Source organism: Melanotaenia boesemani, chromosome 10, assembly GCF_017639745.1.
Source record: "Melanotaenia boesemani isolate fMelBoe1 chromosome 10, fMelBoe1.pri, whole genome shotgun sequence".
NCBI classification, from domain to species: Eukaryota; Metazoa; Chordata; class Actinopteri; order Atheriniformes; family Melanotaeniidae; genus Melanotaenia; species Melanotaenia boesemani.
In genome coordinates this window covers 19,026,873-19,094,090 of record NC_055691.1, presented here as the reverse complement: position 1 = coordinate 19,094,090, position 67,218 = coordinate 19,026,873, and the positions used below count along the sequence as shown (strand labels likewise).

At 39.5% G+C, this 67,218-nt stretch overlaps 1 protein-coding gene and 1 long non-coding RNA gene across 2 annotated transcripts; both read right to left on the bottom strand.

Moving 5' to 3' along the window:
• Positions 1-17,251: 17,251 nt before the first annotated feature.
• Positions 17,252-25,659, bottom strand: LOC121648063. Its single transcript, XR_006011914.1, has 3 exons — positions 25,436-25,659; positions 25,171-25,388; positions 17,252-17,262 (listed from the first exon to the last, which is right to left on the bottom strand). It is a non-coding gene; the product is annotated as an uncharacterized LOC121648063 (long non-coding RNA).
• A 1,411-nt stretch (positions 25,660-27,070) lies between these two features.
• Positions 27,071-33,601, bottom strand: LOC121648062. Its single transcript, XM_041997989.1, has 13 exons — positions 33,469-33,601; positions 33,308-33,389; positions 33,097-33,207; positions 32,809-32,850; positions 32,178-32,643; positions 31,892-32,052; positions 31,248-31,476; positions 31,082-31,146; positions 30,791-30,928; positions 28,834-30,700; positions 28,659-28,727; positions 28,436-28,528; positions 27,071-28,312 (listed from the first exon to the last, which is right to left on the bottom strand). The coding sequence occupies exons 4-13, from the start codon at positions 32,818-32,820 to the stop codon at positions 28,101-28,103; spliced, it is 3,312 nt and encodes a 1,103-aa protein (XP_041853923.1). The 5' UTR covers positions 32,821-32,850; positions 33,097-33,207; positions 33,308-33,389; positions 33,469-33,601; the 3' UTR covers positions 27,071-28,100.
• Between the last annotated feature and the right edge of the window lie 33,617 nt (positions 33,602-67,218).

Here is a 67,218-nt window from a genome sequence, read left to right as displayed (position 1 = left end):
TAGCACACATCTGACCCCGATGGAAAGGCAGAAAAGGCTACAAGCAGGTGCGTGCTTGTACTGTGGGGAAGTAGGACACTTCAGAATCTCCTGTCCCATCCGGCCAAAAGACCAGGCCCATCAGTACAGGTCGGGATTCTGATGGGCCGAACCCAAACCAAGACCCTGATTCCGGCCACAATAACCCTTTCCGGTCAGTCTCACTCCGTGCAGGCCCTCATCGACTCAGGTGCAGAGGATAGCTTTCTGGACGCACGTTTGGCAGAAGAAGCCCGGATTCCCCAGGTGCTGCTGCCGCAGCCCATAACTGCCAAAGCCCTGGATGGTCGCACCCTCGCCCAGGTAACTCACACCACCGTTCCCGTGAAATTGAAGCTCTCTGGAAACCACACAGAATTAATTGAGTTCAAGCTTATTTCAGCACCCCACTCCCCGCTGGTGCTCGGTCACCCTTGGCTGTCTCTCCATAATCCCCAAATTAATTGGTCCTCCGGCTCCATCATGGGATGGAGTGAAGAATGTCACCGGGCCTGTCTTAGATCAGCCGTTCCCCCAGCAGACACAGACTCTAGCAGTACGGCAGTTCCAGATCTCACTTCAGTCCCGGCCGCTTACCACGACCTTGCCGAGGTTTTCAGCAAACAAAAAGCGTCGTCGCTGCCTCCCCACAGACCATACGATTGCGCCATAGAGCTCCTGCCCGGCTCCTCTCTGCCCAACAGTAGGCTGTACAACATCTCCGGGCCGGAACGAGACACTATGGAGAAGTACATCCAGGAGTCCCTGGATGCGGGGATAATTCGACACTCATCCTCATCGCTAGCTGCTGGTTTCTTTTTTGTCACTAAAAAGGATAAGACCCTCCGTCCCTGCATCGACTACCGTCCCCTGAATAAGATCACCGTCCGCAATACTTACCCTCTCCCCCTGATCGACTCCGCGTTTGAGGCTCTTCTTGGCTCCACCATCTTTACCAAGCTTGACCTCCGGAACGCCTACTACCTGGTCCGTGTTAAGGAGGGCGACGAGTGGAAAACCGCCTTCAAGACCCCGCTGGGCCATTTCGAGTATCTTATCATGCCTTTTGGTTTAACCAACGCTCCAGGGGTTTTCCAAGCCCTTATAAACGACGTACTCAGAGACTTCCTCAACCGGTTCGTTTTCGTTTACCTGGACGACATTCTTATATATTCCAAGACCCAGTCAGAGCATGAGAAACACGTCCGCCTAGTGCTCCAAAGACTCCTCGAGAATAAACTTTATGTGAAGGCGGAAAAGTGCGAGTTCCACACAGACACAGTCAGCTTCCTGGGTTACGTATTCACGAGCGGGCAGATGCAGACAGACCAGGCGAAGGTTCGAGCAGTGTTGGACTGGCCCACACCGGACTCCGTTAAATCTCTGCAGCGCTTTCTGGGATTTGCCAACTTCTATCGCCGTTTCATTAAGAACTGTAGCCTGGTGGCAGCCCCTCTCACTGGTTTGACCTCTCCAAAAAAGCCGTTTTGCTGGTCGGACCCCGCCGATACCGCTTTCAGGGAGTTGAAGGCGCGGTTTGCCTCAGCTCCGATTCTCACGCAGCCTGACCCATCCCGGCAGTTCGTGGTCGAGGTGGACGCATCGGATACTGGGGTAGGGGCGGTTCTGTCACAGCGATCGGATCTAACTGGCGAATTACATCCGTGCGCCTTCTTCTCCCGGCGCCTCACCCCTGCGGAACGCAATTACGATGTTGGGGACCGTGAGCTGCTGGCCGTAAAATTAGCGTTGGATGAATGGCGCCACTGGCTGGAGGGGGCAGCTCAGCCATTCATAGTTTGGACCGATCACCGCAATCTTGAATACATTCAGTCGGCCAAACGGCTGAATGCACGTCAGGCCAGGTGGGCATTGTTTTTTGGACGTTTTAATTTCTCTTTGACCTACAGGCCAGGTACCAAGAATGTAAAGCCAGACGCTCTGTCACGCCAGTTCGGCTCCGGAGGCCCGTCCCCGGATCCTGAACCAATCATACCTGCATCCTGTGTAATAGCCGCCGTCACCTGGGAAGTTGAACAGAACGTCCGGGAAGCCCAGCGAGCGCATCCGGACCCAGGTACCGGTCCACCTAACAAACTTTTTGTGCCCGACAATGTCCGTTCCCAGGTCCTGCAGTGGGGTCACTCATCCCGTGTGGCGTGCCATTCTGGCCGGGCCCGCACAGCAACCCTCATCAGGCGGAGGTTCTGGTGGCCGACCCTAGAAAAGGACGTCCGGGAGTTCGTGGGGGCTTGTCCAGTCTGTGCCCGGGGAAAAACATCCTACCAAGCTCCCGCAGGACTCCTTCGACCACTCCCCATTCCTGGGCGGCCCTGGTCCCATATCGCTCTGGATTTTGTTACTGGACTCCCTCCGTCCCAAGGTAACACAACCATTCTCACCATCATAGACCGGTTTTCCAAAGCGGCTCACTTTGTGGCATTGCCCAAGCTGCCCTCAGCTTTAGAAACCGCTGGCATCGTGTCCGACCATGTATTCCGTCTCCATGGCATTCCTCTGGACATTGTTTCCGACCGAGGTCCCCAGTTCGTGTCCCGGGTCTGGAAGGCGTTCTGCTCGGAGCTGGGGGCGACAGTCAGTCTGAGCTCTGGATTTCATCCGCAGACAAACGGTCAGGCCGAACGCCTGAACCAGGAGTTGGAGTCCGCCCTGCGCTGCGTGGCTGCTGACAACCCCTCCGCCTGGAGCAGTCACCTTTGCTGGGTGGAGTATGCTCACAATTCCCATGTCTCCTCGGCCACAGGTCTCTCCCCCTTCGAAGCTTCTCTGGGGTACCAACCTCCGCTCTTCCCGGACCAGGAGGCGGACCTTGCTGTTCCCTCCGTGCAGCGTCATCTGGGGCGCTGTCGCCGGCTTTGGCGCGCTGCCAGGACGGCCCTTGGGCGGACCGAGGACAGGAACCGCCGTGGTGCGGATCGGCGCAGGGTTCCCGCGCCTGCGTATCGGGTTGGTCAGCAGGTCTGGCTGTCCTCTCGTAACATCCCCCTGCGGACTGAGTCCCGTAAACTGTCCCCCAGGTACCTCGGGCCCTTTGAGATCTTGGAGGTGCGGAGCCCTGCTGTCATGAAGCTGCGCCTGCCCCGGTCCATGCGTATCCATCCTGTCTTCCACGTCTCCCAGCTCAAGCCTGTTTCCTCCAGTCCTTTGGTCCCCCCTTCCAGACCCCCTCCACCCGCCCGGGTCATTGACGGTGACCCGGCCTTTTCTGTCCGTCGTCTCCTGGATGTCCACCGCCGGGGCCGGGGTCTGCAGTACCTGGTGGATTGGGAGGGGTATGGCCCGGAGGAGCGGTCCTGGGTCCCTCGCTCCTACCTTCTGGACGCTGACCTCGTCCGGGATTTTCATCGTCGTCGGGCTGCTGGGTCGCCCGGGGGCTCCCCTTGAGGGGGGGGCTCTGTCATGGCTCACGCTCACTTCCATTCCCTGCTTCCTGCTGACCATATTTGGATCACCAATCACTGCTATCAGGACAGCGCAGCTGGAGGACATCAAGGCATCATTATCATCTCCATATAAACCTCACCCGGACCTCCAGTCATCGCTGGATTATACTACTCATCGTGGTAACCAGTTGTACACGTTATCAGATTCTGTTGTGTCTTCCTGTGACTAACCTGTTGACGTCTCTCTTCCAAAGAACCAGTCCGTGCCTCGCCTGCATCTTGGAAAACCCTGTCTGCCCGCTCCAGCCCGTCCGTTCAGTGAACCCTGCCAACCTCATCTGCACCTTTCAATAAACTGTTCTTTGTCATTCTCCAAAAGCTTACTCCTTGGATCCATACACCACATCCATGACAAATCCAGCTGATAGGAAATGGAAAACTATGGCTGGACATTAGAGGATCAGACAATGAACATAGAAAATCAACCTTAGTCCCTTACATGCACTGTAAGGGACTAGGGTGAGTGGAAGATAAATGAGCAACTGAGTGCACAGGGCAACGTGGTATCTAGGAAACACTGAAAGGGCAACTGAGGACATATAAAACAGATGACAATTAAAAACAGAAACCTGAAGATGGCAAGGCTAGAAACAAATGCTCAAAAAATACTACTGAATGAACAAAATATAGAAAGACTCAGTGCAAATATGATCTAAAACATAGAGCAGCTTATAAAAAAGCAATAAACATAGGTAAACCAAGGCTAATAGAACATAACAGACACCATGAGCCGTGACAGATGGCATGTGAAAATGCAAATATCCTCATAGCAATTTCCATACTTTCTGCATCATGTCCTGTCTCCTGTGTGCTCTAGACACACGCTCCTCTGAACCCACACCTTTTCATTTCCAGCTGCGAGAGCACATCACCTGCAGAAAGTCACCAACTGTGATAAACATGTGTGAACATCAGCTGTGGGAAAAGTTTGGATAATGTTGTATGCCAGTTCTCCGGAATGTCTGTGATCTATATGTGAAATTTTGATAGAGGGGGGTTAGAATCACAATAGCTGCCATATGATCATTTTACATTGACCAAATGTGTACCACATGTATTTATTTTGGTCATTATTTTTTAGCATTTGAATATTTTAATAAGTTATGAGTGTAGAATAAGTCCAACTAACATACATATACAGGCTAATGATGCATCATAATTCTTTTCTCTTTGAACCAATACAAGAAGCTTTCACTGTTAAGAGTTAATTAATCCTTGAAGAAACAAACAAAAAATACTAATATTCTGACCTTCTCATTTTCATATCAGAATGAACATGTTTTTGAGTACAGACATTTGACCTGGTTTGGTAAAAAATGTTTTATAATTAAGTTGTTTGTGCTGCTGTCTTGATCAGGACCTCTGGAAGAACAGATCTTATATCTTAATGGGACTTTTCTGGCTAAATGAAGAACAAATCAAAATAAGATAAATAAATGAATACTGCAGTCATGTTTTCCATGGTATGTCATTTTAACTTTGAATTAATGGATGTTGTGAATTTGTCATTCGTTTGCTTGAATAATCCTGGACTAACGATACTTCGGTGTGAAATGTGTTGTAGTGATGATGAATACAAATGTTGGGATGTTGCTTCATTTACAAGATTAATACATTGAGTAATATTATCCACTCACCAACCACTTTATTAGATATACATGTTCATTCTCTTGTTAACACTAATTAGCCAATTACATGGCAGCGACTTGACACATTTAAGCATATATACATGGTCTTTGAAGTTTTTTTGAAGACTTGCTGAAGTTAAAACTGTTGTAGAAAAATTGCCAAGAGTCTGGAATGAGTAAAAGTATTTAAAAGTTTATTACAGGAGAAGTATAAAATACAGGCATTACTTCCAATTTGAGAGCTGTCGTCCTGACTCCAAAAACCTGCAGAGAACTCTAACTTGCTGCATCAAAAAAAAAAACTCTTTTATTCAACCCAACTCTAGCTGAAGGCCAGTCTCTAAACTGATAAAAGGAGAAGGGAGAATAGAAGGCTCCACTCTCCTACTGTCTCACACCCAAACAGACTGGTATTTCTAAACAACTGTCTCTATCCAGCAGATGCCCACCAGTCTCAACTTTTCCCATATCAGGAGTCTGGAAGCCTGCACAATAACCCAACAGGAAAACAATAACTTCAATGTTCTATATAAGGAAAATACACATTATAAAAATGTAATTGTAGGTAATAAATGAATAAATGTATTATATGAATAAAAACAATGCTTTCACATGTGGTTATTATATGAGTAAATATGACTGATTACCATATGCATTAAAATTACTTCCACAATTCAGAAGATCACATCAGATGTCACCCAGCTAACAGGAAAAACGCCACCTGGTCTGATGAGGCGCCATTTCAGCTGCAACATTGAGATGTTAGGGTCAGAATTTGATGTACTCAACATGAAAACGTTATCCACCCTTCCATGAATCAGTGTTTTAGGTCAGTGGGGTGTAACGGTGTGGATCATATTTTCCTGGCACACACTGGGCACCATATTGAGCATCATTTAAATGCCACAGCCTACCTGAGTATTGTTCCTGACCATGTCCATCCCTTTACGACCACAGTATGCTCATGTCTTGACTGGTACTTCCAGCAGGATGCACAGGCGAACACAGAGAGACTCTTCTTCCCTCAGGCTGTCAGAACTGTGAACTGTACCCTGTACTGACACTGGCCAGTGTCCTACCTTCTGCTGAAAAACACTGTGATTTCCTCATGTCATTTTAACAAGGTTTATATTTTGCACTACCCTTTACATTGTAAAAATGGTAAGTATATACATAATATCAGACTGTATAGCATGCACATCTTATCAATTCCCATCCCTAGTTGCCTTGAGTAAAAAGATCACATATAGTTTTTATTTTTCAAATTATAACAAAGGATGATGATATAGTGTGCAACATTGGTTTATGTGTTTGCAATTATATATTTAAATTCAAGGTTTCATGAAGTTGATAAATTTAAGTAGTGAAATTCTTGTCCTTCAATAGAATATTTTGCATGATAAACTAAACTGTTTATTAATATATTCCATCATCATCCATAACATGACATTTCACATAAAGTATATATATATATATAATATAGTGGCTGGTAAGTATATGATGGCTTTACGCACATTGTGCATCTTATCTACACCTCAATCAATTTTATTAATGAAGTTTCATGTGACAGCTTACTTTGCCCAAGTTTCTTTGAATTTTTATTATGTCTCAGATTAGATGTACCAATGTTATATCTGCACTAATATAAAATATGTGGAGGGCTTGATGAAGGTAGCCAGTGTAATACACTTACACTGCAAGTTTCTCTCATTGCCAGTGTTGTGTGGGAATTTATTTTTCGGTACTTAAGTCATTCAGGTGAAGTGGTGGCTGGAAGAAGCATGATAACGAGCAAGTGGCCATTGTGTCCTGACGTGCTGCAGGGGTGACACTGAGCTGCTTCTGCGGAGCTCCAAGGCGATATGGACTTACAACCTCAGTGAAGTGCCCCAGCAAGGCGAAAGCAGAAGAAATCCTCTTTCTCCTTTTCCCTAACATGGGACTGAGCTGGCAGTAGTACAAGGGTGGGATAAATGGAAGTACATCAGAGTGGAGGGATGAGATTATCCTGCTTGGGATTTGGATTGGGACTTTGAGGAAGTGCTGAAGGTAGGAGAACAGGCAGAAGTTCTCACCTAAGCTTCTGCAGCCTGGAGGCAAGCAGTCGGCTGAAAGATGAGAAAGAAGTCTGAAATGCAGAAAGTTCCTATCTGTTACTCTCGAGCCTACGCACAAAAAATGGATGAAAGGATTAAACCTCTGTATATTTGTGCGTGTGTGTGTAATATTGGAACAACTGTATGCAATTCTTCTCAGAATCGTAAAAAGTCTAACCTACACAATTTACCTACAGGATTCACATGTGATATTACCAGCTATTATTTGTGCACAAGTATATGTTTTGTTGATTCCATTATACAGCTGAGGCAACTTTAACAAACACTTAAGTTTATGTGCGCCTGGAATATTTCAAACCAATAAAGCTTTTTGCTATATTTATTGTGGTTTACAGAAATGTTTCTCTAAGCCTCATTGGTACACTAAGAGCATGTTAGTCTTATTAATGATGCTGTGGCTGATACTGTAGAAATTGAAGTGGATATATGACAATACTGGGAAAAACAGAATAAAAAACAAATAAATCATAGTCATGGAGTAACATAGGGTCATGTGCTGCTTTAACAGCCTTTCAATGAGGAAAAAGCATCATTAAATTTTCACAGTTCTTTAGCTTTCATCTTTGCTGTGGCATATCCATTCAAGTTTGTGTTATCTAAAGTAACAATGGTACAGGATTTAGTTCATGCCTTTGTTATTTTTTTTCTTAAAAGCAATTTATTTTAACAGCATAAACATATCTGATTTGTTCTGACAGCATCTATGCAAACAGGGCCACATATCAAGTGGGCCTGTTATATTATTTTCTGTTATACAACATGTTTCGGCAAAGTAGTTCTCACTATCTACTCACCTTAAGCCATCTTTTTCTGGTAGTCATAGGGAAATAGATGTTTGCTATAATCTCTTTCTTTTAAAAGACAAAATGTTGTACTGCTGTGGTGTTAATTACTGGTTAAATGTTTCCTGCTATGATAAGACGACTTTTGCAGTGCTCTTGTATCATGCAGAATAAGACAGGAACCTCTGATTCCTGAATGCAATAGTAAAGAGTTTAATTACAGTTTAGTCCCATGTCAAATGACTCTGCAGTTATTGTAAGGAATTTCTTTCTGGCTCTGATCAGCATTATTTTCAATGAGTGTGCTGCGCTTGGGGCTGCAAGTGTGGGTACAGCTCACTTTTACTTTATGAAAATCCCATTTATTGACCATACTCAAAGGCTTTTAAAAGGGAGAGCTCAACAACTCAGATAAAAAGAAAATAGATTGATAGATTTTATTTATATGCAAGACAGCCAGCCGCTCGTTTTCAGTCCTATTCACCCATCCATCCATTTTCCTCCACTTCCAGGGTCAGGTCATGGGGGCAGTTGCCTAAACAAAAAAGCTACTTTCCTCTCCCAACCACTTCTTCCAGCTCATTTGGGAGGATCCTGAGGTGTTTTCAGGCCAGCCGTAGACACATAGACCTTCCAACGTGTCCTGGGTCTTCCACTCCTTCTGGTGGGATGTGCCTGAAACACTTCACCAAGGATGCATCCAGGAGGCATCCTAACCAGATGCTCGAGTCACCTCATCTTGCTCCTCTCATGCAGAGGAAAAGCAGCTTTAATCTGAGCCCCTCCCAGCTGACCAATCTTCTCCCCCAAGGGAGAATCCAGCCACCCTGTGGAGGAAACTCATTTCGGCCGCCTGTTATTCGTGATCTCATTCTTTTGAACAATACCCACAGCTCATGAATGTAGGTAAGGGTAGGAATGTAGATCGACTGGCAAATTGAACACTTCACCTTTTGGCTCAGCTCCCTCTTCACCACGACGGACCTCCACAGCGTCTGCATCACCTCTGACGCGACACCGATCTGTCTGTCAATCTCCCACTCCGTCCTTCCTTCACTCGTGAACAATACCCCAAGATACTTGAACTCCTCCATATGGGTCAGGAACTCATTCTGAACTTGAAAAGGACAATCCACCCTTTTCTAGCTGAGGACCATGGTCTTGGCTTTCTGGCCAAATTGCTACATTCAGAATTGGAAATTACATATAGATATATATTATCCAGCCCTTCTTGAAAAGATTCCTGATTCTAGAGCCCAAGCCGTGCGTCAAGGTGAGTCCAACTATATAACTGTAACCACTCAACCTCATGCACTAGCTCAGGCTCCTTCTCCATCAGAGAGGATATGTTCCACGTCCCTAGAGCTAACTTCTGCAGCCAAGGATCAGACTGCCAGGGTCACTGCATTTGGCCACTGCTTAACTCACATTGCACCCAACTCCCATGGCCCCTTCCATGGATGGTGGGCCCATAGGAGGGGAAGGCCCATGTCACCCTTTTGGTCCAAGCCTGACTGGGCCACATAGGCATAGGCCTGGCCACCAGGAGCTTGCCTCCTTGCCCCACCTCAAGTCCTGGCTCCAGAGCGGGACCCCGGTGACCTGCATCCAGGCAAGGGAAACTTGGCTCCATTTATAATTTTATTCATTGGGGTTTGCTGAGCTGCACTTTGTCTGGTTCCTCACCTGGAGACCTGTCATGGGTGAACCTTTTTTTTTTTTTTTTTTAACTTGTCCTGTCCAGCATCATAGCAAGCAAAATGATAATCTGGTTGCTGTATCGTGCTGAACAAATTTGCTCTGCCAAGGGGAGGCCTATGGGTAAGGCTACTCTTGATAATGTGATTAATTTATTTATTTATTTACTTTGAATCACAGAATCTATGTAATCTTGCTGGACCTGACCGGAGGGGACAGAAAAAGATGGAAAATAGCAAAAAGAGCAAAAGGGAAAAAAGAAAGGAGACAAAAAGATCACAGACAGAAGGCAACGACCCTTCAGTCCACACCATCACCAGACAACAAACTGTTACACCTGTATATGAACACACCAGAAAATTTCCTACAACTATTACAGAAGCAGAAACACACACACAGAAAAAACAGAGCTGCTAGCCATTAAGAGTTTTTAAATAATAACCAAATCAAAAAGACATAACAGCGACCAGATACTAACTCACAGGAAAAAAAACAAAAAAACAATAAAAATAAAATAAAAATTGTCACTTAGTATTAAAACCCACTGGACAACTCAGTGACTGTGTCAGCATGCAGAGCATGAGAAACAAGGAGTGATCAGTGATGAAGAGTGGTGAGTGAGATCATGCAAATGCGACCACGCCTCCATGGAGGCCAGAGGCAGAACAGGGCCAGAGGCCCGGGCCCTCAGCAGCAGACCCGGAGCACCAACCCTAGCCACCCCACCACGAAGACGACTCCAGCCCCACCCGAAGGGCGGCAGAGGAGAGCCCCAGCAAGAGCCCCCCACGGTCCCGGGGCACAGGTCCCAGTGGGCCAAGATCAGCAGCCGCCGGCCCCGCCAGGGACCGGCCACCCAGGGCAGCCCAAGCAAAGGGCCCAGGGCCCCAGGAGCCCAGAGGCGGCCGCCCCACCCCCCAAAGGCAGAGGGCCCGCAACATGCCTAGGAGGACCAGGCCCCCCCTGACAGCCACCCGGCGTAAACCAGCACACACCCCGATGTCCCAGCCACACACCCCGGGAACCATGGTGCTATCGGCCCCCTCCCCCCACTCCCCACCTACTCCAATCTGCACCCCACATAACCCCACACTCACACCCTCCCCCGCGCCGCACACACAGTCACGCCACACACAACCCACCCACCAATATATATATATATATATATATTCAGTTTTCTGAGACATATAGGCTAGCTAGACCTACTGTAGCTGCTGAAATGATCTCCAGTCATATTCTATGAAGCTAATTTCAGCAGCTACAGTAGGTCTATAACAAGCTAACCAATGTAACAGATAACCCTGACGAAGTTTAGGCACAACACAGGAGTAAGTGTTAAAAAGAATGGACTTATTGAACTGGAGGTTGAGTGTGGTGGTTAGCAGATGACTCTGAGATGGCAGACTGGTCACATGGGAAGGAGATGTGAATACTGAAAGAAACTCCGCAGTTAAAACACCAATCCAAGATCCAGAGACATTGTTAATAAATAGGCAATGGTCAATCACAGGAAGGCAGATGTAAGGACACTTAGGTTTAGACAGGAATTGGTGGTCAAGGGTCAGAGCAAGGGTCCAATTCCAGATATCTTGTTGGCAGAAGACATTTATCATGGGCAAGGCAAGGAGAGATTAATTCATGGACGTGAACTTGGTCGGCAATAGGAATGTTCCGATACCATTTTTCTGTTCGATACCAATTCCAATACCTGGGATTTTGGTATCCTCTGCATTCATTAATTTTCTCTGTATTTCAGTATGCTTTCAGAAAGCTTGCAAATACACAAACAAGTGAAGCATGTCAAGCAGTATTACAGGAAATCACGGGAGCAGTGTTGTGCAATATAGCTCACATGCAACCAGCAGAAGGAATAAAGTTAAAGAAGAGGCCAGACTCTCTATCTTGAGAATGAATGTTATATTTATTTCCTCCAGTGCTGCTGTTGTATATTGCTTTTGAAACTGATGTCAGAACTCAGAAGTGAACTCTGAACTCTGCACTTCCTTCTAGTCAATGTATTGTCCAACAACTATACCAACATAGAGTATGCATGGAAGTAGTGGGTAGTGAAATTTAACAATGTTTATAACTAATGTACCTATGTACGTATATAAAGTGAGCATAAATGAGCCCTAAGGGTAAAGATGTAAACTCTGACAGTGGAAAAGGGATTTAATCACCTTGTGTGACCAAACAAATTGTTATCTCAACATTTAAAGAGCTTAATTTTATTTATTTTTACAGGGACCAATATAGCCTAATAACATATAGATAAAATCTTTGCATTAAAATGGTACATTTATAAAAAAAAAGTTGAAAGATGGGTTAAAAAAAAAAAAAAAGAAAACCAAACTTGCAGTGCAAAGGCCCTGATCAGCCTTATTAGCAAACAATGTGTTTATAAATTTTTTTCTTTCTAGCAAAAAAAAAAAGAAAACAAAAAGAAATAAAATAAAATATAATATTTTTTATTAAATATAATAACCCCCCAGTAACTTTTTTGCTTTCACTTAATTTGCAGCGCTCCCCCAATGTATTTTTTATCACTCATTAATTCATTAACTTATTAATTTGTTCATTGATAGAATTAATCAGCTGCCTGTACATGACGCATCCACCAAGGAGAAAAGAATATTACAAATTGTACTTTGGTCAAATAACTATGCTTTCATCCTCACAGTCCATCAATCACAACTTTCCCTTGTCATCACTGACCGGATTGCACGGAAGGAATTTACATAGACAGAGACGAAAGGCAAGAGAAGTGGCACAGTGGTGGCCTTCTAATTAGCTAGGAAAAATAGTTATTTCATGGCTTATGTTAAACATTTATAGGCTCTGAGTCTAGTTGTCAGCATGGGAACAAGGAAACTACATTATGTAACAGCCTCAAAATAAACCTTTTTTTTTTTTTAACATTTTCCTTCTGAGGACTTCCAAGAAGCAATCAAATAAACATAGATGCTTCTAATGTAACTTCTAGGAAAATAGATCTTTAAGTAAGGATCTCCAGAGCATCAGGCGCCTGTAGTCATTTAAGAGCGATTTATCCTTGGTCATGAAAACCTTTCCATGAACCTGCAGTGTGAAGTTGGGGGGAACAAAACAACACTAAAAGGCTGCATTTGAATTGTAGATAGTTTTGATAAAGCAAAAAAGTGAATGAATTATTTATGTCATCATGACAACTCGATAATTAAATGCATTAACACAAAATAGTCCTCTTTAATTATTCAACTCCAGTGTTTTCATGAAGGAATGTCATGTAGTTTGTAGAAAGGCAAGGTTGCATGCATAACTGAGTAGAAATATTTCCATAATAGAAGCAAAACTGCATTCAAAGTGGCAGAAGGTAATAAAAAAATAACAGAAGAGATAGATGATGATTTGTTTTGGGTTTGCAAAAACATAACATCTACTGCGCATCTGGTTAATCTTTTTCTGACCAAATAAAAGTAAGTGACATGAAATGGTGGTTACAGACCAAAAGCTCCTGTGTCTGCTTTTGTATCATTATAATTGTATTAATTAACTGTTTTCATTGCATTTCAAATAATGGTGAGAGTATCATATTAAGTATGATCCTAGGCCATAATTTATCAATTAATCTTTCAATATGCAAAACAGCTTTATTGTTTTGAAGAAGCACCACTGAACTTTGGCAGATTTTTTTCAGTGATTTTTTTCTTTTACTGGCTTGTGACTTAATGCGTAAATCTAAACTAAGCTGGGATGCTGCTGGGCAACGGCAGCTTCAGGACTGTTCATAATAAATGTCGCTGTGCCATTAAAATGAGTCAGAAATGCATATTTTAAAGGCCAGGAAGTTACAAAGTGCTACTATAAATCTGCAAATCTACATATATTTGAGGAAACTGAGCCCGGTAAACCAGACAGGGTACACCCTAGATGGTTACCAGTCCATCACAAGGCCAGCACAGAAAGACAACCACTGTTGCTCACACCTAGGAAAGATTTATTAATACTAAACTACTACTAATAAACCTAACAAGCAAGTTTTTGGACTGTGGGGGGAAGCGAACCATGATGATAAATGATCTGATTAAGTACGACCATTACGTCGTTAACAAGATGACTTGAATAATCTGATAGATCTAGAAATTGGATAATGATCAGATTTGGCGTGCATGTAAACAGGCTTCTGGTAAAAGCATATGATTTTCCTGTGATAATTACTTAAATAATACAGTTTGAAATTGGAAAATTGTAAGACAGATTCTCAGTCTGACACAACAGAAAGCTGGGCAGCTTACTCCACCACCAACCATTCAACCTCTTTATACAGGGTCAGTTAACACCACACATGGTTATACAGGATAGGGATTGTGTACATTGCTGGGACACTTGGTGAGTGCTTGATTTAACTCCTCTGACTGAACTGCACATCACCCTGGGTTCTGTCTGGTTGCGATATGGTGAACAAGCTGCTAGTGATGAACTCACAAGGCCACTGCTGGCTAATCTCTGCTTAAAATCCGCCCATAGAATAGTGAGAGTGTTGGCACCTGGGAGGAGAGACAGACAGAGAATCGAACATAAACACATAATGATTCATCATGGGTCCACTTTGATCCTCTTAAAATGAACCCTAATTGACTTATTTTTCCACTTTATCCACCTCGAGGAAATGTTCACATAGACCAAAAAAAAAAAAAAAAAAAAAAAAAATATAAAAAATAAGCAAAAAGTAATTAAAAGAAAAAAACAATAGGTCTCACTTTTAGTCATCCCTGAAATTACTTGCAAGTAATTTTCAGAGTGAAGATGCACAGATACTGAGTGATAACTGCTGACATTATGGCACCCGTATTAAAGATGTGCTATATCTGATCCTGGAAGATGAATAGCTTGAGATCTCTCTCAAGGTAGGCTGCCCCCACTGAATCTCATCCCCCTGCAGAAGATTTTGGCCTAAATTAATGGATAATAAAATCAATTACCTAGATCAGAACATTCAATCAATGGCTTAATTGCAGGTAATTTAATGCCTCAGCTGGAATTGATTCTATTTATTATGCAGCTGTGAATTAATCAAATGTAAGTAGCGTGAAGAAAAAACCCACAAGAGATGTGTTTGAGGTGGAAATAGTTTTTCTGCATACTGCACAGACCATTAAACTTGAAGGTGTTTTGTCCTAACTTTTGAAACAGGCATTAAACCTCAGACTTTTCAAGGAACAGTCCCACACCCCAACTCCTCTACCCCCCTTAGAGTCTTCTTCTTTACATTTACAAATTCTTACTTGGTTAATAGGCAAATGAGTGCTAAATGCCATATTTTCTATAAGCCTTCTCTTTCAGTGAGAGTGACACTGATATTTTCCTTCATTTAGTATGTTCTCTATTTCATGTGTTTCTGTGAAAGTTATTCTGAGAAAAGAGCAGATTCTCTATGCACATGCACCATGTATATAAAACGGGGGTGATACAGATGCACTGACCAAAGTATATTGCAGCTGAGTGTGTTCATCAGTACAGTATACCAACAAGTCCTCCACTTTGATTATTCTCTTAAAAATAACAACAAAAAAAGGCATCCTGTAAACTACTGTCCCTATAGGTTAGAGGAGGAAATTATAACTTATTTCAATTTTTCCATATAGGAGTAAACACAATTCTCACGTCTTTACTTCAACAAGGCACAAAGTCTTCTTAAAGAGGAAAGAAAGGGGCTTGGATGTCACCAGTATGAGTTTGACAGCTGTTGTTTTGGTTTACACACATCAATAACACAACACTCTACTGAAACACATTACTTGGTGGTTGGGATGAGGTAATTAGACAACATTTTCACAACTGACATGAGGCTGCTTTTACAATCAGCAGAGGAGGCATATTAATTTAACTTAATTATATTATGTTTTTGCCTGCAGGAGCAAATGACCACTGTGGTGAGGAGACAAGTCTCATCTAACAGGCAACTGTTGGAGAATGTACTGTATGCCCGCCTTTCTGGACCAGGTGGTTTCAAATAGACTGCCCAGAGCATCCATGACATTTTGGAACCTCCTCTGTTTCCATCAGAGCCTCTGAAAGCCTTGACCATCAAGCTGTCAGAGAGGGTGGGGGCTTTGTGAAGATGCTTGAATATGAGGCTTTCTGATTTTTTTTTCTAGCATTGTTCCACAAAATCATACTTCATGTGGACATGCTGTTCAACCAGCTGCAGAAGAGGAACATCAACACTGTCTGGATTAGAGCTCTTTAGAGGTTCAAAGACAGCATACTTAAGATAAGGATAACAATTATATTTAGTACTAACTCAAAAAGTTTTTGTTAAAAAGAATAGTTTCTCACTCAAGTCTGTAAAAGCCTTAATTTGTCATGTCATCATAACAAATATTCTTATTGTGTCACAGTCTGTCCTGCCACTCCTCCAGCACTCCCCTGATCCTCCACACCTGTCCCTGATCCCGGCTCTCCAATCAACCCAACCTGTCACACCTGTCCCCCATTGACTCACCAGTCCTTATATACACCAGCACCACAGTCACGCCCTGTTGGACCTAAAACATACATTCTTCATGGACTCTCCCCTTCACCGTTCCTGGTTCCTGTCTCTCCTTCAGTCCTGTCCGAGTAAGCCCTTTATCTTGTGTTCCGTCCGTATAATAAAGTACAGTTAACCTGCCCTTGTCTCTGTGGAGTCCATACGTAACATATTGAGAATATTACATTTCCTTTTTTTAGGCCTTTAAAGGAGCAACTGAAATCTGAGAATTTATCTCTGAAGAGAAAAATTTTGAGTTTCATGATAAACTCAATGTCCTATTTCAGACTGTTACGTATACAGGCAAAATACACGATTAGATTTGAATTATTTTGCTGTTTCACAAAATATTTATAGTGCACAAAAACATCAATCATGTGAAGTTACCTAGTGAAACTTTTTGTTGGGAGTAGGATGTCCATCCCCCGGACAGCCACTAAAGAGACAGAAGATGCTTGGACCAGGAGAGCAACAGAGATTGGCTACATAAGTAAGTAATATTTTCTTTCTTTTTTATTTATAGAAAAAATATATATCTAGATTTGTCTGACAGCTTTCCATCTAATTAGTCTGTATTTTTAATTTGGTCACATGATGCTAGATTCAAACTGAATGTCTGGTTGGGTAATGACTGGCATTTCTTAAAAATAAATGTTACAGTTGTAATTTTATGATAAATGAAGCTTTTAAGGTCTGTGATACCATTCTGGTGCACGCTGAGGAGTGCTTTGTCTTCGCTCAGCATTTCGTCTGCTGCACGGAGACATTTTCCTCAGTTTTCAGAGGCAGCGGTGGACACGGCTGTCGAGGCTTATCCGATGCTGGAAAAGGCTCAAAACGGCACATGTCCCTCATCTATGAGAGCAGGGAATTTAAAGCTTGTAGTGGAGAAGTGCCTCTGTACCAGATTTTCATGGAGAACAACTTTTAGAGCACTTTCTCAGAGACTGTCAGCCTTTTCCAGATCCCCACGAGTATGCCCATGACAACGGCTGAACTCTGACGATCAAGACCTTCCTGAGAAACTCCATGACACAGGATGGCCTCAGTGCTCTGGCTATGCTCTCCATGGAGAAGAAACTTGTGAGGGACATTCCTGACGTTAAAGGGTCATTGAGAGGTTTGCCATGCAGAAGGAGAGGAGAGCAAAATTCTCCTACAAATGAACATTACATAACTCTTATTTGTAGTTACCCACAAGCATGTCTGCTTGAATTGTACTTGGAGGAATCAAAGTACATAATCAGTTAATTTTTCAGGTTCTAGTGATCATTAGTTAGTATTTAAAGCATCATTACTGAATGTAGATGTGTTGTAAAATTTTGAGTTTATGTAAGGTTAGTGACTTTTAAAGGAAAGGTATGCTGGTATAAGTTTTTTCTAGCATATACAGACCTAAAGCACTTCACTTCCATGCTTATTGTTGTATTAGGGCTTGGAGAAAATATTTATGTACAATTTTGTTTACTATCATTTGTTTTGAAATCAACTTTTTTCCCAATTTAATTACAAACTTACATGCACTGCAAGTTTAGTAAACACGTGTAGTATGGAAAAGACCTTGACTTTACTGTTTAGAACATTTAATATTTCAAATTAATAGGACCAGACATATTTATTATGTGTATTAAATATTTCTAATTATAAAGCAATGCTGTTCTTAATATACATAATCTTCCTTTGTGAGTGACTAAATTAGGACATTGTGATATTTGTCATTGTTATAATGTTATTTCATGATGGAACGTAATTGTTAAATGTATAACCTTTAAAGTAGAAATATCTTACTTTACTTTTTTTTTTTTTTTTTTTCATCAACTCCTGTTTAAAATCTTTGACAATTGGTATATATGCCACAGCCCCAACTAAAAAGTACCTTTCCAACCATCACTGCATATCAGTTTTGTTACTAAAACTCTTTGTATGCCTCGCGATACAGGATATACTTTGTACTGTCATTGTTGGAACAAAGCCCTTTACCGAGCCATCATCATCAGTGCTATACTGTAACAAAGTTAGAAAGTTCAGCCTGTCGGTGGTGCAGCTCTATCTCCAGGTAAGATCACAGAATATGTTGATCTTCCACTGACATAAAGAAAATAATGATGAAAACAGCCAGGCCGGTTTTGTCTCCATCTGTGATGCAGCAATGTCAGATAATGTGTTTGCCCAACGCTTGGAGAGTTTCAACTTCGATTACAGAAGCTTTCACAAAATCTGTAGCCTCCAGCATTTGTCTTATTGTTAGTCTGACTCTATTTAAGTATTTTATGACACCTAGCAGTTGGTGGGATGGAGGGAATGAGAAATATCTAGCCTTTAAATAAATGCAGGAGACAGACGACTGTTGGCTATTGTCCACACTGAAAAACAATTTACATAAACTTCATTGACATCAAAGCAAAGAGACTGTCCCCAGCACTATAACTTCCACCTCTGGCATATTATTCAGTTTTAATAAATACTTGTCTGCACAAAGTTAGATGATAAAATTCAGATCTCCAGTCCCTCATAATGGTGTTAACTCAGCTCTTTTTCCAACATATCTACAAACACAAGTCATACTCTGCATTTCTCTAATGATCATTACCTCTTTGTAATTGCTTATCTGCAGTAAGTTACACATGCTTTAAAGATCACCTCCAGCTAATGTCTGACTGTGATTACTATGTAGTGCTTTAATTTTTTTTTACTATGCATATCCAGGTAGGTCTAGAAAATTTGCAAACAGGGAACAGGGATTACATACATATTTTGATTGTTTCAAAACTATTTAAAGATATTAATCCTACTTTGCAAATAGAAAATGACTGAAAAAGCGGTAAGGTTACAGCAATGGCAACAGAATGATGAATTAAAAAGTCATCCATTATTCATGCAACTACAACTGATGCTGTCTTTTATGTATTTTCTCTGCTCTTACATAACCTGTAACATATAGTAATTATAATGGGCACATTTTAAACTCTTGTTTCAGCCACTTCTACTTTGAAGAAAAAAAAAAGTCAAATTACACCCAATCTCACTCTCTCTTGTGAAGACTTTGGCACAAAAATACGCACACACCATAAAGCATTACTGTTATCTATAATGCAAATAATTCATTCATTTCTGGTGCCCATATAAATCCAGCTAATGTCATGGGTAATAACTCACTTGGAAACTAAGAAACCAATGTAGTGAGACTTTAAAAAAATGTTTAACCTAAGTGGTTTGGTAAGTGACTTTTGGACCCAAAAATCAAAGAATTTATTAAGTGCTCAGAACCAAGGACGTTTCTGGGGCTGTGGAATCTCACTTAGTAGGAATGGGCAAACGGTGGAGACCTCTGGATAAGAAGAAAACTGGTGAGTCCACAGACAAGTACTGAGAAAAGAGATCTGTAGTTAAAAGAAAAGTCCCATCACAAACTCAAGGTTAATGATGGGACGTACTGCACCGAGGCTTTGGAGTGTGTGTGTGTGCTTTGGAGTAATCCAGGAAGTATTTCCGAAAGGTGCAAATCAAGGCTTGTATCACTTCAGAAGAGTGACAGAATTGAATATGTACCAAAAATAAATGAAAATAAAAAACTATGTTGTTTCTTAAAGAAATTAAGAAAAAATGTGACTTTATATATATATATATATATATATATATATATATATATATATATATACATATATGTTTTTCTTGTCATTAAGTGGGAAACTGTGGACTTTTTTTTTTAAACATTTTTTTTACATTATTTTTCATCTACATCCCATTTTTACAAAAGTATATTTTCTTTACTTTAAAAACTAAAAATAGACATAAAATGGAGTTCTTCTGAAATGACAACAATATTTCCTATATAAAGTAGATATTTATCAAAAATTATAGTTGTCTTTCTAGTAGGTCTCGTAACAAGTTTATTTAGCTGGGCTGAGGGAAAAATGGCTCTTTGCACTACAAAGGTTGCAGACCCTTGTCATAAGTGGTAGTTTCTCAGCAGGACCTGGTCTAATGTGGGTCCCCAAAAAGAAGTGGATTCACCCTTTTTGTATATCACAGATCAGACGCTAACTTCATTAACGTCGGGCTAAACATTTCTTCCATCCATACTCATAGACAGAGTTGAAAAACTACATGGTCTGATGTTATTTACCTTATTTAAATAATGGCATATCATTGTAGACTGTACATGGTCGCGTGCCCCGATGTGCAGACAAGTTTGCAAGCTCATGTAGGTGCGCACACTCACTAGTGGAGAGTCAGAGAGCATGGTTTTGAAAATATATGACATAAATTTCAGGTAATAACCTTAGTTAGTACTGTAATCTGTACTGGATCTGATCAATATATCTCTGTTGACAGGATATGTACCTCAAACTTCTAAGATAGTTGTAATCAAACCTTTACTTAAAAAAAAAAAAAAAAAAAAACTCCAAGAGAGTTAGCTAGTTATAGACCTAGCCAACCTCCCCTTTATGTCTAAAGTTCTTGAGAAAATAGTTTCAACTCAACTATGTGCCCATTTGAGCTGAAATAATCTGAAGAATTTCATTTGGGATTTAGAGCTCATTATAGCCCAGAACCAGCACTGGTAAAAGTAACAAATGATCTTCTTATGTTCTTAGATAAAGGACCCTTATCTTGTTAGATCTCAGTGCTGCATTCGACACCATTGCTCACAACATTCTGTTACAGAGTTATTGGGATTACAGGAAGTGCATTAGGCTGTTTTAAGTTATATTTATCTGATAGATTTCAGTTTGTTAATGGAAATGATGAGTTTTCGTTACACACCAGAGTAAGTCATGGAGATCCTCATGGTTCTGTATTTGGACCAATACTTTTAGCTAGCCTCCAAATTTTCCCCTTCTAACATCCTATCTCAGAGTGATGCAAAAAAAACTAGTCCATGCTTTTGTTACTTCCAGATTGGGCTACTACTATTCCTTATCAATGGGCTATTCCAAATATGCCCTGAAAAGTCTCCAGCTGATCCAAAATGCTGCAGTGAGGGTTCTGACGAGAACTAGCAAGAGAGATCATATTTGTCTAGTTTTGGCCTCTTTTCATTGGCTGCCTGTTAAATCTAGGATAGAACTGAAAATTCTTCTCCTCAGACTCCCCAGAGTCACTAGTACAATGGGAGGCAGACTCTTCAGCAATCAGGCTCTCTTATGAAACCAGCTCACAGTTTGGGTTCGGGAGGCATACATCCTAAACTGAGCATGTTGTTTTCATCTCTCTGTTCCTTATCTTTCATTTATATGACAGTATTGGCATCAATAAAGAATTTCTCCTCTCTCAGCAGGTCTTCCTGGCTAAAAGTTGCAGTGTCTGTTGGTCTCGCTTTCCTGTCCTCTCAAACCCAACTAGTCGAGAAAGATGGCTGCCCTCCCCAAGCTGGGCTTTGCTGGAGGTTTTTCTGCTAAAAGGCAGATTTTTCTTTCTACTTTCCCCTTGTATGCTCAGGATCGGGGATTGGATCAGAGACAAAATTCGATTCAGTCTTTTGGTTTTTATTAACTATGCTGTTATATTATGAATTGGCTTGAATTGATTTGTTTGCAAGTGCCCTGAGATGACATTGTTGTAAAGTGGCGCTATACAAACAAAGCTAAATTGAATTGAATAATACTTCCATGCATCCTTTTCGTTGGTATAGGTGTTAGGTAATATATCCACCAGAGGGGCAGTGCAGAATTTAAAGTTCACCTCCAAGTTTCAACCTCAGTTTTAGTTATCATTAAACATGGTGACAGTGGAGGAAATCAGGATGATGTACTGTGCAGTAATTAAATACATCAAGGCTTCTACTACTTTGATACTTTCGTGGGCCACACATAACACGTAACTATTTTCTGTAGTACTGTTTGATCAAGTAACGGATCCACAACTAACCAAATTACATGCGTAAATGAGGCAGAGGATCAATGAAATGCTTTTTATCTGTCTTTAGCATAAAGCATAAATCGGACATTACCGGAAAAACAGGATCATCAAAACTAGGTTTGTTGCAGAATATTTTTGTCATTTTTTTTATCATTTATTTTTTTTATTATTTATTTTTATCATTGTAGTAAAAAAGGAAGAAAAGAAATCTTTATTCGTCAGTACATGTCTTACGAAACACACCAAAGTTTTTCCTCCGCTTTTAACCTATGACTAGTTACACTAGGAGCAGTGGGCTGCATTCTCTGGCAGTTCCAGTGGAACTCCACCTTTTCCATGCTGCAGCGCCTTCATGAGCAGCGTGAACCAGTTGGAGCCGCGGTCATGTCACTCCCCTCTCATGTCTTGAATATGAAACGATTGGTAAGTGCCTAGAGGTTCTTGGACCATTCAACTTGCCAGCGACAGAACTGTATTCTGACAGCAATCGAACTTACACAACACTTCTAACACTTCTTACACACAAGATGCCATGTTGAAAATCCTGGCAAGGGCATTTATACTGGATCCCCAATTCAAAACAATTGCATTTGAGAATGCAACATCTGCACAAGACGCCATTTGCAGGGTAATTGCTGAGTGTGCTGCAAGCATGTCATGATCATGGGATATGTTTGGGTTTGTGTTAAGTCATGATCATGTTTGTGTCATGTTTCAGTTGTCATGATATTGGTTTATAGTTCTGGTTTTTGTCATGTTTAGTTTGTTAAGATCATAGTTTTTGGTCTTGTCTTGTTTAGTTCAGTTTCCTGTTTGTAGCTTCCCTCTTGTGCTTGGTTTTCTGTTCCTGGCTCATTACTTCACCTGGTTTGATTTCTCATTCACTTCACCTGCTCCTAATTACTCCCTCTGTGTATATATGCCCCATGGTTTTCAGTTGTGTTTGTCAGAGCCTTATAGTTTAGTCCCTGTTGTGTGTGTTGTTCCCAGTCCTGAGTTTGCAGAAATAAACCTTTTTTTCAACTGGACTTTTTCTGCCTTGACTACCTACCTACATTTGGGTCATCACCACCTCTAACATGCGACAAAGCATGGGAATGGAGAGGGTGGTGCCAGCAACAGGTGTGCTAGAGTTCTTAGCCATGTAACAAGCAAACATGACACTGTATTTATACTGTATATTCAGTTACTAACAGAAGCAGAGTCTACATCTGCAGCAGCAGAGGACCAGGACAACTTGTCGGACCCTCTGGATAGCTGAGTTTGCTTGTATTGGCTACTGATTACGTCTGCATTGTTTCCTTGGGAAATAGACTTATCACCTACTTATTTCTTGTTTAGGTGCAACCCAGAACACTCGGATTGCAACAAATGCCACAGTGGAGGTCCAACGATATCTAGCCGAACCCTACCTCTCTAGAGGAGAAGACCCACTTGAATACTGGAGGACACAAATCTGTGTACCCCACCCTATTCAGGCTGGCCAAACAGTATTTGCACATGCCAGCTACATCTGTGCGTGAGTAGGTGTTCTCCAAAGCTGGAGACGTATTGTTCCAGAACAGTATGAAGCCTAACATTTTTGGAAAAAATATGAAAAATCTGACATGTCAAAGTTGCACAAGGATTTTTCTCATAATACATTTTAATACAACTGTATAAAATCAGTAACACAATCACCATCTCTGTTGCACAAGCACACCTTGCTTCATACGTTCCCGTTGCCGCTGTGAGTAGCCTATACTGTAATTACAGATTGGTACATTTCAAATTGCACCATAATTCTGTTACCTTAACCAATGTTACCTAATAATCCCTCTATCATTTATATGAACGACAGAAATAAAATATTCACTCATGATAGAAAACATTTCTTTTATTTAACACTTTATTAAAAGATGACCAGGCTAACAGATGTGCAGTCAGAAAGCTGTCAACGTTGTCCTTCTGATGCATGAGACGCCCACAGCCAGCAAATTGAGCTCTTTGACTGTGTCAAATGATTCAACACAGCCATATTCATGCATTTGGGTCAAAGTTAATTTGATGTTTCATGAGGCCTCGGTTTCACCAGCCCCAGGTAGGAGGCAGACGGATACAGAATAAAAGCTTTTAACAAAAAAACTAACCTTTCCAAAACAAAACATGATGGAAGCAAGATTGTGATATGACATGGAGATTAAAAAACATGGCAAGAAGACTACGATGAACTGCCAAGGAAAAACTGAAACCAGTGAGCTTAAATACACTGAAGGACTAAATGAGTAACAGGTGATGTGAATGAGCATATCAAACCAGGGGGGGTATTCCACAAATGTAGCTGAAGAAAGCCAGGCTGTATCGGGAAAGCCTCGCTTGAACTAACACCGTCTCTGAATTAAGGCTCAAGCCAAAACAAAATACACAAAGGGAAAGAACTACTAAAATAAAACAGGAAACCAGACAGGAGAAAACCTACAAAACAGTAAAACAACAAACTACTCAATCAAAAATCCTTAGAACATGACATCAACAACAACAATTCCTAATATTACATGCAAACAAAACAAGGAGGAATGGACCAACAGTGAAGATTGACATATTTTGAACACAGACAAACAATGCAAAGCCCTTGGATCTTAGCTTGAGCTGGGAGGGACTCAGATGACAACAACTGAATTTATAATCAAAAAAGAGACAAAATGCAGTGGTATTCTTACAAGCTGTTATTTATAGTGCATATGTACAGTATATGAGACAGTGGAGTTACAGCATTATTTCAGCTTGTTTATCGCATTTTACATTACTTCAGTGTTCCTTGCTACAGTGCAAATGTACACTTAGATTCAGTTGATCGTTCTAAAGGGTACTGCACAATCGTCATAACCCTCATAAGTTCCTGTTTGACCAAAGATGAACTGGTGCTAGTTTGATGTTGGTGCTAGAGCCGGTGCTTGGATGGTTCAGCTCTGGCCAGGGGTGTTGCTAGGCATAAAGCTCTACTGGGGCATAGGCCCCCTACAACATATCCCTCATCTCCCTTACGCACACACACACACACACACACACACACCCACACACACACACACACACACACACACACACACACACACACACACTTACCGAGGGAAGAGGGGACTGTCGGGGGAACCTGGTAACAGTGGACTTATGTTTCTGGTCGTTTTGAAAAAAAATTAACCCAATACAAAATTCACTTTTAAGCTGTATTACCATAATATAACTGAAAATGTGACTTTTAATTATTTTTAAAGAAATTGCCAAGAGGGGACCTGGATCTCTGGGCGTTGTCTACATATCAAAGAGGGGACCTGCATTCCAATCCAACTGGGCGTTGTTTACATATCAAAGAGGGGACCTCCAATCCAATACAACTTTATTTAGACAGCTTTTCAAACAACTACACAGGACTAAAGTACTGTTCTGTACTTTAGTCATGTGTAGAATCAAGGTAGAAAATACATAAATAAATATAGGAATAAATTAAGATTTGAAAGATCTATAGAGTTCAAATCAATGGAAGTAAAATAAATACGAAAGTGATCAAATAAAGAAGATACAAAGTACTATATATGAATAAATAAAAAGAATGAAAACTCAAAAAGAAGAAAAAAAGTACAAAATTATGAAACTGAAAAATCACTAGTTAATATTGTTCTGTCAGACAAAGTCCACTGTTGGATATTACAGAATGACACAAGTCCCCACTAAGATGGCATTGAGCGACATACACACTCCAGATTAAACCAAGAAGATCCTACATGTTTTTTTACATCTGTGTAAAGGTGTGCTTATGTACGTAAGTATATATTCCAATTTGTTTATGCATGTATGTATATGTGTGCTGTGTTTATAGGGATAGGCATATTTGTAGGGGTGTATACGATACATGCACCTATAGGTGGGTGGGTGTGTATATACTTATGTTTTTTAGTAGCTGCTCTTGTATTACTGCTCCGACTGTTTTTGAATTGCCCCTTGGGGACAAATAAAGTTCTTTAAATTTGAATATGTTTTTGGGGCTCCAGCCTATGGGCCATGTCAGAAGGTCCCCACTTGGTTAGTTGATATGGAATGACAGGGGTCCACTGATGGATGGTACAGATTGACACAAGTCCCCACTAAGATGGCATAGAACGACATACACACTCCAGATTGAGTAAATATACTGTAGAGGAAATTAACCTAAGACACCAGTTTATTGGAGGGTATGGCACAACCATTGTATACATATTCTAATAAGTATATACTCCTACCCACTCCTTTTAAGGGTCTATCACTAATAGTGTTACTGCCATATTCATTTGCACTTAATGCACAATAAACAATGAATGATTATGTACACAGTAATCTTTATAATGGCGGTTAAATATGTCATATAAGAATTGAATGGAAAATTATAATCTGGAAATCAGAGCTGTCAAAAGTTCTCACATTCTCTACTTAAGTAGAAGGGCAGACACTTGTATGAACAAAAATGCTGGTAAAAGTAAAAGTACAGGTTGAAAGTACTGTTGAACTGGAAAATAATCAAAGGTATTTACAGGTAAATTTATATAATATAAGACCATGCAAAGATTTTATAGGACACCAGTTAGATTGAAAAGATTTGGTCTCAAGTTTGTTCTTCTATGTTGGAAGTGTTAAGATAAGATACTTTGATGCATTGTCTTGATTGGGAAGAAGTGTGCCGCTTTGTCAGAGATTGTGTTTAGTTTGGGATAACGAATCAATCCCATTTTCCCATCCTAGTTCTTTTCGCTTATTGATTTTCACACTTGAGATTTACTGTAAGTCAAAATTCATTTTCCTAACATGTGCTTTAATACTATCTGTCTTTATTAGTCTTTACAGTGTAAACACCATTTTTGCATTTGTTGTTTTTAACATTGTAAAGTGATGTTTAGGGAGATTATTACATGATTTTGTAATGTGCTGAGAAAAAAACACATCAAATAACATGATTATATTACGTTAAAATAAAAATCTGTTTTTTGTGTGTATTTGAAAGAATAGATCTTGAGCTTGATCATCTTTTTAACATTACACTGCTAATTTTCTTTGGAGGAAAAATAGACTGCATATGTCACTTGCAGGCTTACTAATAACTAATTTACCATTCATTCTTTTGTCAAAGTGAGCAAAACTCAAGGAAGAAGTGGCCATGTGTAGAACAGTCTGAATTATAGGTCAATATTTATTTGAAGTACTTTGAATTACATGCAATAACACACTACTAAACTGAGAGTTTCTTACTTGCTTTTGCTGCACTCCTGACGACGGAAATGGCTTTTCACGTAATAAACCATCAAGACAGCTTATTACATGAAAAATCTCATAAGCTCACTATAAGAGCCCCCCCCGTGGTAGTACAGACTTTCCACTCTCAGTGATAGTGCTTTTAACTGATAAATAAATTAAAAACAGCTTTTTCTTATGTCTTTTCAATAGTGCAATGTATACATAAATTACAAAGAACAAAAAATCTGTCCGTTGACATTGACTACCAACATTGTTACCCTTACACTGATGCTCCGTTTACATGAACTACCCACAGCGTTACCCTTACACTGGTGCTCCGTTTACATGAACTACCCACATTGTTACCCTTACACTGGTGCTCCGTTTATATGAACTACAAACATTGTTACACAAAACTGGTGCTCCGTTTACATGAACTACCAAAATTGTTACCCAAAACTGGTGCTCCGTTTACATGGGCTCCTAACATTGTAACCCTTACACTGATGCTCGGTAATGCAAGCTCCCAGTATTCAGGCAGACAATGCTGATAGTCCATAATGCGAGCTCCCAATATTCAGGCAAACAACACTGATAGTCCATAATGCAAGCTCCCAGCATTCAGGCAAACAACACTGATAGTCCATAATGCAAGCTCCAAGCATTCAGGCAAACAACACTGATAATCCATAATGCGAGCTCCCAGCATTCAGGCAAACAACACTGATAGTCTATCATGTGATGTGAAGAGAGTCCGTTTCGAAGCATTGTTGGTCCTATTGTTAGTACAAACTCCTCTTTATAGCTGTAATTTTGTTGTGCACAAAATATTTCACTGCTCTCCAGTCTCTTCCATTATCCCTTAGGATCTGATTGTCATTTATGCACCTTTGACAGTCCACCTTTCCAGGGATCTTCAGTTCTCTCAAGAAGTCCTTGAAATGCTGTTCAGTGACTTTTCTCTCCATCTCTGACCATGGCCTTTTCAATGTCCCTGTGAGAAAATGGAGGGAGAAAATGAATAAAAAATAATAAAAATCCATAACACCAAATCTGGTAAATAAAAGTCAAGTTTTTCATATAGAAAGTATTCTTTTTAGTGAAATGAATAACATACCTTTTTGACTATATGGCAATGATGACTTTTTAATGCCCTCAGTTGCCTTGCATGATGCAGTGCTGTCTTCGCAGTCTTTATCCATTGAAGTTTCTGAAAAAATATAGATGGCAATGAAATATTTACATCAGATTGAAATTAAATCATTTAAAAACACCGCATTGAGTGGAAAGATTTTTTTTCTTTATCATTAGTACACCGAATATAGTGGAAATTTCTTTACCTTTTTGATTAATGGTAGCAGTCCCTTCCGATTGGACATCTGCATCTGAGTCACTAGACTCCTCCTCAGCTGCAACAAAATGTTTTCAGTTAATACTTAGATAATTTTTTTTGACAGAGTATCAAGTTTGCTTTATTTAATACAAGTAAAGAAATTTTAGAAATCCTTGACTTACAGTTGATGTTTGGTGTGATGTCTTCCAGGGACTTCCCTTTGAATTTACCCATTCCACCTTGCAGAGCAAACAGAAGTCTACTGACTTTTGCCATTTGGAGTGTTTCTTCAGGTAGTCTGTAGAACTCTCTATGGACCTCAATATCATGTCCCATGAAAGTTGCCAGCTGGTCTAGTTCGTTGGTTTGTAGGTTTAAGAGCTGTGAAACTGTGGCTACATGCTTTCGTAGTTTTGTTGATGTAAGATTCTTTGGTTGTTTAGCTCCACAGCTTTCTGAAAACCGTTTTAAGCAGTCATAACCCCGAATGCTCTCTTGGGAGCCAAAAAATGGCAGAGCGAAAATGTAGGGATTGGTAGGGGAAATCCCAACTTCTTCTCTAGTTTTAATCAGAAGTTCCACAGACTCTTTTATGTTTATTGTGAATAGCACAGGCACTTTGCGTCCCCTTTTTCCCCGTACCTCTACTCTGGTGAGATTCTCACAAAGTTTTTTCTCAAACGGTGAAAGGCTCTCCAAAACTTCATCATGCATGCTGTGATTGTTCCTTTGTAAATATGTGTTGAGTTCCATTCTTGAAACTTCCCCTTCATGATGGCGGTTGAAAAGTATTAGTTGTGCCAGAGTGACTTGAGACAGCTGACTCCATGAATTCTGGTTTGGCTGATCCATGAGATTTTTTTTGTTGACCACTTCAAGGTTCTTCAGATGGTCCTGGAGCTTTTTGATGTCTTCTGACAAAGGCAGTATTTGGGGCATATTCCATTTCTTCTGGTAAAGAGTTTTCAGGGCATTCGATGACACATGTGTTGTCCATTCCAGTTCAATTAACTTGATAAATTGGTCTGCTTTTGATTTTAAAGCAACATCCTCTTGACGCAGCGCCTCTCCTTGCAAAATGCACGACACTTTCACAAGAGAATGCCGCAGTTTCAGTGCTGTTGAGGGCACTGCGAATCTGTTGGATGAGGCATTAAACCCGGTCATCTGTTTTACCGCCTCAAGGACTGTGTTGAATTTTCCTGGGCAGATCAAGTCCTTCAAAAAGACAATGTCCTTGTCAATGTTTCTTGCCACCAGGACAAGTCTGGCTAGTTCCCTCATTTTATTTCTGATGTCTGCTCGATGTCGTCCAATTTCTCCATTTTTGAGGAACATTCTCTCTCCCAGTGAAATAATGAGTGCGTCAGCCATTACTAACCGAGTTACTTTGTCATATGTCATTTCCTGGAGAACTGTTTTAAGTCCATTGGAAGTAACAGTATTCATAGGTAACATCAAAGAAGAACTTGCCTGAACTCTTCTTTTGACAATGCTACCTTCTTTCACTTGGAGTCTGCAACGCTTGTGGTGTCTCCATAGATCTGTCTTGACATACATAGCAAAGCAAAACTTGCAAGGAAGGTAGTCCGTTGCAGCTGATTGACAGGTTGCTTGTCTTTTTGGTATGATTTGTCCTTTCCCAGAGGACAGGACAGAACAGTTGTGGTTATAGTTTCCCATGTTTCTTACTTTGGTCAAAAGCAAACAGTGCATTGTTGATCCTTGCTTGTGTGCAAGTGCTCTGGCCACATCAGGTTTGTTTGAATGCTTCTGCTTCAGATGTCTGGTGATTTTTGCATAAGGCTTCTCACAGTAAAGGCAAAAATTCTTCTTGTCGTAGACACGTTGGTGTGCAGTGTTTGAAGACACTTTTACTGTGACATCATGTTGTTTAGAGTTACAGCTAGATGAGTTCTGCTCAGTTTTAGAAGATGGTTTTCTGCAGATTACTTCTTTTTCTATTGTTTCTTCTTCCTCTGATTGTGGGTCATCATCCACTTCTTCATCTGACATTTCCAGAGAAAATGAACATTGTTCCTCAGAGGTCTGAAAGAAAATGTAGATTAATTACTTTGCAAATAAGAAAATGTCTTTATGAATAAAAATGTTGCTTAATGTAATTTAACTCTTTATTACCAGTTCACACTCAGTCAGAGAAGATGAAGGCAATGGGTTACTGCCAGTAATGTTAAGCAGATCGCTAACAATACTCTCTGCAATCTCCATCTCATCTACAGTTTCAGGGTGGTAATTTGTTGTTTGAAATTTACCATCCTGTCATAACAACAAAAAGTAGAGAATGTGTGTCTGTATCAGGTGAGAGAAACGCAGCGGAATAAAAAGTAAGACAAATTTACTGTCGAAGAATTTTGTCTTACATTAAATTCTCCTCATATTGCCGTACCCTACTTGAAAACAATTACTTACTTTATTTTGATTCTCATGCTCAGTGTTTTTCATGGTTCCAGTATAATCAGGCTGATGTGTCACGTCTGTAAATAAAAGAAAATAGGGCTCATCGGTTTGCATGAGTTATCTAAGGTAGTGTTTTCCAGCCCATTAAATTATATATATTTAAAACAATGGTTCTTACACATGAAAGCCTTAAGAGCTTCTTCAATGGTGGGACGTTCTTCAAGTGATTTACTAAGCATTCGGGTAATGATAGCTGTTTGACTGTTCCATCTTTTTTCACATTGAAGAGTGAAGTTGCCCGTTTTGACATTAAGAGATAGGCCGAAGACATCACTGAAGTATGGTGTTGTAGTTTGAAAGGGATGCTGTCCATCTGTCAGGATGTAATGCACCAAGCACCCCGCAACCTAGAAATATAATGGATTACATTAAAACAATGCCCTCCAACAGTCATAATTACAATTTTTTTCGGTAATCTCTTGGTAATTAACTAGCCAAGTTCATGACTGTGGATATACACACATCAACTGGTGCAAAGCTACTGCCATGGACACAAAGAGTGAAAAAAGCCTGCACACTTACTCCCAACATTTATTTATTATTCCAACACTTTGATTACACGGATCTTCCTCAGGTTAAACCTTTCTGAGTATATATGGGAGGGGCATACTCAGAAAAGTTTCACCTGAGAAAGATCTGTGTAATTGACTAGCCAAACCATACAGAGTGACCATTATTATTGTTATCCAAACACTTGAAAAAGAATAACCAAAATTACAATCATATTATACAATTTAGTTAGCATTTTCATGGTCAACATACCTGGATATCCGACTCCTTCTTGTATTTGCCTTTTGGACCTTCAACATCTTCATAACTGGCCCAGGACAGAGTTCCAGCCATTTGTGAAAGCACTGTGGTTTGTGCATGAGCCAGTTTTCTGCTTGCTCCAAAGTCTCCAATATACATCTTATTGCTGATATCTGTAGACAAATAAAATATTCTTAGTTATTTAAATAGCATTAAAATATCAAAATTTGCTTTTTGATTGTTTATCAACATGTATGAATAGAATTACGCTACAGTCTGCCCATTAAGTTTCCTTTACCAAACAAGATGTTTTCAGGCTTCAGATCTCTGTGCAAAATTCCATGTGAGTGGAGTTCCTGAAGTCCCAGTAAAAGCTTCTGGCAGATCCCCAGTCTCCGCTGCTCAGTCAGGTTCTGTCTCTCAGGAAAATCCTTTTTCTCGATCAGGTCTTGGAGAGTATATTCACAAAGAGGGGAGACAAAATAGGCAAAGTAAGTGTCTTCCAATACAGTTAGGGGCTTCAACAGATATTTTGTTGTAAATTTTTCTGAACATAGAAAGTTTGCTATTTTTAATTCATTTTCGGAAATGTGTTTAGCAATTCGTTTCACGGCCACAGGGCAGTTGCGGAAGAGTCCTGGAAAGACTTCTGCCCCATTGCAGCCATTTGCAATCTTCATTTTTGGATTGAATACGAGGCCATCAATTTCCATCATGCCCAGCTCAGACTCTAGATTTTCTAGTGAGCTCTTCCATCGGGATTCCTTTGAAATTGAGCAAAAAAACAAACAAACAAACAAAAAAAACATCAGTTACTAGAAAACCAAGTAAACTTACAGAAAAAAAGCATACTAGAGCATAAAAATGATAGGTAAATGCTAGAATTTCCTCAATGAATATAGATAAACGAAACTTCCAAACATCTTTACCTTCTTTTCCATGTCCTTATTGCAAGAGGATGCAGCGGTCTTCTAAAATAAATGACAATTTCAGCATTAGATTAAGTATGCAAGATTTTGTTTGTTTAACTATTGAGAGAATTTTTAAATTCTACTTTGCCTTTTGAGTTAAACATGTTTAAAGGAATTTATGCTGGTTTGCAAATCACATTTACAATATAGTAAAATTAAGAGATGAAGATGGAGACTGAGATTCATGGCATTTGAGAAAACATGTCTTGAATTAAATTTAGATCGATGTAAATAGATGTTACATACATGTCGCCATGGACAGTTCGGGTCTCCATAGTCGTAGACAATTTCTTCTCCTGCGAGTATTTTTGTGATTGCAAATGCACACAAATAAGGTCTTTGGTGCTCATCCAATATCTGTTGGTTGCATGGACACAAACTCAAATTTCTTACAGTTATTATTTTTAATTTAAACAGTTAACAATTAACACAGAGTGACTTCTGATGTGTTACTCACGATTTTAATTTTGCTGTTTGGCTTGATGTGATCATCATTTATGAATCTCCCGAGTCTTTTCTTATCTTTACTGCCATCAACACTGAAAAGATAAATAAATAATATTACACTTTTTCCTGGGCTTAAATTCACAGTTAGAGCATTCATGCAATTGCATTTACCAGGAGGTTTGTCCTTGGAAGCAGTAGAAATACAAAAATGCTGCATCTGCATCTGAATATGTTTTATACAGTTTCTCTCCTTCAGAGCCAGTGATATGTCTTCCAACATACTCCAGCAAGAATTCTCCTGGCTCAATGTAAAAAACAAAGTTTCAGTAGCTGAAGAGCTGTCGCTAGTTTATATCATGACCATTTTGTTGAAATTTGTCATTAATCTTTTAGGTGTAAATTATGTTTTTGTAAATTATGATGCTACTCCTGAATGAGAAATGAAACACTATAACTATCATGAGCATCACACACTACCTTTCAAGTATATTCCAGTAAAACTTCTGTAACTTTTTATCCATTAACAGAAAACACAGTCTGGATTGTGGGTGACAGTTACATTCAACGCAGCAAAGACCGTGCAAGAGAGACCATCGGGACCAACCTTGGTGTATGCGCCCATATCAAGTGGTTTGGCAGGGGTGGCATGTGTTGGAACTCCCTACTTCACGTTTTCCACCAGTGTCTTGAAGGAAGAACTGCTCCAGATGTGCTGCTAATTCACTGTGGTGGCAATGACTTGGGTCGTGTGAAAAGTGTGCTGCTTGTCAAAGCAATGAAGAAGGACCTGCATTACCTTCACAAAAACTTTCCCCAGATGAAGATTATGTTTTCTATTATCAACCAGAGATGTCATTGGAGGTATGGCCCCCATGGGAAGATGGAAAAAGCACGAAAGTTTGTCAATAGTGTTATGGATACTTTTGTTTTGGCTTGTAATGGGATAACTGTACATCATTCAGACATACTGTTTGACAAGCCAGGGCTATTTCTGAGAGACAAAGTTCATTTAACTGACAAGGGGCATGACATATTTTTAAGGGATATTGCCAAGCGTCTGAATGACATTTCCTTTTAAATGAATGTTGGACTTAATGTTGTACTACTTTTGATTGGTAATGCAAACGTTATCTATTGTTTCATGTTGTTGGCAAATATATCTTGTGGAATTTGGGATTACATGAAGCAAGACTTGATTAAACAAATCAAACATGTGCTGTTGTTTCTTAATTTTTTTAGCGCAGAGTTTCAATCAGCCTTATGATAATTCTTCTTTCTTTCTTCTCACACACACACACACACACACACACACACACACACACACACACACACACACTGCTCTGTGCCACTGCCACATTCCTATGGAAATACTAATTGAGATATTAATGAGTGTAAGAACATATTTAATAAACATGAACACTTTCAACATGGTAACAAAAGCATAAATACCATAACAAACAATGGCAAGTCAGAACTCTCTTCATACACATCCCAAAGTAATGGTTATTAGCTGATTTTCAGGATGATAGTTCAACTCATTCTGAACAGTTTGTTTCATTTTTGAGCATTAAAGTGTACTGCCTCTTTTTCAGTTCCACAAAGTAGTCAATCACTTGACTGTGACTCAGCTTTAAGAAAGTCAAGAAGAGTTGTCTTGTTTGGATGGTCATCTGCTTCAGTTCAGCTTTAGTATAAAATGACTGGGTTACTTGATTTAGAAGTTATTGGATGTTTTTTCTCTCAAAAAATTATTAAAATCTCAATTAAAATTTGAAGCAATTCAAAAAATTTGGCACCCTGTATGAAGACCAAAAAACGTGTTATTTCTCTCTGTTTATGTCAGAAGTCTGTTTTTCTTTAGTTTGAAAATATTGTTTTATGTCCTTTATGAGAATTTCTGTTACAGGGACATTTGTTGATGCTCCAGTGCAAATATCTGTTGAATATCCAACCTAAAACGGATTTCACCAAGGTCTTAACTCCCTTTTTCTTATCGCTCATTGCTGCTTCCCTGTCTCTCCTTCGGGTGAAGAATTTCCTGATATCCATCTACAGAAGTCACGCAATAATATGTTTAAGATTCTATAAGGTCATTTGGTTTCATTCATAAAAATAATCTAAAATTGGATGTTTTTGTGACATTACGAGACCTCAAACTGCACTGTGTGCTCACTGCTCACCCGACACACTGAGAGCTGCGTGTGTGTGGTTCACCTGTTGCTCGTGCACGGTGACATGCTTTAATCCCTTGGCGCCAAGTCAATGCTTTCTTGTTACATCTTTACGCAACTGACAATGTCTGCCTAAAGAGAACACAGAACTTCTTTGAGTGAATTAATCATGTTAACATTTCTTACCTGGTCTGCCATACTGAGAAAATGGAATTGAGGAGGACCTTGACAACAAGATGTTGGTGAACTACTTAGTTTGTGCCAGGTGTGTTGCAGCAAGTGGTCCGTATTTATAAAGCACTTTACTGTACCTGGAATGATACCCAAAGCGCATCATACATCACATTCACACATTCACAAACTGATGGCAGAATGCTGCCATGCATGGCGCTCAACCACGACCCATCAGGAGCAATTAGGGTTTCAGTGTCTTGCCCAAGGACACCTCAACATGAACTCGACTTTGCCAAGGATCGAACCGGCAACCCCTTAGGTTACAAGATGACCGCTCTACCTTGCTTAGCCACGCCACCTCGAAAAGGTAGGATTTGTTAATTACAGGAAAACACAAGTTATGTAACATGTTTTGTTGGCTGTATATAGCAACTGTTAGTGGGTTAGCAGGGCTAACTGAAGAAAAACATTTAAAATGAACCACATTCTATCCATAACATATCTAATGTCACTGGTACAGGTAACTTCCACTGTTTACACAGTAGCAACTGCATAAAACTCCTACACTTACCAGATTTATTAGCATTCCGAGCTTCCACCATGGAATCGTCCACAATGGGCAGGAGGATGGACTCAACTGTGGTGGACTTCCAGATGCTGGTTGTTTGGTTTGCTGATTTGGTTCTTTGGGATCGCCCATTGCAGCTGCATCCTATTTCCCTTTTCTGGTCCTTGAAATCTTTTTTCAGCTTTTTCAACTTTTTAAATAGCTGGTCTGCCCTATGTTTATAGCCACTTGCACCATAGACTGTATATAAAAGATGGACGGATCCTCTCTGATGTCACTCTAGGTTTCTGAAGAGCAAAAGTAAAGCTCGCTGGGCGGTTCCTACCATCGCCGTCTTGGCAGCATCACGCCTGCTGTCGCTCCTGGAAAATACAAAAATATGGCAAAGTAGCAGAGCTGAGAGGGGGACTGTGAGCGTGGGGGTGGATGATTGACGTCTATCAAACTTGAGCTGCCTGTAGCTAAGAGCTAACTCAGATCTAACATGAGCTAACCAGCTAATGAAGGAAGCTGGGCTAAAGCTAAGGCACGTTGTTAGCCGGCTAAAACCCGCATTTGTGCTACACTCTCCCTTTTTGCAGCGGATATTGGATACTTGTCAATCAAAAGGACACGCCCATAATTATGCCGAATTTCAAGATTAAATTATATCCAAATGGATGAGTGAGAAAAAAAATTCACCCCCCTCACAGTTGTTATGAAGGTAAACTTGACCTATTAACCCTAAAATGGATTTTTGTACCAGGCTTAAAACATGTTTATTTCTGCTGTGAAGTTAGCCTTTTTAACATGAGAGTCTATGGGGATTTGCTCTGTTTTGGAGCCAGCCCCTAGCGGATGAGGGGTGAACTACAATTTTTTGCACTTCCGCATAGGCTTCACATTTCACAGCAGGAGGTTGCCGCTTGAGTTGCACTCATCTCCCAGATGATCAAAAACAGGCCTTGTCTGAATGGACCCGTCCAATTTATTTTAGATTTTAGCAGACAACTATAGTGTTGGGAAACACTATGTCTCATTCTCGCTCTAATTTCTTTGTTTTTATAATCAATTGCTTTCCTGGTTTGAAAATATTGGTCCATGTTTCAGTGCTCTTATATTGGCCAGGAAACCCTGCCCCCAACCGATGACGAAAGCAAGAACGGGTTATTCACTTTGGCTCAGCAAAAAGTTGGTGCCTGTTTAGAACCAGTTTTGAGAGCCATGACCAGTGCTGAAGTGGTGGAAAGTCAAAGAATAGGTGCTTAGTCAGGCTCTGGCTCCAAAGCAACACTGGAGCCAGCTCGGTTGAAAGTTCCTAGAATCTCACTATTGTCTATTGTAATCTCTTAACAGCCACATTTACGTAAAACATGACTGTTATTGATAACAGTACTAAAAAGAATGGTGTCAGGAGTGCATGTCAAAATACAGACAACATACAGAGCTAAGAATTGATGTGAATTTGCTCTTCTGAACTTTGCTTTTAGAGAAAATACTACTCTGCCTATCATTGTGGTCCTTCTGTCTTAATACCATGCCTCATCAACAGTTTGTGAGACCAACTGAGCTCTGACCAAAACATCTCCAAAATAATTATGGCTTGCACTGAGAGAGCTATTCTGCTGAAAACTTGTGATGCAAAACTCCTCTCAGAAGTGTAATGAATATGGCACTAATGGCTGACTGAACTGACAGTGCTGACAAATATGGGCCAACATCAACACAAGTCAACAGAAATACTCCTCCACTGGGGAATTCTAAGAGGCGGTCTGTATCTGCTTGGACAGACAGCATTCACTAACCCACAGTGCCTCTGCTCCAAAAGATGACGGAGAGCACGTCTCTGTTGTATGCAGACACCGAGGTAGAGTTTTGGTGGTGCTGTGGGAGCCAGATGGAGCAGTTTCATTCAATGCGTGGATGAGTGAGTAATGCAGGAAACTGGAGGTGTGACAGGAGTGAATTAATCAGACTTTGGGGAAGGAAACTGTGATATTGCTCTGATGTGAAAGCAGAGTGGATACTGGTACTTGTTCAGTCTGTGTGCTACAGATCACAATTATATAATAATAATGAATTTTAAATTTTCCATGGATCATACAAATTTGTACATTTAACCACCACTGCAAAGTGTTATCATCCCCACTTTTACCAAAACATATGCTTCAAACTGGCCATAGTGTGTACTTTCATAGTAAAGATGTTTCACCGTGTTTTTTTTCTTTTTTGTGCTATTTCAAACCAAATCTTATAATCTGAAAATAATTTATTTTCTCTGTTCATTCTGACAGAAGTAAATTGCAGTCTGTTAACAAAGATGAGGATGGTGACAAAGACTACCCAGTTCTTGACATTGGAAATCTTAGCGTGACTTAAGTAATCTTGTCTAACTACCAGTTCAATTGTACCATCATTTCAGAGCATTTTTGACATTATTAATTCTTTAAGCCAATTAATTTTTAATCAGTTGAGACAACTGAACAAGCTGATGTCCTGCTACATGTACCATGCTTGGTTCATCAACATTAGCCACTAAGGTGGCACTAATTCTTCAACTAGAACTAGTTCCTTCTGGTCTCCACCTTTCTGTTCCTCCAGCTGTAAAAAACAAACAAACAAACAAAACAAAAAAACATTTACAAGTTTTCTTTTGTGTCTCTCTCCATCCGGGCTCTAAACGCCATGGAGATGAAGTACTTGCATTGTGCTGCATTTACTTTGCACTTCTATTTATTAGTTCATAATTTTTTTTACTGTGTACCTTGTTTTTAGATGACTGGACTGAGCATGCGGCACATCTGTTTTAATTAGTGGCTCATAATTGATATATTTTTCATATGTTTTATGTTTCTTATGTTTTTATGTCTTACATTTTAAATGTAAGAGATGATTGTACATTTCTACTGCAAACCAAATGTCCCTGTTGAGGGCCAAATTTATAAAGTGAAGCAAAGAGCTGTAGCAGAAGATGACAATGAGACAGTTAATACAGGTAAAAGAGAACTAACCAGTCAAACCTCATATGAAGTCAAATAGTATAAATAAATGAGGACGATCAAAAGCTCTGTGAGATAGTGTACAGTATAAAAATGGACACTTTGTCTTTTTGCCCTTGAAGACTCATATCAGCCCTGTTTTCGTAAGTACTGTGATGATTTGTACTGTGAATGATTGTGTATTTGTCAAATTTGCTGCAATTGTACTTGTTCACTTGTTTTTGTGCTTGCAATTTATGAATAAATTAGTATACAATGCTGTTTGGACCCTTAAACTGTACAATCACAAATGACTTGGGTGGAAATGTTTATTATCCCAAGATAATTTATTATCTGCTTCTGAGCCCAAGTGTGGTGATTAGTACAAGCAGCATGGTAAAGTAATAAAAATTATGAAGATATAAATTGTTTTGTGCTAAAATCTGAAAAATAGCCTTTTTTAAGGTTTAACATTTTACCTTGTTTGCTAACTTTTTAATGACTATTCTGTGTTTGACATGTATTCTGAGCATAGGGAATTGATGACAGCTGAGACTGAGGAGATGTCTTGGAAGGAGACAGATGGTTTTGGATGAAAAGTGTATCGTGATTTTCCAGAGGAGAAAAAAATTAAATAGGTCGCCGTCTATTTTCATGATCTGGTAACAGATCAATAATCTTTATCAAGCCCAAGATTGGAAAAGTTTCTCAGGGGTCTTTTTTTTTGGTTTTATCTGAAAGACAAATTGGGTACTCATCTAGTAGTTTCCATAGAGATGGCATTATTTAGAAACATACTCATGAATATGATGAACAGCAGTCATTATACTGCAGAGAGCCCATAGGTGTACAGTAAATACCTTAAAGATATGAAAGAGATATATTTAGTAGATACCACTTATGTATCTTCCAATTGTGGATCTTTTGGTGAATTTTCATAAAAAAAATAAATATGGCAATCTACAGTTCAGATTAGAAGTCCAAGTCATAATAACACTAAAACAAACAAACAAACAAAAAACTAAGGAAACCAAACCCACACAATATGGACAGTAAGTATACATCTGAACTTTTCCAGCAGTCTTTATAAACCATAGCATTTCAAAGTGCATTGTCCTGTAGCAAATTCTCCACACTGAGATATGATTTGCATATGATATAATTCTAAATTACTTTTAAAGTGCTTTGATATGCACAATAATCAATTACTCTGTGCAGCATAGTTGTGCCACAGTGATGGCAGGAGGCATGCGGGTAAAATAATCTAGGTTAAGCCAAAGAACTGGTAGTCAACACAGACAAAACCTGAAGGAAACCAACAATAATCTGGCAATGAGTAACAGAAACCAAGAGGATAACTAACAGAGAACAAGTGAAGCAAATGAGATAATTAAACCAGGTGTGCTGAATCAGGAAGCCACACAGCATTCAAGTGGTGTGGTTTGACATAATCAGGACAAGGAACCAAAAAACAGAAGACTACAGGACAATAATACTAAGAAACAGAAAACACAAAAGCAAACACCCATAAACCACGACAAGTTGATCATTTGTGCACTATTCTTTTGAACAATCCTCTTTTCCCTCAGTGTTTGTCTTTGAGATAAAATATTAAATAACAAAAGGGAAGATACAGTAAATACAACTGTAGAGTGCCAAACTCACTGGAGAATATAGTTAGAAATGAATGAACCATAACATGAGTTCAGTGTTCTTGGTCTTAAAAAAAAGAAGAAGAAAAACATGCAGGACACTGATGGCCCAGTGCCAGTGAAGGGCATGGAGAGGTGGTGGTGGTGGTGGTGGTTGGGAGGTGGGGTGGGGTGGGGTGTTAGTTTAAAGCATCGATGGAACGAGCAGCAAAGACACAAATCAATATTTGCACGGTGGATGAAAATTCCCTCAGCTTGCAAACTGGTTGTCTGGAGAAGTATAGCTGCTTTCTTTTTTTCCCCCCTACTGTTTTCAACTGTGTCCTTTATCTTTGCAGGAATCCCTCTTTCTCTGTGCTTACTTTGGAGCTCTTTATCATACAGATTGAAAACAGAGGGAATTGTCAAGAGGTGGATTACATGTGATTGGAAATTCACCATCCACCACATGGTTGTGCTCCTACTTCACACCCTTAGCTGTGACCTTTTCAGTTGAACCTCATTAGTACCATTGTGCATGTGGATTTCAGTAGATGTTTGCCTGTAGGTTATTGAAGCATTGGTGTCTCAGCCACTGCTGTTGTAATGCAGAGCTGATAAATGACCCAACCCCTTCCAGGATCCTTTTCTGCCTCTGGCTACTTCCTCTGCTGTATTGATGTACAGACCTCAAAACCAGTGTTGTGTGTGCCCTTTAACCCCATCTCCCTGTGTACTGTGCACCATGAATTGAGAATACACTGCTGCATCAAGAGTAACCTTCTTAAATGCAAAGCTGTGAGACTATTAATTGCACTATAAACAGAGGGGGAGAAAAGTCTAGTGTTTACAACTCTGCCATTGCTGTTTCCTCATGTCTCAGTTAGACAGCACATGTAACATGTCAGTCATGGCCTTCTGCATCATTGGCAATGAGGCAATCAGTCAAGATGTCACAGTGAGTATGCATCAACCGTTGACAGTGATGGAAGACTTGGGGATGTGCAAGCAGGGGGTGGGGATAGGGTGTTCTTGGTTTTTGGCTGGATATATCTTCAATGGCAGCCTCCAACTGCTTCTGCCAAAACACTAAGTCTTGACAACAAGCCAGTCAATGTATCTATGTGGGAGCCTCCATACTGGATAAGAACTCCCCCACATCTCTGTTTTACGGTAACATGAACTGTGCTGTGAGGATTTTTGTGGATTTGTTGATGCTGTGTGAGGCGAAGAGGGGAACTGAGTGAAAAAAGCAAATGAACAGTTTAGTCTACTGTATAAAATAAATCAGGGCAATGAATCAGGCCACCTCCATATAGCAGAATTTACTCAACATGTAATTGCCAATTTGTACTAAATGTTTAGCTATAAAAAAAACAAACAAAAAAACAAAAAACAAAACAGAACTCCTACTTCAAGAGCAGCACAGCATATTTTGATTGCATTGCACTCTACCAGAGCGCGCAAGGACATTATGCTATTAGCTGTTCTCATTATGTTTTCCTCTTCCATGCAGTCCTGTATATGTAAGTAATAGTAATATACACAATAGAGTACATTTAGTCACATCAGTGTAAATTAACTAGAATCCTGATTTTACTGCAAGTCTGGGAACTAGTAAATTTTGTTCTGTGGTATGTGAACTGTGAAATGCCCATTTTGGGAAGGCCAAATGAAAAGCCAACCCCCCTTTTTTCTTCAGATTGACTCTTGAAAAGACTAGGAAAGCATTTGTGTGCCACTCTAGATTAAATGAGTCATCCAAGTGCTTTACACAATAGTCTTTATTGTGATCCTTGGATTTTGGGTGATCTTTTAAAAAGACAACTACATTAACACAGCAGAAAAACAGAATTCAGCTTTCCAAAACATACAGCCAAAGTGGGCAAGAAATGTTTAGAGAGCAAGATTTGTGAATGGATCTATTATGACTAACATAAAAGGACCCATAAAATAACCCTACACAAGTTGCTAACCTTGACGTACGCTGACATTCATTATGCACTTTCATTGGAGTGTTATTGCCCTGCAGTGTTCCAGGGCTGAAAAAATGCCCTTCACAACTTTGTGTACCAAGCTGGAGCATCATATGACAGGTCAGGGGCCATGCATCAATCAGTGGATATTAACACATTGACTGTTTTGGACATGCAGCATGGTTGATTCACCAAATAAACCCAAGAGAACATTATCAGAAGTAGAGTGGAATAGAAAAAAAGATAGTGATAGAGCAAAATGTAAGACAAGAATCAGCATTCCACTGGAATTCACTCGCTAGAGAGCTCAGATAAAAGAAAGGATGCAAGATGGATGATGAATTAGCTGTCATTAGGGGGCATTGAGGTGCAAAAATCTGCCAAAGTTCAGTAGTGCTGCTTTAAGCTGAGGCAAAGAGTTTGAATTAAACAAGGCTTTACAACATTATAGAGTGAAAATAAGTTGTTTCTTCCACAAGGCTCACTGAATACTGTGCTAAGAGTTATCTATTTGAACATGGGTCTCGCTATGACATAAAGCTTTATCCAAACTCTCCTGATGAGTGACGGTGGCAGAGGGGCTGCAATCCTCCAAGCGAGAGATCAGTGGAATGAAGCTGGTTTAAGAGATGAAGGGTTTCCTTAAAAAAAAAAAAAAAAAAAAAAAAAAAAGCTAAAATAATAATAAAATCATTTTAATAAAAACATAATTGAAACATTTTAAATCATCATTTTAAAATATTTTTTACCACACAGAGAGACTTTTGAACTGATGATGAATGGAGAGAATATTTGAACTTGTGTCGATGATGTGCCAGAGGTAAAGCCACTCTACAATCAGACCACTGCCAGCAGGTAAGCCTGTAGGGAGAATTAGATGAAGACAGCAAGAGACACTGGGGAAAAGCGAAAAAGACACAGAAGGGCAGAGGGAAATTGCAGACTCTGGACTCAAACCCCATAAAGACTCAGTGAGGGGAACCAAAGATAATCTCGAAGGCCTGGATGTCTGAATGAAGACTCGTTAAAATTTTAGTGGTCTTATGTTAAGACCTTTTTAAACTTTTTAAAAACAGTTGACAATCAAGAATTATGACTAAAAAAAAGAGTATGAATAGTTTTGGAAATGGTATAAAGCTGGCGTGGAGCTGGTGCAGCAAATCACCGGACGTTTGCCCTGATCGTGAAACGCCTGACTCAGAAAACTCACCCTCTCATTCTTGTCATTTTCTTGCAGTTCAACTGAACTCGTCTTCTTGCCTCCTACCAGCTGGTGTCTCCACCACACACCAGATGGCCATGAAAAACATTTACCCTTTCAGTCTGAACGTGACAGATTTGTAGCCAAGTGTTCACATCCTTACCACCAGTATGGAGGTGGCATGCTGGCTGAGTGGTTAGCAGTGTCATCTCACTGCAACAATGCAATGTACTTGTTTCTGTGTGGACATCTTCGCTATGTAGTTGTGTGGGATTCTTCCCTCACAATAACACACCACCAGACAGAAAAGAGAGAGCTGCCTTATTCATACGGGTGAGTGTCTTTGGATCCATGTGTTTGCCCTGAAAAGAGCGGCAGCTCAGATTTTCGTTCTTTGACTTTTGCCAAAAGTAGTGACAAATCCCATCCAGATTAAAGAGGTAAAGACAGCAAATGGAGAAAGTTTGAGTAAACAGGATGTTTTTGATGCTCAACTGACACTGAGCATGACAACCATCCCCAAACAACCCACAAATCCACTGGAAGTCAACTGTGTTTCATTTGTCATATTAGAAAAAAAGAAAGAGAAAGAAAGGGAGAGAATAAAACCCCTCTTGTTGTGGCTATGGTTGACTGATGATCAACTGATGCTAGGATCCTCTCAACCAGAAAGGGCAAACAGCAATTTCAGTTTTTTGTTTCTCTCCTCCTCTTTGTTTTTGTCTTTTTTTTTTTAAAACATTTTTTTATTTTTACTATTACTAGTAAAAACTAGTCCACACAGAAAAGGTCAAAAGTACAGGAGAGTCATGCAGTGGCATATTCTGCAGCTTTAGATGTTTGTATCTTAATCCAAACATTTACTTAGATATCTTTATAAATTTAATTTATGCTGTTTAATTATTACATTGTGTCTGTAGCTGAGCTGGTGAGAAGTTTGAAGTATTGAGTATTTTAGAATACAGAATCTATCACTGATTAAAATGTCCAAGTTTGCCTTTGTTCAGTTGGGTATTCAAGCAGTTTTGTATTAAGCAGCCAGACTTGTGCAATGATAAAATGCATAATGACTAAATCAATACTCTACAGAAGTTGAAATTGTATTGGCAGAGTATAAAATGAGCTTGTTAAATCAATGAGAAGATAAGACTTGTTTTACAAGGCTTTGGAAGTCAATCTGAGTGTCATGAGGAGATATTACAAACCAGCTGTAAATGTTTATGTCCTCTGTGATTGGATTATTCAATTACATTTTTTCCTTGCATGTGTACATGCACATTTTAAGAGATATATCTGTATCTTTTGTATTAATTTAGATGGTTGCCAAGCTCTTGCAAGACACAATACGGAAGCATGTAAAAGCTGACTGTATTTTAACAACCTTACAAAAGGCTAAAATGGTAATGATGTCTCTTTTAAATGATTGAATAATACTTGTGCAAGAACCTACAGGTTTTAAACCTCAGTGAGACAAAGTATATAAACATGCAATAACTTTTTTCTTTTTTGGGGGGGGGGGGTTAGGTGTGTACAATCTACTTAAAAGTTATGTAGCCTAAGGGAGAACTAGATTTGGTTTAACAACATAGTACAGTCACACAGATATATTAACAATGAAGTAACTAGCTTTTAATTTTGTGCCTGTAAAAAAAGACCAGGAAGATGAAAGATTAGAACTAATATAGTCTATTAGAAATAAATTAAATTGTGGTATGAGAACAACCAGCTGAGTTTCACACTGAAGAAATAAATACACCAGTTTTTTCCGTTGATATGATACCATTAGTTTATGGTACTTTCTTATCGACACTGATATCAATATCAACATTGATGCTTCTTGCACTTTAATAGAAAATCACGATTGTACAATGTGCATTAATATTTTTATTGCAAGGGCAAAATGGAATATAAATAAAATTCAAAAACATCAATACTTGAACGAAATTATTTTAAACAATAATAAATTATATTGATGAGTAAATGAAACAAAATGAGATAGGATACATTTTTTTTAAAATCATAAAATAATTAAACTGCAGATTAATATAAGATTATTCACATTTACTAAACTACACCCCCTACTTTTTGTGTAACTCCACCCACTGCTAGATTTTGAAAAATACCAGAAACTGCAAGGGTTGGGGTGCGAGGTGCGGTGGTGATCAGCGGGTTCGAGCCAACTGTGCTGTCCAGCTCTGTGAACGCAGTGACGTGGAAGTAATCCATTGTGACTGGTCAGTTTGTGATTACGTATTTCTGAATTTTTTTAATCTTCTCACTAAACGACTGCAGAACATCTCCTTTCTTTTCTTATTTGTTTCGCTGTAAAATGTTTGACAGATGGATAATTTCGTCATCTGTTTCCATGATCTCTCGAATACACTGCGCCATGTTGGCCACCATTGTTGTCCTTAAACAGGAAATACTTGCTGGAACTGAAGCAAACCATCAAAGAAACTCCACTGTGTGGATTTACTAGCCAATACCAGCCCTACTGCCACCTGTAGATCCAGAAAAAGAAACTGACATTTCATCGATAAGAGACATTTCATCTGCGTCAGCTACGCAGACCCGACCTAATGCAGACGCCGTGTGAGTATAACTCCAGCTTGAGCTGGTCTGTGTCAACAGCTCCAGCAGGCTGTGGAAAGCTGTGGTGACTCGCAGCAGGTTGTGATGCCTGCCAGAAGTGCCGCTTGAGCTGCTGTCTGTCGCCAGATGAGGATCAGCAGGTAAAGAATAAAGTCTGGTGTTACTTTTACACCCCTCAAAAGCACAAATCCATCAAATTACAGTGATATGTTGTCAAAAGCTCTGGAAATGTCCAAAAGTCTGAAACTTGTGAATCTACATCAGATATTAAGTTCACATCCATACATATGTATTGGTGGGCGTTTCTATGCCTACAAGGTGAAGACCTGACTCTTTTGCATCTGGAGGGAAGGGGCTGTGAGGTTTTTAAAAATTTCTCGTGACGTAGAGGAGCACCAAGCTTACTGTCACCAAAAAAAAAAAAACAATAACCTGCATTAAACCAGTAAAATATCAAGCAAAACCTCTTCATCACTATATCATCATGACATCTGATAGGCTACCATAATCATGTGACACAGAAGGAATACACTATTGCTGGGCAAAGTATCAACACCAATACTTTGACTCGCTGATACTGTAGTATGGACTCCAGTTTACTGGTACGCCCATACCTACACACCGGGTTAGCAAACATTTTCAGATGTTGTTTTCAGAGTACCCTCACTTATCAGAGTCTATCTAAAAATAGTTTTCAGACACTACTAGAGAAATCAAATGCCAAAAAATTAACTGTTGGGAAATTAGTTATTACACAGTAAAATGCCAGAAAGAACATGAGCTGTTAGAAAATAATAGTGGGAGTACACACCCCCCCTTACTGTAGGAATGTATCTCAGCACTGTGTCACTCTGCCTCAGACATCTGTGTTCTGGTAGCCTGTTTCTATTGTCTCCAACAACCATTTTGTGTTGCGCCATCTTGCGGTGGAACCATTTTTGCAGTGACTGCTGAGAATGACAGCAGAATGGATATCTGGACTGACAGCATTAGGCAGTGGCTCACAGTTACTGATATTTTACTGATATGAGATATTTTATCTGCCAGTTTTCATGTTACTTAGGCACTGGATATGGCAATACCCAGAAAGGAGAAAGAAGAACCAAAGAAAAAAATCCACTCGACATTCCTCCCTATTTCAGTACTGTAATACGTTACTGTACTAGCTGGATTGTTCCACTGTAGTCACTGCACACCAGTGATCCTAATAAATCGGATTTATTGTTGTAAAGGAGTAGCAATGTGAGACTCGATGAGTTATCTGCCTGTACACAGTGAAATGGTGGGTGTGTGTATTACTCTTGCGCATATACCAGTGGTTACACCAAATTCATAGCTGTCTTCTGAAAACTAGAATAATGTTTTTTATATGAACCTTGGGGAGAATAAGGTTACAAACTTGATTCAACGGTTCAACGTCAACATGGTTACCGCGTCATCCAAAGAGTAGCAGCAGAATGTTTCACGTTCTAACAAAAAAATGTACCACGCAAATGTCACGCTTGTACAAAATCTATGAGGTCTGAACTAAAATCCAATAATTTTTTTCCTTGCTTGACAGGAAAACCAGACCCACTTCTGTCAAATGTCTCTGTCTTCGCCCACCCAGGTAACCTGTGCAAAATGGGACAATCTTCGTGAATTAAAGGTCTATGTTATTTGCATTCAGTTTTTTTCCACAATTAAAGTTTTCTACAGCTGTTAGAGCAACCACGAACTTGTCTTCCCAAAGTTCATTGACATTGTTAATAAATAGGCAGTATCAAGCAGAAAATGAACTGATTCTCTTCAGAGTGACTTATGACAGACACACAAGTGCCACAACAAAAAGGTGGATGGTCTACTTTCAGTATTTGCTCAAATTAGACTATATAATCTATCTGTCCCAAATAAGAGCCATGCACAGTGGTGTTTATGGTTACAGAAAAGCCAGCCAAGTCTTGTCTCTTGACCTCCACCAAGTGCACCCAGGTAGAAACTGTTAGCAATACATGTTAGCACTTGTTAGCTGGTGTTAGCTGATGTTACAAACCGTTAGACTTGGTTCTCCAGTGGAGCCAGTTCTCCACTGCCTCTTCAGACAAAAATGTTTTTTCCTCTTAATAATGATATTTCCCTCACATATTTGTCCTTTCCTGGTTCTTTGATGCCTATCTGGCTCATAAGTATAAAGCTGTGATCTGTTATTTATTCACAACTTTTGATATCCTAATCATACATATTTTTTCTTGATCTATATTTCTTATCATTACACTTATATTATGTAACTGCAGAGCTGTTTTATTTTTTCCAATGCAAAAATTGGACACTGTAAAACATCATTAAATGTTTTTTAGTGAGGAATATATAGCCACATTTTCTTCTTTCAAAAATCTAGTTTTAGTCCCATGTTTCTACACTTTAAGTCGTTGAAGGTTGTAAACTTGCAAATTGCACCTTAATAAAGTCTGGCCAGATTCACATGAAAATTTAATGGACTCTTCCTTTGATTATGCTCCATATTTTCCCAAGTTTCATGAAAATCTTCTGGGTATTTTTTGTGTAATCTTGCTTACAAACAACCAAACAAACACAAGCAAAATAGTCAGATTCCTCTGACTTGGCTTTTGCTCTACAGTATACATAATACACAGCTTGTCACAGCCTGAAGTCACAAGACACACTGTTGTACAAAGGCAGACACTAAAATCGACAGAACAGGAGGCTATTTACACAGGGGTGGTTGGGACAAGACACATAATCTGACCTTTTCTTACAGTCAGACCTTTGGCTGAAACACAGATACTCAGTGTAATGCCAAGATGTATCAATGTCCAGACAATGTTCAAAGTCTTAAACTCTTTGAGATCTTTAGGAAAAAAAAAAAAAAAAAAACTGTCCACAAACTCTTTCACCTCCAAAGCCTCATCTGAAACTTTGATAGGATCATCACTGTTATAACTGGTGCCTAATTGACACTAACATTTCCATATTTGTTCTCCATATCAAAAGTGTGACAAGGTTGTGACATACCATGAGCAAGTGTGGTGCTTTGTAGCTCTTGTCCTGTAAATTTTAGCTGAGAGTAGACAACTCAGACAGTCTATTTTGTGTGATAATCATCTTGCTCCCAGCTCCCAGACTGCAGAGTACTTCAGCTTTTTTATGTCCAAAAGAAATGACCAGCCCATTAGAGAAAACCATTGTGGGCTCTCAATAATGTTTTCATACCAGCTTTCACAACTCTTCTACCAGATAAATGTAGGTGACACAGGTTTTCAGTATTTTTGACCTTATAAACAGCAAGGCTGAGGAACAGTGACTGATGAAAACAACAGATAGTCTTTGCCCTGATATCTGTTATATATTTCCTAAGTTATATTTCCTAATATATTTCCTAATCTACTGTCAACAGTTAAGTCCAGAAAAGTAGGTCAAACAAACTGTATTTATTAGCTTGTAGCCATTGGCTTACCATGTTGGACCCTTCTGGGATTCAGGTGAGGTGATGCAGCCTTCTTGAGGTTTTATCATTCTGCGAAAGGTTTTATTGTAGCGTAGTCCAACTACAACTATTACATATCTACAAAGCAACTGCAAGGAGTACAACATGAAATGATGCAGTAATGCAACAAGCTGTGTTAGTAGAACTCTTGTTTACAAGGTGCATCATCTGTCAATAATCTCAACTGTGGAGGAGGAAAGTACATGACAGTACATGACAAAATACAGCCCTATTTCCAAAGCTACAATTTAGTCTGTTAATTATTATGCTAGACTAGATATGACTAGATAAAAAACATATTAGGTGTATAAAGGTCTTTGTTGTTGAGATCTTCTGCAAAACATCAGTTCTACCAACGCATTAGTCATGCAATGGGACTCTGGTTAGACACTTCACGCTTGCAAAGGAAAGATGTGAATTAGGTATGAAAAATGGTAGATTTGCCCCATTATTTGTAATTATTAATTGTAAAGAACTGAGGGCTTATTTTGGGCTACTTGTGACCCACGTTTTGATTTAAGATAAAAGCCTTTAAAATTTTACTTTAATGCAGTAGATGATAGCAGATTACACAGATTACCACTTTTCTTCTATCATAATATAAGGATATTTACATTTATCTCTACCAGAGAAGCAGATATTATTTTTATATAAATTATTCTTGTGCCATTTTTAGTATGGAATAAAATATAGAATTACTGAACTTGGTCACTTGTGACTGGATGCTGCAGGGAAACAGCAGAAATGTATTTATACTTGTGTGGTTTCTGTGTAAGGTCTGTGTAAGGTCTCCTTGTAAGTCTGGCACACCTCTTCTAGTTATGACGTGCACCCCACAACGCAGCACAGTTACGGGGAGGAACTCCCTTGTGATTGGCCAGTTTGTGATTACGTGTTTCCAGATTTCTGGATCTTTCTGCTGAGTTTGTGAGGTAACCAGAAGAGAAACACAACAACATTATGATATCACTTATGTACGAGAGCACTTTTCATCAGTCAGCTGCGTCGGCCCTACCGTACACATATGCTAAGCAAGCATATGTCCAATTTTAAGGTGGAGGACTCTAATGCTGGACTAGTCAAAACTTCAGAGGTAAAGATGCCACGTTAATAAGCTTTTTTTGGAAGCAGAAATGGAGAAGATGCAGTTCAAAAGAGTCCACAGAGAAAATACAAAATCACGACATAATGTGGTAAGGAGGAGCGTGCACAATGCAAACAATCAGAATCTGGCTCAGAACATAGGAAAATGTGGTGTGAGAAGAAAACATCACTACTTTCAGGATTTTGTCTCTTTTTTTTTGTCTTAAGCTGTTAAGTCATATAACTCAAGCTAAAGACATATCCTTGACAAAAGCCTACAGCTTTCTTTTAACAGCGTGGGCTTCTGTCTTATGGAAAAAGCACAAGTAAGCAGTGAACAATAATATCAATCCCTTCTAACACTTTTGGAATAAACTAGTATATGTACTGTGTTCACCATGTCTGGTGACAAACCTCAATAGCACTTCTGTTGTTAAACAAGAGGAAATCTTTTTGTTTCAGATTACCTTGGCCAGATCAATTGTAAAGATAGTTTCTGAGGAGGTATGCAAACTGTATTATAAATGTAAACAAAAACAACCTTCCTCTCACACAGAAACTGCAACATACTGTATATAAAGCTGGAATATAAAGAGTTCAAATGTTGAAAGAGGAGGACGGATGTCCAGTTTATTTCATTATTTGCCGCTCTGCATACTTTGTGTTATACTTTGCCCACACTAGTTAAACTGAGCAGAAGACAGGTGGCATCAAACTGTGAGAGCATGCCTCTCTGGATGCCGATTGTTGATGATGAAAACATAGACGGACATTGCATTAGTCCCATTTCATAGCTGTATTGTGGAAAATCCAGCAGCTGTCTAAGCTTTATATAGAACAGCCTGGGGCATGGGAAACCTGCAGTGATTTGAATGGCACAAAGGCACTGGGCCTGAAATACAACACTGCTTCCCTGGTGGATAGATCTCCCTAGCCCTCTTTTGCCTTTCTCTTTCCCTCTCAACATCTCTAGTTAATTTTACTTTCCTTCCAATTTCCTCATTTGCCATCTCTTATGCTCTCATGGTCTCTGCTTATTTCTCTGCCTGCAGTTCTTGTCTTTCATCTTCCCCTTACAAACCAATTGCCTTTGCAGTTACAGCCCAAATCCATCCTTTTATCCTCCCATCTCGGCATTTACTTGCTCTCTCGCCTTGTCCTTCTGCCATGCGTTCTCTCTCAACAGGGACTCTCAGGAGTCACTTGGGATGCTGCAAAGCTTTTACTGGGTGATTCAGAGCTACAAGAATATTAATAAGCATGTGTTTAATGAGTATACTGTAATATATCTGCAGGGCTTCATGAATTTATTTCCAAGGTGCTTGGGTATTAAATTTAAATGACCAACTCAGACCACCAACACAAACCATTTTGTTTCACTCCTGAATGAAGTGACCAGACACACAAGATGTTTCATTCATAAGCCCTAATGAGTCTCACACTCATGGCACAAAAAGCAAATGACCATTATAATAACCATAATGACATTATTTTGCATTACAATAACAGATATTCCCCTTTCAACAATAATCTGAAGCAGGTCATTTTCTGTAGTACCATCTACAGTAATGCCTATCTTTGAATTAGCTTCCATGTGAGATTATGTAACAATTAACAATTAATCTTTTCATTAAATATTAAGTAAATCAGTTGTTTGTAATATATTTTACTTGTTTTGATATGAGTCTTCATGGTGTTTGTCCTTATAAAGGGAATGTCATTAATAATATATGATAACCAAACTGCGTAAATCCTCTCATATTCTATGCCACCTTTAGCCTGTTTATAATGGGGTTCAGGAGCCCATCCCAGCTATCATAGAGTGATAACTGGGATGTGTTGTACACCACGGACTGGTCGGCACTCCATCACAGGGCCAACACACGATTAACAATATTAAAACAATATTAATTACTGGATATACAAAATTCCCCTGCATGCCACGAAATCATAGAGATTCATGGAGTTCTCGCCACCAATCATCAAATATCTATCTGCCTTCATCCCACATACATAAGATTGGCTTTTTAATAGTAAAAAGAAACTTACTAGTAACCACTTACTACTGTTGAACTTTTATTATTTTGCATATTGACATCATATAGGATGTATGATTGCTTCGGCAAGGATGCATCTATACTAGTGGATGATGTGATGTGGATATAGATATACACACTTCTTTTCCAACGAGAAACACTGGTTGACAAAGTTGAATGAAAAGTTAGCTTTAGCCTCATTTAGGCAGTGTCATTTATTTACTTGTCGATAAGAAAGCTGGCAACTTGAGCATCTCTTTTAAAATCTTTCTGGTTCCTGAGCGCCTTCCATCTGGGGAAGGCTAGCTAGCACGATGTTGATCCTCCTTTTTGTATCGTCCTGTCACGCTGCTTTTTAAGTTCCCTTTTTTGCTTTTTTTGTCAATGGTAAAACGGTTCCTGTGCTGCTGCAGCACATGCATGGCCCTACATTTTTGTGAATAACAATTTAACAGATTTTCCAACTTGTCGGGGTAGTAAGACTCCCTTGTTTTTCTTCTCCTCCTGCATGTTAATTACTGTTCGCTGGCTTGCAGGGAAAACGTGTAGTTGGTGCTATTTGTCCCTTGCTGGTGGCTGTAGTTTCAAGGTGGCAGATTGTCATGGCACTGCCCTACCAGCTTACCCGTCATATGTATGAACAAATCTAAAATTCTTTGCTTCAGATCATTGGCAGGGGTCATAATACACCAATAATAACACATAGATACGTGCAGAAACAGATTTTGGCCAGTAACCAAAAGAAAATATTACACAATGTCCTTTTAAATATTTGACCTCAGAAAAGCAGCAACAACAATGTTTCAAGTTTTTCAGTTCTGCCTGGTGTCTATGGAAGCACTAAAAGGATGACTATAACAACTGCACTGCTGTAAATATGTGAGCAGCATATAAACCACCTTTCCTATGCTCTGGGTGCATAGGAAAGGTGGTTTTCAGTGTCAAATTAAATCAAAGATCAAGTTTTAGATCAGTTAAGATATGGAAATAGCTAACGGGAGAGGCTATAAAGCCAGCTTTCTGCCAAATTTGACATCAATATCATGTAATGTTATGTAACTATTGTTCCAAATATATTCAGAGAATGAGTGTTCTAGCCTACAGGCATAATATTGTGAAATTGTGAGAACTGGGGCAACATGCATCAAACTCTTTAGATTCAGTTCTAAACTACAATGCTTATATCAAAATCATGCCTTGCACTTTAGGATCTATGAATATTGATAAGGAACATTAATCTATCCTTCTATCCTTAAATAGAAGGCCACTCAATTTCTTCTCCTGATGTTGAAGATTTTTCAGTTGCAGTTGGGTGACTTCCAGGCATTTAAACTCTCATGGCAACATTCACACCTTAAGAATCATTGAGGTCGCATGGGTGTCATTGACCCACCTGATCACCTCATCCTGTGGGTTGCTTTGGTTGTTGTCACCTGTGAGCTGTTTACCTGCCTGGCCAACATGTGAGATGTTTTGGTCACGCAATTCAAAGTGCTAATGGATGTGAAACTATCAGGGGAGGGGAGTTGAAGTGGAGATTTCAATGTTTGAGAGGAGGTACCAAAGGTCACTACCTCCATTAAGTGGTGTTTTTCTTTTTTTTTTTTTTTTTTCTCCCCCCCCCCCCCCCCCCCCCCCCCCCCAAGTTTTCTTCACTGTCCAGAATAGGAACATTATTGTCCACAAAATATATTTTTTTAAATGAATACATTATTACTATGTTTTTTTCTTTTTTACTTTAATGGGTATTAACCTGAAGAGCTGGTTCTACTGTACAAAGGGAACTGGCATGTTTCCAAAATATGTACAGAATGCAAAAATAAAGCTGGACAGACAACATGCAGTAACATCATTTCACTAAAAGATCACTCTGCTATGCTGAACACTTCATCATTTCCTAAGCAACTCTTGTTTTAAGTTTGACCTGTGTAAAGAATATACATTCTCACCATGCATTCATCTTTTAGTGTAAATGTGCAGACAAAGCATATGCATGAACAAATGTATAGAATTTATTTCTAGATCTAGGCTCTGGAGCGTTACAGACCTATTAAATATTCACATATAAAGCAAATATTCAACTGTCAACTTTCTTTTTCTTGTGTTTGTGTGTGTGATTTTTACCTATATTTACTCTATCTAGAGTTTCCACTCATCTTATTTGCTCAAAGGGAAAATTAGCCTGAGAAATGACACGTTGTTTTCCCACAGGATCAATAACGGCCACCTGCACAGCACTGTTGCTGTGATGGCAAAAGATCTTCTTACACAAGTGCCAAACATAGTCCAAGGAGAAAAAAAAATAAAAAGGGATCAGAGTTTGTCTGAAATGCACAAAGTACTTTGCAAAGGTGTAGCTAGTCCTCACCTGAGTCCCGCACTTAAGGGAATCATCAAAAGAACAGGCAGGAAATGGGTTGCTAGAGTTCAGAAAAAGCCTGTGCTTGAAATATTCCACACAACTAAAACTGATAGTAATACCCAAACAAAGCAATGTTTACTTGTGTGCAGTAGCTAGTAAGAGTCAAGAGATTGTGTACTACTCCTTCGTTTGCAGAATAAGATGTGGAAAGCTCATGGATTAATTAGATGGATTGATTGGATTGATAGGGCAACTGATGTTACCAACATTGTGAATTAAGTGATCTATGTCTGCCTCATGGTGGAAAAGAACCAATCAATCCTTTCTACTTGGTTAAACATAGAAATGCTTCTGAGATATCATTTTCCATGTATGCTGATAATGTGGAATGGCTACCGAATTACTGTAAATACATATTTTCCCTGAAGATACCATGAAATCAACTGCAGAAAAGTAGATTAACTTTTGTCTGCAAGTTCCGTCATATTTTAAGGTGTTCATTTTTATTATGCAATGGTTGTACATCAGTTTCACATAAATGATACCTGCAAAAAAATGCTGAAATTCACAAAAAAAGGAGTCTGACAAAAACAAAAAGAAAAAAAAAAACAAAACAAAAACAACAACAACACCACACACACACACACACACACACAAAACACAAAAAAAAAACCCCAGCATGTTAATGTGAGTTATAGTGCTCACCAGAATCCCATGTTTTCCTTTAAACAGCTGGTCAAACAGGCTAGTGGGATTTGGTAGTGATGTCAGTCAATGTAAAAAGAATCTTAGCTTTTCATTTCATGGATCCCATTCTTCATTGATACACTGCATCACTGAAACCGTGGTTGACTAAAACAACAAAAGAGAACACCATCACGGCTGAGGTCCAGAATTCACAAGTCTATTCTCATTCCAAGCTCTTTACATTATTGTTGCTTGGTCATGAGCCCACTGGGCTGGCTTTGAATATAAAGGTACTCCTCTGTCACTTGGACATGCAAGGCTTGTGTTTGTGCTTATGCACCGAACAACAGTTCAGAGTACCCACCCTTTTAGGAGTCCTTGGATGGGATGTTGGAGAACATTCCTTCTGGGGACTCTCTCGTTCTGCTGGCGGACTTCAGTACTCACGTGGGCAATGACAATGAGACCTGGAGGGGCCGATTGGGAGGAATGGCCCTTCTGATCTGAATTTGAGTGATGTTTTGTTTTTGGACTTATGTGCTTGTCATAGATTGTCCATAACGAACACCATGTTCAGGCATAAGAGTGTCCTCATGTGCACTTGGCACCAGGACACTCTAGGCCGCAGTTCGGTGATCAACTTTGTAGTCAGATTATCAGACTTGCGGCCATATGTCTTGGACATTCGGGTGAAGAGAGGGGTGGAGCTGTCAACTGATCACCACCTGGTGGCGGGTTGGCTCAGATAGTGGAGGGGAAGCCAGTCAGGCCTGGCAGACCCAAATGTGCTGTGAGGGTCTGCTAGGAACGTCTGGTGGGGTCCCCTATCAGAAATAGTTTCAACACCCATCTTCAGTAGAGCTTCAACCATGTCCCAGGCGAGGCAGGAGACCTTGAGTCTGAGTGGGCTGTGTTCCGTGCTTCTCTTGTTGAGGCGGCCAACTGGAGCTGTGGTCGTGAGGTCTTCGGTGCCTGTCCCCAAACACATGCTCTGGGAGTATGGACTGCTGTACCCCGTTGTACCAGCTGTCCGATCCCTGTACGACTGGCGCCAGAGCTTAGTCCGCATTGCTGACAGTAAATCAGATTCGTTTCCAGTGAGGGTTGGACTCCACCAAGGCATCCCTTTGTCACCGATTCTGGTCATAAATTTTATGGACAGAATTTCTAGGCATGGGGATCCTGTTTGGTAGCCTCAGGATTGGGTCTCTGCTCTTAGTGGATGATGTGGTTTGGTTGGGTTCATTGGGCCATGATCTTCAGCTCTCGCTGGAAGTTGTTTGCAACACTAGAAAATTCTTATTTTTAATTGTATTCTATACCTAATCTGCTTCAGCCTGGGACAAATATTGAATTATTCATCTAGAAATTGATTTGTTATTAATTCAAATTTCACTTGAAAAGTGGGGTGATAAATTGCCCAACCAGTTACTGTATCATGGCGCCAGGACTGCCTAAGGGTACTAAAGCTGTCCAATTACCATGGCATCAGGTGGCTACAACATGCTTCAGCCAACAACAGTGAATGCTAAATTGGAGATTTGTCATGAGCCTTAATTAGTTTATGGTACCTATTACTAAACAAATATTACATACTATTAAGTCTTGTTTAGCTGCCTGTACTAAAGCATAAGAAATGTCCTCATATTAAGCCTGTTCTCGTAACCATGGCAATTATTGAGAGGAGCACAAATAATCTGATGAAAGAAGGTCTTTCAAGAGCACCATGCAATCCTCCAAATGAACCAGGGGAAGGCAAGTTCAAGCCTCAAATTTTACTAATTTGATTCAGGTGTGCTGAAACAGGGAAACATCCTGCAGGACTATGGTTCTCGAGGACTAAACTTGCTTACCCTAAACTAAACCCCATACCCAAGACCAGCTATAACGCTTATAGCTTGTAGGGACCCACCGTAACTGGGTTCTGGAAATGTTATACATTGTTTGATATACAAATTGATCCAATTTGCTTTGAGACAGTGCAGAGAATAAGATTAGCACCAAAAGGCAGAGAAGGGTTTAAGTAAAGATGAAGGCTAACCTTAAAAAGGAGGGAAAAAAAGCTCCAAGAAAATCATTGAAAGAGGTCAGACCTGATAATATTTCATGTAATATATTCTTATCTTTTGTGAGGAGTGATGTAAAAGTTAGATTAGTTTAATGTCAGTCCCTGAAACCATCACAAAATTAAATTTGATGATGAGTGCTTTTATCTAAGAGTGTGTCTTTTGCTGTATGCCACCTGTATGCTAGTATATGGCCCACAGATGACAAACAAATTGGTTTGTTGGAATTCTTAGTGGTATCATAGAATATTTCATATGCTGAAAAACAATATTATATCTTGATGAGTCATCCTGCACTCTGGGGCTTATTCAGATTTTGCACCCAATAAAACACTTTCTTGAATTTCATATTTCTTGTGACCATAAATTCAAATAAACACAGAGGCAGAGCTGATGCAGAAAGGTGGCCTCTGTTCAGGTCTGTGGAGCTGCATAATTGGAGCAAGTTGAGCTTTTTGACAGGGAGCAGCTTCACTTTCTTCTTCTCTTTTTACAAATGAACACATAAAAACACAAACAAAAACAGCAGACAGCTTGATGTTTTATGGAAACTTTGAAGGGTTCTTGGTGATGCCAGTCAGCAAAGCCTTGTGTGTTAAAGAGGTTTCTTAACAAAGAAATACATTAAGTCCAGCCAGAGAAACAGTTTTAGTTCAACCCAGCTTCAGACACTGCTTTATATGCCACCATCCTGGCAATAACTGTGGGTAGAAGATCTATAGTCTGGGGTACTCTGTCCATCTGCAAATCTAAAAGGCCTGGAGCACCTGCCCTTTTTGCTCCTTGACCCCAAAACACCCTTTTCTCAAGGTCTTTTTTCTTTGTGGGCAGGCTTCCTGTGGCCTTTCACAAGAACAATTATTGTTAATAGTAATTTATTATAAATGACCTGCCACCAGCCATTCCATCATATGTCACCACATGACCCTTCATCTAAATTCAGTGGTGACATGTGAAGCTGCCGAGCCATGGGAATGCTATAGGGCCTGATGTAACACACTCTAGTGCAGTGGGTGACAGTATGCACCTATTTACGTTGGTTTGCAAACTACTATTAATCAAGAGTAGAACAAGCACAAGGCAAGCTGCAGCATAGTGGACCAGAGACCACAAAGCGGTTGTCGACAGTCTATATTTCAGAATAGTCAAATAAGTTAGTGAAGTGAAAGAATGTGTAAGAGGATAAAATAAATTAAGTGTATGATGCTTCATGTATTTTGCAAAACGACGGTATGTTTACATAAGAGCCTGCCCAATGATGGCAAAAACTATGATATATAACTATGATAATTAGTGGATGTAATGTGTAATGTAGCCGGCAAGTGCTCGTCAGTGGATGAATGAAATGACTTTGTTAGGACCTGGGCCATGTAATGTTTATCTGTTTATCAGTGATGGGAATAACCAAACACATGTGCACGCAGCCACACAGCCACACAAACAAACGACCAGGAGATGCATGCAGCAATGGTGAGTCACGATAAAACAAGGTTTTAAACTGGAATCACAGACATCACTTTTCCCTCACAGAGATAAAAGACAAGAACGTTATGAGAAATATTCATTATGACTAGAAACAAAGAGTTTCTTCATGTCGGCTGTGACCATTTAGAAACTTGTGAAGCTCTCTTGAGGAGACGGAGCCACAATGGTCTTTTCTTGACTGTACTGTTTTCTTAAGGCTCAAAGGTGACCAATAGGAACTGGATACCACACTGTTAAATGGCCAGAATTTTTCTGCCTTTGTATTTAGCTGTTTCTTGCTATCCATATATAACAGTAAACGGTCTGGAAAACCTACATACTTCATACCTTTCTGCTGTGGGGCTGCTACAGCACAGACACTTGTTCTTAATACAACATATCTCATGCCAAACAGACAGAGTTTGACATAAAAAGTGACAAAAAGTTGCCCACCTGTAACCTCAGGGGAATGCCAAAATTAACTGAAAATCATCATCACCAGGGTATAAGATAAGTTGTACTTTTAATGTCTGACACATTTGTTAAATGTGTATTGCTACTGATATGAAGTCTGTATAATGATCAGAAAGAGGTTTCACTGTGTATTTTGCTAAGAACTGCTTCACTGATTATAATCTCACACAGTAGAAACAGGGCCTACACCAGGAAACGTTAGATGTCACTGGAATATGGTTCAAGCTGCAACTGAGTAGTGCATTTCACACAACGGGGTGGATGCTCAAAACTGTTAATATGGGAGTGGAAATGAAATTTACAGGAATATGGTTGAAGCAGTAACAACATAATCATACTCTCCTGATGTGAAGCCAACATGAAAACGACCAAACAGTTAGAAAGCATCAAGGCTGAATGAATTTAAATAGGTTATGTCCAGGTTTATACCTGTTCCAAAGAGTTGGGTGCATCAAAGAAGAGCAGCAGATGAAATGCAACCCTTTGTGTCAACTGTACTGTGGGGGCAGTTACCTCTAATCATTTAAGGTTGCCTCAGTTGATCTGGTCTGGCTTTAACCACATTATGTGCCCAAAAAATGTGGTCAGCTCACAACCTGAATATACTGGCTGACCATTTTATTTTTACTTTAACACTTTTTTCTTACCTATATTCCAAAATGACAATGCCAAGAATCATTATGAGGAAACGGTTTAGAGAACATGAACCTTTTTACACATGGATTGGCCACCATAAAGTTGATTTGATCCCCACTGAGAATCTTTGTAATGTGCCAGTGCAGCATTACACAATGACCTTGTTGAAAAATGAATTCAAATCTGGACAGAAATAAAAGTGACACTGCACCGGTTTATCAAAAATAATGCCATAATGGATATATGCTTAAGGAATCTACAGATCTGCCAACAAAAAATCAGAGGTTTTGGTGTTTTTCTTTTGGCCAGGTAGCATATCTTGTCAGCAGCAGTTGTATAAGAGAGAATGCTGATTGAATTTCAGTGGGTTTTTGTTTTGCTACCTCGATAGGCCATAAAATCAGAAGGAAAACCTTTGCTGCATCCAGCTCACTTAATACAGCCATGAATCATCTGTGCTGCAGGGTATATTAGTTACAGGTCACTGTGACTGATTTGGAGCTGATTCAAGTCTGTGCTAGGAAACATGGATACTTTTGATACTGAACAGTTTCCAGGAGAGGTAAAAAAAAAAAAAAAAAAAAAATAGATGGCTAGAATTTTGGGCAACAATGGGGGGAAAAGCTCAAGGAATAACTCTTTGTGATCTCAATAAGTGTGACTTTAGACAGTCATTACTGCATTATTTTCTTCTCAGTGCCTGGCCACCTGAAGCTTTAGAAAGTTGGAATGTCCTACCTCTTCATTTTGTCACTTCTTTCTCCTCTGCTAACAGTTGTGACCTTTCATCTTCATGGTACCAATAATTGCAGTGCCCGGGGTACTGAGCTTTAACGTCCAGAGATGGAGAACAAGAGAATGAAAAGAAAGATAGAATGAGCAAGGGAGACAAAAAATAGCTGTTAGCCAAACCCTGAACACACTGCTGCTCCCCGAGTCCCGCCCAACCTTCTCTAACCTCATCTTTTCTAATTTCGATTGAAGGCTAATGTTCAGGTACCACATGCCTCTGCCTCGTGAGCCCTATGTGAGCTCAGATTTGCCCTGTAGCGCAAAGACTTCTCATTTCACGGTGAAACAAAAAGGGCTTATGCACAAAACAAATGAGGAAAAGGTTAACGTATTCCAAACACCTTGTCAACATTGAAAGTAGACATGCCATCTTGTTGACTCACCCCGCTATAAGACTAAACTTTGACAAGCAGACAACATCCTGGCTCCCCTCGCTTATTTAAATTACACACTCCAAGAGAACTAATGCAATGACTGTTTTCCCTTCCCAGTGGACCATAGTGAGCCTATTAAAATTACATTGCCTCTTCCTTCTCTCTACAATGTGCCCCTCATTAAAAGCCCATGGCGGCATTAAATGAACAGGCCTGGAGACAATGCTAAGAACTCATGGATCTGATGCAACTTGATTATATCTAAAATGGCTCCCTAAACACCATGACCAGCTATATCAACAGACAATGAAGGGATTCATCAACACTGTCATACTTGAAGTCATTTCATAAAGCAGCTTGAGGAAAATTTCGAGCCAGTTAGGCTGCATTAAAGGCTATGCACAATTGCTTGTCCTGATCAGATGAAATTTAAAGGGAATAATTACTCAGTCTGGCATGTGTGGGTTTTCACAGTTTACCCTGTATGCACAAATGTGAAGAATGCCAGGGTTGTTGGACAGTAGTTTGTTCCCAGGTGGGCACAGAGCTTTTAATGAGAAGTGGAAAACCCAAGATACATAAGGCAGAGACCTGAAGATAGCTGAAGCTAAAAAATGTCAGCTAAATGAAAAGAGAAGGTGTTGAGGGTTAATTAAATCCTTTTCATTTCACTTTATCCTTTGATTTACAATTATAGAAACAACCCTCATTGATTGTGTTAAGGTTTTAATCTCTACACAGGTAATTTATTCAAAGAATTAGGGTTTGGTTAGCTCAACTAATTAACACTTTTTTTTTATCTCTGCTAAATTCTAGTGCTTGTAGGATGCCCGAAGAAGTCATGGGAAACTACACAGCTGCCTCAGTTTCATTGTTAGTGTTAAATTATGTCATGATCTGAATATAAGTCAAAATAGAAATTTTAATGTAATTATTTACCTGATTTCCCCAGAATTTTAAAATAGTTTCTATGTTCATTTCAGCAGTTTTTAGATGCTCAAATTGGGGCATGGTTAATTGAGATCAATATAAAAACTATGAATACTTATATAAATGCTGCTCTGTAAATATAACACTGTATTTTCTGTTCATTTTTTAGGAAAATTATGCACTGATTGTTTTTAATGTGAGCATAATACAATTTAAAGCAAGCACAATTCAGCAACTTACTAAAGTAGAGTTTTCTCTGAATTCATGTTTCGAAGGAAATGAATGAAATAACCACCCAATAGTGCATATTGTTGAGTAGCAAAGTTTTACTCAATACAGGGGTTAGAAATATTATAGGCTGCTAAAGCACCACAAAGCTATTGCAAATGACTGTTATAAATATATATATATATATATATATATATATATATATATGAGAGAGAGAGAGAGAGAGAGAGAGAGTACGTATGAAAAACTAATTACTAACTTATGAAATAAACAAAGTTTTGTTTAAAAATGTGAAAACTGATTATTTAATGATTTTTAAAATGATTGCATTATCTTGTGAATACCCCTGGTGACATATGCACTCAATAATTGACATCCCCAGTATAACATTAAAAAAAAAATTTACTCCTTTAACCCAAACACTGTATTTTAACAGCATGCATCCCCTCTTTATATGCTCTTTCTATGGAAGTCATCATTACTGTGTGCACCTTTGCTACTAATTTACCCATTAACTTCACTGTGTGTATGACTGGGAAACACAAACAAACTGGCATGGTAACGACCCAATTACTATTAATATTGAGAAAGCCCAAACAAATAAGGTTTCAGCTGAAGGTGGTTCGAATGGGAAACAGTATAAATAGTTTGACAAAAACACTCAACATGGAAGAAAATGGTGAAGTAAAGAGAAATATGGAAACAAAATTATAAATAATAATAAGAATGCTCATAAAATGAAACTTTGCCCAAAGACAGACCCTAATAGTCAATGCATAAGCCCCCAATTAGAAATACTTTCTTTCAGCCGTTAAAAAACGTTTGTAGCCTCCTTCATTTATTCCCTACAGGCCATTCTTTGGATTCTCTCTCCAGTGACCCTCAGGTCAGACAAATGACAGTGATAAAATGTCATGATGAGAACAGAAAAATGTCACTCTTGTTAGTACTGAACGTGACTTGAAAATTAATTCTTGTTTGCATTCCATGCATCTCCCATGATTAAAACACATACACAAGGCTCTGACCTATTTCACTATTAAAAAAAAGAAAAAGAAAACTGGCATGACTCTTCTTGCAAACACAGAGGCACTGAAGCATACATTGACACAGCTACACACAAACATGCTCATGCACTTGCAGACCAACCAGATTAGCCTGAGATAAAATACCCAGTTTTTTGTCAGCTTAGTCAACAATAATGGCAGCTTCAGAGCACAGTGAAACACAGAACTCACAATCTACAGTTAGGTTGGTATTGACAAAGCGCTTGAAATGAAGGGGAAATAATGTTTTTTATTTCTTTATCTTTAAATGACAATAGGACAGAAGCAGACTAGAGAGACACATTGAAGGTGAGGGTGGTGTCTAGAGACTTGGGCTAGCAGACAGAACTAGGACTGGAATTTGATGGGATGAGATGTCTATGACACACATGGCTGTATCTTGCCATGGTTGGAGATATAATATTTATGTTAGTTGATGGTTTGATCTCACCCACTAGTTAGTTTTGCCATATAAATCACAAGCTTAGGGTTTGTGTGAATTAATTGGTAAACTGGTAAACAAATCAACAGGATTTATTACCTTGCCTTAAGTAAAAAAAAGAAATGGGTCTATTTCTTGACTTCAGTCATTACAGAATGTATGATGAGCTACAGTATGTCCTGCTCTGCAGCTGTTATTACAAGCTGATTGTTGATAGACACAAGCATGTCTTTTATGTGGACATTAGTATAAATAACTTTTACCAATTATTTATTAATAGTGTATCAAAGTTGCAATGCAGCACATTCAGTTTATTTGTGAAATGTGCATAGTATGAACATTTCATTTAATTTGAAATGGAGAATGTGAACACCATTCAAGATAAATTTAATGTATGTTTTTAATATTTATTGTTAGCACATTTTCTTTCTCTCTCTCTCTCTCTCTCTCTCTCTCTCTCTCTCTCTCTCTCTCTCTCTCTCTGTGTGTGTGTGTGTGTGTGTGTGTGTGTGTTTGGTACTAAACTGAAATAACTCATTTACATAAATTGTTTATTCTGGTACTGGATTTTTCTCATTCTCAAATAGAGATCAGGTTATTTTCTGCTCAATGGCTACAAATGTATTTAATGAAGGATAAATTATTTGGTGACGATTGTGATTTAGATTTTCTTGAAGATTTTGTTTAGTTTTTTTTTCCTCAAAATATTCTCTAACTGGTAATTTTAAAATTTTGCTTGGCAACACCCCAAAAATATGGCATTGCATAGTAACTGCATCGTTATCAAATCAAATCAAATCAAATTTTATTTATAAAGCGCTTTTCATGCAAAGGCAACACAAAGTGCTTTACATAGTAGAAATGAATGCATATTAAAATGAAAAAAAAGAAAATCACAGAACAAAAACAATAAGCCCTTTACACACCCAGTTATGTGACAGATTAAACTCCTCCCACCCCCCCCGCCCCCCCCCCCTTCAACCATCCACACACACACACACACACACACACACACACACACAAACTCTTAATATCTGTCTTTGGCTTGGCGCTGCTGTGAGGAAACGGCATTTTTGGGGACCCATTTACACCAGGAGCCAGTCAAGCCATGTTTGCAGAGGGCAGACCAAGCAGGCTTGACTCCCAGAGTTTAGGATCCCCATAAAGAAACACTGGAGTTAAAAATGTTAAAAATGTTAAAACAGTTAAAACAACGATAAAATAGGGAAACAGTTAAGAAGCTATAATAAAATATAATAAAATAAAATAGATAAATGAGACAGATAAGATAAGATGAGATAAATAACAGAAAATGAATAAAGTCAAATCAAAAGGCTAAACTAAAAAGGAAGGTCTTGAGCCTCTTCTTAAAAACATCAACAGTCTCTGCAGCCCTGAGGCTCTCTGGCAGGCTGTTCCACAGTTGAGGACCAAAATGATGAAACGAGGCCTCACCGTGTGTTTTAGATCTAACTTTGGGAATAGTTAAAAGGCCGGTACCAGAGGACCTCAGGGTCCGCGAGGGCTCATAATTTGAAAACAAGTCAGATAAATAAGAAGGCCCAAGACCATTACGGCATTTATAAACAAGTAAGAGAACCTTAAAATCAATCCTGAAGCGCACGGGGAGCCAATGCAGCGATTTTAAAACTGGTGTAATGTGTTCCCGCCCCCCGGTCCTCGTCAGAACTCGTGCTGCCGAGTTTTGCAGTAACTGTAAACTAGAAATAGACTTTTTGGGAAGACCAGAGAGCAGGGCATTACAATAATCTAGCCTGCTGGAAATAAAAGCATGCATTAGCACCTCCGTGCTGGCAAGAGAGAGAAATGGGCGAACTCTGGCGATGTTTTTAAGATGATAAAAGCCTGTCTTTGTGACATTTCTGATGTGTGAAATAAAATTCAGCTCAGAGTCGAAAAGGACACCCAGATTTCTCACACACTGAGAGGGTTTGAAGTTTTTCAGTCTGCAGGAAATTATCTCTCTCTTGTCTTCAGGACCGATGACTAAAACCTCAGTTTTGTCCTGGTTGAGCTGCAAGAAATTCACTGCCATCCATGACTTTATGTCTAGAATACAGTTTAAAAGGGTGTTAACTGGCTCTAGGTCATCAGGAGACACGGCGATGTAAAGCTGTGTATCATCAGCATAGCTGTGAAAGTCAATGCCGTGTCTCCTGATGACGTCCCCAAGTGGCAACATGTAAAGATTAAAAAGTATTGGGCCTAAAATTGAGCCTTGGGGAACCCCACATTTTATGTCATAGATTCCTGAAGAGCATGTATCCATACTCACCAAGAACTTTCGATCAGCCAGATAGGAGTAAAACCAGTTAAGAACAGTACCTGAGAGGCCCACCAGACTTCTCAGTCTGTCTAATAAAATCTGGTGGTCCACTGTATCAAAAGCAGCACTAAGATCAAGTAGCACCAGGACATTAAGTTTCTGAGAGTCCAAATTACGTCTAAGGTCACTGACAATCTTTAAAGGTCCCATATTATGCAAAATTCACTTTTTAATGGTTTTGGAACAGTCATACTGGTCAC

What these genes read in the sequence shown, in the direction of transcription:
- LOC121648062 (XM_041997989.1), bottom strand. An exon ending in CTCTGACTGAGTGTGAACTG is followed by an intron (nt 30,701 to 30,790) that starts GTAATAAAGAGT and finishes ATTTTCTTTCAG; the next exon opens with ACCTCTGAGGAACAATGTTC. An exon ending in CATCACACCAAACATCAACT is followed by an intron (nt 28,728 to 28,833) that starts GTAAGTCAAGGA and finishes ATTTTGTTGCAG; the next exon opens with CTGAGGAGGAGTCTAGTGAC.